This window comes from Rosa rugosa, chromosome 1, assembly GCF_958449725.1.
Source record: "Rosa rugosa chromosome 1, drRosRugo1.1, whole genome shotgun sequence".
NCBI classification, from domain to species: domain Eukaryota; kingdom Viridiplantae; phylum Streptophyta; class Magnoliopsida; order Rosales; family Rosaceae; genus Rosa; species Rosa rugosa.
In genome coordinates, this window is record NC_084820.1 from 40,613,451 (window position 1) to 40,664,298 (window position 50,848).

The window sequence follows — 50,848 nt, forward strand, 5'->3', positions numbered from 1 at the left end:
CTCTAACTGATCGTAACCACTAACCCGGCCAAAGGCATGGTTCCCGATATAATTGCCTCAGTCACCACTGTGACACCAGATCCGTAGATCCGAAAACAGTCACCACTATGACACCAGATCCGTAGATCCGAAAACATTTAAAAGTCCCACACGACTCAAAATGTTACACCAACACTCGATTACTCTTTCAACACAATATAATCAACCATTCCATGATATAATGTATTGCCACGAAGAGTAAATACTTGAAATGACAATCCAATCAACTCTCAATCATTTCTTCACCAATGTCACAACACATTTTCAATTCACTCTTTCAACAATATAACCATCAAACATATACATATCACAAAGCCACTCCATCCATATATATATTCCACGTAATATATATATATATATATATATATATATATATATATATATATATATATATATATATATATATATATATATATATACGTAGTCATTCACGCAGGAATGACCACTAATACCAACTATAGTTTTATAAATTAACTACTCGAAAATCATTTTATATAAAAACATTGTTTTCACCTACCCATGAACCGTTGTCGATCAAGTTCATATATTTTAAAACAAATAATTTGTTTCGAAAATGATTTAACAATTAAACAAGTAATTACGAGTAATAAATAAATCCGTTCGTAAATGAACCACGTGAGATTTACTCACCTCTAAATCCCGCTGTGTCTTCTCTTATAGCTGAGATAAAGTACAGAACACACTCCATCAATCACCTAATCAAAATACGATCCTAACTTAGCAATTGATTCAATAAACACACTTAAACGACGATCCAATGGTTGGATCCTCATCCGTGACCACACAAAGTCATCGGAACAGCTCTACGATCAACAAATCACAGGGAAGTCGGCGAGGCAAGTCTGAGTGTTCCTTGGCTTGTCCCGTCGCCGGAGGTGGCCGGAGATGAAAGATCCAGTCGGGTCAGGATACCGGGTTTCGCCTCGGGTCGGGTTGCGCGGAGGAGAGAGAACAGAGAGAATTCTGCGGAAGAAAATGGAAATTTCGGAAGATTTGGGATTTATGAAAAAATCTCGGATTTTCTTATATTTATAGAAATTTCCCAAATTTCAATCGCTCATAACTTTCTCATATGAACTCCAATTCTCGCGTTCCACATGTCCACGAACTCGTATCGATGCGCTCTACAACTTTAGTAAAGGAAGTTCTCAGAGAAACCCAACGTATAAAAAGTCAACCTTTGTGCCCCCCCTAAAGTCATATTATTCGACTAATAATTTGTCCGAAACACTTCCGCTCCGTCCACGAGCCACGAAATCGTCCAATAACCACTAATTAAATTCCGGAAAACCTTCGGAAAATAAATACGAATTTCCGGGGCATCACACAAAGATCACACTCATTTCCTTCCCACCGGAAGCCTTTGTAATCAACATGACATCAAAGGTGAAAACAATGAATCACATTCCTATCCTCACACAGAGCACAATCGTCACCACTATGGCCTTTAAGATCAATTAAATCATAAATCAATAAAATCAAGAAGAAAACAAGGCAATCAAAATTCAAAACAGGCAAAACAGTTCATAGTAACCCCTGCATATAGTTTAGTTCTAAATGTCACTTTAAGACAAGCAATTCAAGCCATAGTAATCATCATAACCCTACCCTCTGACATCCATAGGTAGCTCCGACCATCACAGCAGTCTTCTCGATCTTTGTTAACTTAATAACAATTCAAATTCGCTACCGAGCAGTCATCACACAAATTTCACCGGTCATCACACAGATAGTAATCATCCAACTGATCATTACACAGATTTCGCCAGTCATCACACAGAAAGCGACTATCCAACTTATCATCACACAGATTTCGCCGGTCATCACACAGATTCCATCGATCATCACACAGATCGCAATCATCACACAGATTTCACCGGTCATCACACAGATAGCGATCATCACACAGATTCCACCGGTCATCACACAGATAGCAATCATCACAAAGATTCATCACACTGATGTCATCGATTTATCACATAGATATTCTTACACAAGCTTTACATGACAATCATCACAAAGATTCACTGACACTAATGTCATCGAATCATCACACAGATATTCCTACACAAGCTACCATATCTTAATTCTCAATTAAGACGGTCATATTAGACTCATGGTATCTCAACACATGATATTCTACAATCGCAACTCAATACACAATTTCACCATTCTCAAGCAATAATGAACTCATTTAAAATATTGTTCACCTCACAACGAAGCCACCAATACATATATATTTCACATAAATATATATATATATATATATATATATACACACACGTTGTCATCCACTCAGGAATACCACTAATACCAACTATAGTCATAGTTAACCTAATAACTCCAAGACCATATGGTAATTATGCTCATAACGAATATCGTGAGATTTACTCACCTCGAAATTCCCGCTGCGTCTTCAATATAGAACAAAGCAGCTAACCACAAAATAACCGTCCAATAATACTTCGTCAAGTACCTAATCACATACGGTCTCAACTTAATAACAATTCACAAACGATTTAAGTCTGAAACCCCTATTTTGAACTAAAATCCCCAAAGTGAAGCCAATCGAGACGAAACCACATCCAAGAGCAATTTCTTCGGAATACTTCTACGATCGATCTGTCAAAACCACAAGTCGATCGGATAGTCGGATCCTCACGGATCGAATCATCGAACGGTCCGAAACCGTAAAAACCCTAACATGCTCATACGATCTCCAAAAATTACGTTTTGTATATCGAAATGCTCATATCGACGAGTATATAGAACTCAAAAACAGAAACTATCCCTGAGGTGGCCGGAAACCGCCAGAAAACACCACCACAGCGGCACCACCGCCGCCAGCCCAAAGTCGGAATTTGGCAAAACTTCCAACACCAAAGTTCTTCATCTCAACTCCAATTACAACTTTCATAACTACACCAACATCAAATTATAAACCAATCAATCGAATTTTACCTTAGAACAAATCTGGCCGATTGAAACCCTAGAATTTCAAAGCTTCGATTCGTCCTCCACAAGTGAAATCGTTCCAAGCTACTTTGGGAGAAGTATCTACATCCTCTGGGCTTCAAAAGCCCTCAAGAACCACAGGCTATGGTGGCCGGAATCTCCAGTTCCGACGAAGGCGATTTTGTCCTCGTCGCGGCTTCTTCTTGGCCTTGTAGCGCCTCCTACAGCTCGTATTTCACTTCGATTTCTTCTACAAACTTGTAAAGGAGGTCGAGACGAGAAAACCCCAATTTTTTTCACGTCAATCGGTGGCCGGATGAGGAAGATATGGCCGGAAAACCAGAGAGGAAGAAATCTGGGCTCGGGAGAGAGAGAGGGTCCAATTTCTGGTTTTGAAAAATTATGTCCTTCTTTGCAAAATCTGGAAAATTTCTCATATTTATAGAATTTTTCCAATTTTCAATCGCTCATAACTTTCTCATACGAACTCCGATTTTCCCGTTTCACATATCCACGAACTCGTAACGACGCGCTCTACGACTTTCGTGAAGGAAGTTTTCGGATAATCCCAAAGTATAAAAAGTCAACCTTTGCGCCCCCCCCCCTAAAACCATACTTTTCGAATAACAATTCGTCCGAAACGCTCCGCTCCATCCACGAAATCATCCAATAACCACTAATTAAATTCTGAAAAATCCTCGAAAAATAATAACAAATTTCTGGGGCACTACAGCTATGCCTGCAATTAAGGCGATTAACTTTGCAATTAGTATGGAGATAGATTCTAGTTATGAATGCGGCAATCATTACGGCCTTAACCACAACAATAACTACGCGCAATTATTACAGTTATGAATGCGCAATGAATGACCGTTGTAAATGAGTCATCATTAACCGTCGTTAATGCAGCAATGATTGTCATCATAAATGAGCAAGTCAATGCGACCATAAAAGCAGAAATAATGGTGGCTTGTCCCCCAAGTAAGTCCTCGTCTATATAAAGGCCACCCGACGTCAAGGTAAACCATCCCATTTCGACTCTTTCTACTCCCCTACCAAGAAACGTACTGACTTAGGCATCGGAGGGTTTTCTGCTGGTACCCCCCTCCTCCTTGAGCCGACGGTCAAACTTCCAAGTCAACACTTCAAGGAAGCTTCTCGATCTTTCCCGGTCAGCTCTCGCTCCAGTCCGCATTCATTAGTGAGTCAAAATCCTCTACGGAATTTTTCGTGTCACCAACAAAGGATAGTGTAGATAATTAGACAAGGGAGAACAAATAAAGAGGATGATAAAAAAGATGATGGTTAAAGGGTAACAAATGAAGTAGATGTGTGGCACCACGTATGTGGACCAATTATATTGTGCCGTGTGGCAAGTTCACAATGAGAATTACCTTAAAAGAACAAGAGTAGGGGTTGAAACTTTGGCCAATTAAGGTCGCCACGTGGAGAAGTGATCAGGCTCCACATGACTCATTTATATTGCGCCATGTGGTAAATCAATAAGGGAAGAAGAGAGTCAACTAAAGGTGAATTAGCCAATAGTTAAGAATCTATTGCGCTTATTCAAGTGCATCAAAAACTAAGCTATTATACATACCGCAAATATTACATGTCACCAAGAATATGTAACTCCCTCATAGTGGGCACACACCACATGGTGAGACTTGACCACAACATGAATCATGTAAACCGACACTTGGGCTACCTCATCATGGTAGAAGCCGACCAAAACCTCACCGAGAGGCCACCCTCTCGGCCTTGCCAAGATGTTTCGTGATAAGCATATAAACCTACAAATAGGCCTTAGCATCCCACATGGGATAAATGTAAAAAAAAAAAAATAAATAAACTTTCTTATAAAAGGGACCTCCCGAAATGGGAGCAAAGGTGAACCACTATGCATCATGTATTACTATACTCTGTCTACCTTGCACTTTTACCAAGATCCCCCCGATCCAAGTAGAAACAAAAATTCCGCTTTTTAATGCACATCTAAATCCTTAGATGTGAACTTATGATGAAATATAAAGCCCTACATACTTTTCATTTACTTTAACCAAATTGATCTCTTAAATTCTAGTGTTAGGTTCTCTACATTGATTTCTAATACATAAACTCTGTTTTGCCCAAAGAGAAAGATTGGGAGATTAGGAGAGGGTAGGAGACACCCCACTATGTAAGTGAGATTTTAACGTGGTTAGATCCTCTTTCTCAATCTCAAACACTATCATCTCTCTTTCACTGGCTCTATGGCCTCCATAATGTGCAGGAGATTTGGGTGTCAGTGTTACTAAATTCATAAAATCTTGAGGAATGCTCAAAGTGATTTTTTTTTTTTAAATAAATTTTGATTAAAGGGGCTTATGTTGCTATGACTACTCAAAAAGAAAATGTAGAGCTATAGATGGCATAATGGTCGTCAGCCTATGAAAAAGGGAAATAGGAGTCCTAGGTATGTGTCATTCCATTAAGGTTCAATTGTTAATACTATGTTTTTATTCATCTTTTTTTAAGTGAAAGGTAAATATTTGAATATCAATATTTGTTAGTGGGTGTTTCACCCCTCTGCTTATGCTACTTGGTGAGAAGGTTGGAGAAGGAGAATCATTCATTCTCAAGACTAGCATTTTTATGACTAAAGAGTCGGATCTAAAAGGGGGAAAAACATTCTGGATAATGCTTGCATCCTTTGTGTTATCGTGGCTGCTGGCACAGAGTTAGCCGATGCTTATTTTCCAAATATTGTCATTGCTTCCGGGCCAAACAAGCGAAATTAGGTGTATAAAGACAACTAAATTCAATAATATGTCCCTATCTTCATCCTTCTGGTTTCTTTAGTATGATACTTGAGTCTATCTCGTATGAGAAAAATTCAGCTACCGTCCCTAAACTATGCTGCCAAGGCCAATTTGATACCCGAACTCTCAAAAGTATCAATGTGATACCCAAAGACGTATTTTGACATTAACGTGATACTTCCGTCAAAAATCTCTGACGGCGCCGTCTGTTTGCTGACGTGGCAAGTACGTGGGTCTCATGTGATATTTTAATTAAGGGTAAAATTGTCTTTCTCTACTACTTAATTTTTAAAAAATAATAATAATAATAATAATAATAAAAACATATATATATATATATATATATATATATATATATATATATATATATATCTCTCTCTCTTCCTCCTCCTTCTCCTTCTTCTTCCCTTTCTCTCTCTGAATCCACCGCATTGTACGGCCGCCATGGGTTTACGCATCCGTGGCGCATTGGCTCTCGCCTCTCTCCTCCTCCTCTTCTTCTTCGCCGGAACCTGCTTCACATTGCCGAAATATCCTCAGAAGCCCTCCTCATCATCCTCCTCGGCTCCCACCGCTTAGATCAACTCCAACTCCATCCTGGTGGCCCTTCTCTACTTGCATTACTCCGATCTAGCCGAGCTCGTCGAGAAGGCCCTGCTCTTGTAGACTCTCCAAGAGGCCGTAGGCCACCACAACATCACCATCTTTGCTCCCCGAAACGACGCCGTCGACCGCGACCTCGAACCCGGCAACCTCAAAGCGCTACTTGCTCGAACGCGGGAACCTCAAATCACTCCAGACGCTCCGTCCGCCGGGAGTTGAGTGCGAGGGACATGGATTTGTAGCAGGAATTGGAGAGGATGATGGCAGCGTTGGTGATGGTTTGGGCGGAGGAGAAGGAGAGGAGAGGGAGGATAACTTCGATGCTAACCTTCAACTCGAGGCTGCAACGGTGACAGAGTTGGGGAAAATGTGTCACACCCACCGTCGACATCAAGTTGAGTCTTAGAAATCGACATGCAAAACTGTCACCCTCCTTCTCTTGTCATTGTGAGGTGAAAACCCAAGAACCCATCTATTTTGGATTTTTGGTTTTAAGAGAAATTGGGTTCTGATTGTTGTTAATAATTTCATTGCTGGTGACGACGATGCCGGACTAAATTGGGTACGTTCCCTTGTTCGTGGGCTTTGCGGCAGAAGACCCAGACCTCTCTAAGTTGTAAGGTATACGTCTGGGAAACTATCTGGTGTTTAAGCTTTGATTGCTAAAGAAATGAGAATGTGAATGTGTGTGTGTGTGTGTTTTAGATTTTGATTTAGCTTAGAAATACCTGTCGGAGTCGGTGAAAGGATTATGCCGAATTGGAGAGGATGATGGCAGCATTGGTGATGGTTTGGGCGGAGGAGAAGGAGAGGAGAGAGAGAAGAAGAAGAAGAAGACTGAGGTTGAAGAAGAAGCAGAAGCCATTTTTCTTTGATTTCTTAGGCGGAGGAGAAGGAGTGGAGTTTGCGGCAGTTTGGCTAGAACAAAATCCCAGAAGAACAAGAAGAAAAAAAGAAGAAAAAGATATGAAAAAAAAATGAACTAACAAAAAAAAGGGTAAATTGGTCATTTTACTTTTTTTGGGGGCCCACATGTTTGCCACGTCAGCAAACAGACGGCGCCGTTAAATATTTTTAACGGAAGTATCACGTTGATGCCAATATAGGTCTTTAGGTATCATATTGATACTTTTGAGAGTTCGGGTATCAAATTGGCCTTGGCAGCATATTTTGGGGACGTGGGCTGAAATTTTCTCATCTCGTATTATAGTCAAGTCTATTCCATTATAGAATTTAGGGAAAATTTTGCAAACAGTACATCAAGTAAAGGCCACTAATAATTCTTATACATAAAGTTCCAAACCAAGCATTTCGGTACACAAAATCTTAAACTCAACCCACTATCAGTACACGACGTCAATGACGCCGTTAATTTGAGGGGTAATATGGTCTTTTCAGTTTTTTACTCTGAGCACCCGGCTTTCTTTCTCTGGGCACCCGGCTTTCTTTCTCTGGGCACCCAGCGCTCTCTCTCTCTCTCTCTCTCTCTCTCTCTCTCTCTCTCTCTCTCTCTCTCTCTCTCTCTCTCTCTCTCTCTCTCTCTCTCTCTCCCTCCCTCTCTCACACACACACACTATGGGCACCCATCTCTCTTCTTCCCTCCTAATCTCGATCACCTCTGCAATTCCAACCTAATCAATCCACAACTTTTCACCTCTGCTGAATCAACAACCATTACCATAATCCTAATCCTGGTGTTCAACAACAGCAACAACAACTCCGGGTTCTCACCACCTCTTCCGGTCCTCCCCGACCAGAACCCGACTTGCTCCGCCACCAAGCCGCCCAAAACCTCGACTGCCACCTTGACTAGATCGTAATCCATCTCGCAGCTCATCATCCAAAACCCCAATTCCAATTCCAATAACAATTGAATCTTTCTTCTTCATCATCAAAACCAATCCTTCACACGCATACCCATCTTCTCAGACCCAATTTCTCTCTCCTCACCTTCATCTCTGCGATTCTCTCTCTCTCTCTCTACATCTCAATTTGCTAGAAAATCCTAAGAGGTTGTGATGAGAGTGTGGGAAGAGAGCATCGAAGCTTTGCTCGAAGAATAAGAGGAGAGAATATGCTGGTCAAACGTGATGTAAAACCCGGTGTACAACCCGACCCGGCCCTGGAAGCCGAAGTGAAATAAGTTTCCGGTGACAGAGAAGGCGAGGTTGTGTGGTGACCCGAGAGGGGGGTCCCACAGCGCCACGACCCTGAGCCAATGAGAAACCGACATGTCGCGCATGACATCCCGATGACTCATCAACCCGAAACCGCAAGGCCTTTTGGGTTTAGTTTGTGGGTTTACAAAACACTTTCTTGGACAAATCATTCTAGCAACTGGACAGCATATTCGGAATTTAAAGTGGGCTAAAGGATTTGGGCTTGCAACTTTTCTTTCATTCATCTTTAGAAATTTCTCAACTTCGCCTAGAGTCCAAACTCGATTTCGTTAAAACTAAAATTCAAATCTTCACTACAACTCAATTCGCCTTCCTTTCAAATTTGCTTCGACAATCTTTTGCGTCAATGAAATTTAGTAACCTTCTAGGCCCAAAACGATGGACTCTGGTCCAAACTTAAATTATAAGGCCCAAATCGTGATCTCGATACCAAAATAATTTCCAAAATCAATTCCTTCACTTGAGTTACCCTGCGAAAAATCTTATTGGCAAAAAAATTACCTTCTAAAAATTAAACAAAATTTTCGGGAGCTCACACTCCACCCCCCTTAAAACAAATTTCGCCCTCGAAATTTGCCCAAAGAATGAATGAGAGAGGTTACTTCTTTTCACCTCGGACTCGAGTGTGCACAAGACATAGTTTTACCTTCCCCTGATACTTTTTGAACCTTTACCTTTCACATGGTTCATCTTACTTCACTTATGGGGACTACTTCATCAAACTCTCTAACCATTTGTTTTTTTTCGCAAATTGCGATTTTCTTCCATCACATTGTGTGTGTATACGCATACATCAACACCCAACTCCTCTGAGCTCAATGCCATAGACAAAGACATTATCATTTCAGCCTTTCTGAATAATTCAAAGAGCCTTAAAACAAATCAGGGACTAACAAGGACTAACACTTAGTCACCCACTAATCTCAATAAGCACATACTGCAACGCAGTGGTAAATCCACTTATCAAACTCATTGCCACAACTAAATAACCAACATTTTAGTGTAAGAATTTCTCAAGCGTTACTTGTAAACAATTCGTGTGGAATGCCCCATCACGCATTATCTTACACAACATAAGAACATTCATAAAACTTTCACATTTTGTGCTTCCGTTAGCTACATATCCCAATTTCGGGGCTAGTTTTATCACTTCACCAAGTGTTCCTATTATACTTTCCATAGGATACACTTCTCTCCATGAATCATGATTCTTTTCGATAAGTAACTCGCTGAATAGCAACTTCGTTGCAACCATGCAATAATAGCTTACTTTTCAAAATAACCGGAAACAAATTGACGTCTACACAAAACTTTCATTTCAACGAGAGTAGAAAAATTACTTGGGGACTTGAACCTTAAATATGAGTAGCAACCAAGAACGGAAACAAAGCTTTCGTTGCATGTCTAACATAAATAAGTTTCGTAGAGCGTCACTACGAATGACATGTCAACGATGTCATCACTGACGTCAGCCTTGTAGTTATCAACGATCTTGGTTGTCAAACCTCATACACCCTTATTCGTAACTTAGCGGATACTGTTTACTCCAAGAACAAACAATTGTGACAGCTTGTCCATATGACGTCGAAACCAAGCACACGATTCAGTAGACTTGATGTCACATTGTAAAATCGCAATAACTAGGTATCTACTACACGTCATGAGACATCAATCAATAGGTCGCTTGACATTGACCGAACAGACCGTCCAATGCTCAAGGCATCAAGTTGCAACAATACCTTTCGATAATGCTCAACGAAATTCGAGGATCACCAATCGAAGTTTACTCCTCGAAATTTGTAAAGTTCGTAGCATTACTATTCACAGTCTCGACCTCGATCTATCATTTTCACCCTATGAACTCGTTTGATGTCAAAACTCATAAATCAAGTCATAAGCGCTCTTTCAATTTTTGGTCAAGCCAAAACAGTTGAATCAGTTACAAGCACTTTATTTTCTTGTGTCCTCGTCCGACAACAAGAAAAGTAATTTCTAAATATTCTCCTTTAAAGTAATCCTTTACTTTCGAAATAGGTGTCCTGAGTAAATTCGAAGGTGAACTAACATTCTTCCAACCACCAGTTTTACTAAAAAGAATAACCAAAGAGAAGAGAAAACCACAACGAGTTTAACATTTCAAGTTTCTAAGAAGTTGGAAAATAATTTCGAATGAGTTTACGACTAAAATTTTGGATATGCTATTTCAACCAAAACAAGATCCATAGATTCAATGTAGAGATGCTGACTGAGAGCGTCGTCAAAATTTCAGAAATTTAAAAGTAGTAGAGGTCGGATAAAACTACATTTCAAGTGGTTGCAGAGACAAAATAGTAAAATTCTCAGAATTTCAATTTTACTTGAAAACAGATTAGGGAAATTTTCAACTTTCCTACTTTTCGAACAAGATTTGTTGGCAAGAACTTTTTTGGTAGGTAAGGGAATAATTTCAAATGCATTTTGTTGGAATAGCATTGAAGATAGTTTTGAGTTTGTTTTCAAAGTCTAGGTTGTAGAACTTCTAAAGAACCTAAAATGTTCGAGCTTTGTAAAACAAAACACTTCAGTAAGGAAAACTTGATTGTTTAAGGTGTAGTCTCTTGACTTATGAGGAAAACATTTTGAGTAATGCAAGAGACGAAAATCAACTTTTGTAGGAAGTGGCAAGAATGTAAAACGGTTAAAGTAAACTCCTGGTGTGGAAGAAATGTTACGAATTCCTTGTCTCAAAAGTGAACGCGTGAGATAAATGCATAAATTGTCACCTACATTTTTGAACTTTTCAATTACTCCTTGACGTCACCATTTCAGCTTCATTCTAACCACGTAACCAAAGTTGCCTTTCAAGAGTGTGCTACCAATTTTTCTACTTTCTGAAATTCGTGGCGTTATTGACTTCAAAACAATCAAAGATTCCTTGAAATGAAGAAAACTGGCTGCTAAAGTTATAATCCTTTACAGATCTTTTCTTGACCACTCTTAGAAACGTTGCTGGTGATCCTACTAATACCAGTACAAAGGCGTGGCCTTGTGATCTCGAAGCATCCTAACATTTCCAAGTACGTTGCCGGTACCGCAATCATTTATTTTCCCAACAATTTCTCTTATTAGGGAACACAATTTCTCAACTCTCTCTGCGGACCAATGGCAACCCAAGAATAGTTTCTGTGACTCTACTAGTCATTCCTCAATTTCTTGTGTTTCCCAACAAAATAATTTTGTCAACACAACAACACAACACAACATTAGATTCTCCCAAGCAACAAAGCTTCATATTGTTCCACCAATTAACAAAGAAAATTGGGGAGATGTCAAGCTCAAGCAATACTTAATTTCATGTTTGTGTTGCCATTACAAGTTTCCCTATCAGTCCACCACTTGGGAAACACTTGAGTGGTGTCTACTTTACTCGAAAGTCACACCTTCTTCCGTAGAGCATCGATGGGGAACCGCTGCAGTCGGGCCATCGCTTGGAAGGAAGAAAAGGAAATCGAGTGAAAATATGAACACCACTGATCCAAATGACTATATAAGGGTCATTATCTCACTTTTTACTCAATTTTTCACTTTGCTCCACACAACACTCTATATTTTTCAATACGTGCAACAATATATGTAGTACAACAACTTTAATCCATCAATAAAATTTACTCTATAACACTAGCATGGGGGTACACAAATATTCCTTTCAACTTCATCTCTAACCTACTTTTCCGAGTATCAACTCACCCAATATAACCTCGTTAACTCCTTAATGCTCAATCCCCTAATAATTTACCCAACACTTTATCCAATTTTCATACTTACTACCTTTGGAGCATTTGTGGTCGAGTGGCATCATGACGGCATTGGCAATTTAAAATTTAAACCAAACTTTAAAGCACCACAAGGAAACAAACAAAATTATTTTTTAAGGAACCTCAAATGTATCTTTACTTTTTAAATCCATTGGAAATTCTTTGAATGACTCGAAAGTAGCCTTAATGAAAAATATTTGCAAGTGAAATAAGGCAATAGGATATCCTCCGGGAATAATAAAATAAAGGAGGGACGTCGAAAACATATTTTTGCAAAAACATTTTTAGATGCCCAGAAAACCAAGCATTTTGCTTAACCAAATTCGACACTTGAAACCTTTGAAAAGAGTTGCTAGATTTGTAAAAACAATTTCAAAAGTACTTCGGAACCTAGGGCTCTGATACCACTTTACTGTGGTGACCCGAGAGGGGGGTCCCACAGCGCCGCGACCCCTAGCCAATGAGAAACCGACAGGTCGCGCATGACATCCCGATGACTCATCAACCCGAAACCGCAAGGCCTTTTGGGTTTAGTTTGTGGGTTTACAAAACACTTTCTTGGACAAATCATTCTAGCAACTGGACAGCATATTTTCAAAAACAGAATTTAAAGTGGGCTAAAGGATTTGGGCTTGCAACTTTTCTTTCATTCATCCTTAGAAATTTCTCGACTTCGCCTAGAGTCCAAACTCGATTTCGTTAAAACTAAAATTCAAATCTTCACTACAACTCAATTCGCCTTCATTTCAAATTTGCTTCGATGATCTTTCGCGTCAATGAAATTTAGTAACCTTCTAGGCCCAAAACGATGGACTCTGGTCCAAACTTAAATTATAAGGCCCAAATCGTGATCTCGATACCAAAATAATTTCCAAAATCAATTCCTTCACTTGAGTTACCCTGCGAAAAATCTTATTGGCAAAAAAATTACCTTCTAAAAATTAAACAAAATTTTCGGGGGCTCACAGGTTGAAGGCGAGGCAAGGAGTGAGAACTGTTGGGCTGACAGAGGCAGATGCGGTGGATCCGGATTCGGGTTTGAGCGTGAAGCGAAAGGGTCGGATGTTGGAGAAAACATTTGCGAGGCGGGTGGTTTTACACCGACGACGCCGGTTATGCCCCCGGACAGTATCTGGAGATGGGCGTAGGGATTGTGGAGGTGATCGGTGATGGGGATGGGGCTGGGATTAGAATTAGGGTTTTGGTGGGATTAGAAGTGGGGATGAGTTTGGTGGGTATGGATATGGAAGGTGGAGGAGATGCGGTGGTCGCCGGGGTTGAGGTTTCTGAGTGTGGGTACCGGAGGGGGAGGGAGGGAGAGGGAAGAGAGAGAGGAGAACGTTTTTTTTAATCAAAAAAATGAGTCAGAATGTGAGAGTACTAAACTACCCTTTGACAAATGAATAATGGCATTAGAGTTAACGGCGTCATTAACGTCGTGTACTGATAGTGGGTCGAGTTTCGGATTTCGTGTACCGAAATGCTCGGTTTGGAACTTTATGTATAAGAATTATTAGTGGTCTTTACTTGGTGTACTGTTTGCAAAATTTTCCCTAGAATTTAGTTATGTTCTATGCAAATTTCTTCCACGGGTATTCACATTTTTTTTCCAATTGTAATGGAGAGTTTCCTAACTGAGCAGATACCCTTTTCTTTTTTTTTTGAGTAGACTGAGCAAATACTTAAATAGGCTAGATATATGTAATGTATGTACTATAAAATAACAAATTAACTACCCAATCAAGTTCCATCTTTTGGTGAGCGTATTTGTTTTTCTTGTTCCATTTGTGTAGCCATTTTGGGCCAGTGTTTGTATTTTTGTTTGATCTTTTAATATATGATGTTTGATTGCCCCCAAAAAAAAATGGTGCAGTAAATTTAAACATCCTCTATGTCTTCCACTTTGTTAACTACAAGTATTCCTACTTGGCTAAATGACCATAAACGGCCAAAATGTGTCACATTTTAGTAATATTTTAGATCCTCTTACAAGTCAAACTCTCCAAATCTATAAAATCCTAATTAGTTCAAGAATGTAGAGAGTTCATTCTTCTACAATGTAGCCTTGTATGTTTGTTCTAGATCTTCTATGTTTAACTATCAACTGAACTATATATATGACTAAATAATGAGAACAATGAAAATATGATCATGCAATTACTAGTAAGGTAAGTAGGAAAACCCAATAGAGGTAAATATTGACATGTGGAAACACAATCACACATGTCCATTGGTAGGAAAAATGCAGTAAGTGGCACTAAAGTATATTTCATTCTAAATTATCTTTCCCTTAAATTATTGATGGATGCTTATATAGACGCCTATGATCTATTGGATCCCAATAGAAACATTACCATTCTTTGGGATATAATGAACTGGTGGCCAGACGGATACGAGGTAAGTGTTAACACATCTTCCATTTGCATACACCTTTTTTTTTCTTCTTGAATTTTATAATATATACTGGATTATTTTACTTGTAGGCAACCATCACAATTTAACTTCCAAAAATATCGGCATATCTAAAGACTTAGTTGGACAATATGATGGACATGGACGAAAAAATAATTTATATAGTCTATGTTATGAGGAAAAACAACGAACCAAGGGAATGCTCAACGTTCACGAGGTCAATTCCATATTAGGGCAAGAAAGATCCATAAGTTGTGGACTGACCCGGACCTGCACGCCCAATAGGCTATTGTCGTTAGGTGCATTTTATGATAACCAAATAGTAGGCTGCCCAAAGTGTGTTTGTGGTTGCCATAGTGCAAAAGTTGGTAGTTATGTAGAGTAAGTTGTAGATCCCAAAAGCTAGTGCAAACTGTAATTTACAATATTTGTTTAATTAATTATAAACGGTTTCTCTTTTCTAATTCTAAGTGTACTACCTTCCTTGTAGGTCAAACTCTCCTTACTCAAGATTAATTCTTGAAGAATCTAGTAGCTCTCCCCTCATCCAGTGTTCAAATGATATGTGTCCGGTGTGTGTTCACTGACACATTAAACAGAACTATAGGGACTATTGGTGGGTAAAAATTACAGTAACCAACTTCAACCTCAAAAGAAACTACTCTGAATGGAATGTTGTTGTGTAACATCCAAATCTAAATTATTTGACCCCCATTTTCTCTTTCAATTACTATCCACTACCCTCTTATGATGGATTCAGTAAGTACCAATCATTTTTAATCCTTATCGTTAAACTAAATTTCGAGTCTTGCTTTTAAGTTGCAATAAATCTTTATCTCAAATTCTTATTGTGAAGATGACACTGCCATGCTGTGGGGACTTCCTTACTTCAATAACATTCTCCTACAAGCTGGCGTTCAAGGATACGTGCAGTTGGAAATCGTACTAGGTAGGGATAGGTTTCCTTTTACTTGGGAAAATGGCTGGGCTTTCCCCCGAATGATATAGTTCAACGGTGATATGTGTGTTATGCCAGACGCATATCCTCAATTACCGGCTCCAACTCCTAGACTAAATGTTATGGTACTTGATCCAACACTAGTCATCATGGTGGCTGTAATTTCTTATATATTGGTAAGGGCCTTCTGTAAGATGGTGTGAATTATTGTTCCAACCAGGATGCTGCACTAGCTACCTGGACTGCTACTACACTAGTCTTCATGGTGGCTGTAATTTCTTATGTATACATAGGGGCCTTCTATAAGATTGTGTGAATTATTGTTACAAAGACCCCGACCTGTTATGTGAGCCAACAAAGATCGTTAAACTAACCCCATATATATATATATATATTAAATGAAAATGATGGTTAATCTTTCATTTAACACACACACACACATATATAAATATAATAAATCTTTATTCATAATGGTGTTTGTGTGTGTGTGTGTGTGTGTGTGTGTAAATACACACACACTACAAACAACAATACAATTACCCTTAAGTCATTACCTCCTTTTTGTCGACCATTCCAGCTTTATTAATTTACTTTTGGTGTAGACCATCTTCAACAACGTAAGCTATATTTTAAGTTAAATAATTAAAATAGCTATATGTTTAACAAATTTAAAGCAACTAATGCAACAAGATGAGTGATTTTTCATTCGAAATCTCTCCTGTCATTCTATTGCTTAAGCTTTAGTAGATCCCAAAGTAGTTTTGTATGTGATCATCACTCCTTTTCATATGAAGATTGCCTCATCCTCATAATAATGGTGAGATATCACGTCAGGCCTAAATATTGAAATAGATATTATAGGCATGCCCAATAACCTGACTTGTTATTCATTATTTAGCCAAACGAGTCAAGTTATAGAGGAAGTTAGGTATATTAATTACCAAAGATGTTGTTCATATTTATAGGATAAAGAAATTACACACACACACTAACTAACTATATGCAACAATGTAATTACCCCAAGGTCAAATAAAATTAAATCTCTCATTTTTGTTGACCTTTCCAACTTTATTAATTTCATTTTTGGTATGGAACATATTTGACAATCTTCAACAAAATAAGCTATACTTTAAGGCTCTGTTTGGTTTGTGGAAAGGAAATGAATCATTTTCCTTTCCATTGGGAAAGTGGATCCTGGGTGGGTTGGGGGGAATCATTTTCCACCTCTTTTTCCTTTCCATTGGGAAGCATTTTCCCTTCCATTATCACTCCCAAACACAGGAAAGGAATGACATTCCTTTCCCAATGCCCAAAATCTGTGAAACAAACACAGCCTAAGTTAAAATAACTAAAAAAAAAGTGAAATATAGCTACAGGTTGAACATTTTTGCAGTAGCAATACTAGTTATTACAAATATTTTATCAAATCAAAAATTGCAATTTAGATAAAGGAAAAAGAAAGTAGGAGATAAAAATATGACTATTCAAAATTCCTATATAAATATAGCTACCCATTTTATCAAAAGTTATATTTAGCTTTGCTTTAGCTACTTTGTTAGAGATGCTCTTAGCTTATTTTTTATAATTCTAATTTGGAACATCTTTAGCTTAATCTTTTAAATTTTGGTTTGCAATATCTTCAACCTTATTATTTGAATATAAATATTTTGGATATTACATTTTGTTTGCTATTTTATGGTTGGATTTTCAGTTTATAGATATGCTTCCGGATAATTCTTATGTGAAAAAAAAAAATGAATGCATACTAGGATTAGAGGTCCCAACTTTTAAAATTTGCCTCAAGTATGAGATCTCAAGTTTGGTCCTCGGACTTGCTTCCTTAAGTTCCTTATGATGAGCAGGAAGTTGTTGGAAGAGAGGAGTCTTGAGCTCGTTGATTCATGACAAGCAAAGCTGTCAGCATATTCAAAATCATTGTGGGTGGAGCGTATCAAAGCGCCTAAGAATTTACACTAAAAGCATCGGGGCCAAGATACACTTATGGGCCTGCAAAGATTGTTAAACCAACCATATTTTACTCATCCGATTGAAGGAGAGCGATGTCAACCTTCAGTAAGTTATGACCTACTCCTTGAGTTTACCTTATTTTTGAGGCATTGAAGAGTAATCAATTTTATTCTTTTGTCTTGTCACAGAAATTTGGAATGTAACATGCATGTACTCTCCGTTCCTAGCTATAGAGGCCCCACTTGTTGTGTGTCATTAAGTGCATTTTACGATGACAAAATAGTAGGCTGCCCAAAGTGTGCTTCTAGTTGTCAGAGTGCAAAAGTTGGTAGTTGTGCAGAGTAAATTGCAGATCCCAAAAGCTAGCGCAAACTGTAATTTACCATATTAATTTGTTGCATTAATTGTAAATTTGGTTTCTCTTTTCTAATCCTAAATGTATTGTCTTCCTTGTAGGTCAAACTCTCCTTACTTAGGATTAGTTCCTGACGAATCTAGTAGCTCTCCTCTCGTCCAGTGTTCAAATCATATGTGTCCAATATGTGTTCACTGGCACATTAAACAGAACTATATGGACTTTTGGAGGGTAAAAATTACAGTAACCAACTTCAACATCAAAATAAACTACCCTGAATGGAATGTTGTTGTCCAACATCCAAATCTAAATTATTTGACGCCCATTTTTTCTTTCAATTACTATCCATTAGCCCCTTACGATGGATTCAGTAATTGCCGATCATTTTTAATCCTTATCGTTAAACTAAATTTCGATTCTTTCTTTTAAGTGACAATAAATCTTTATCTGTAAATTCTTATTATGCAAAAGACACTGCCATATTGTGGGGACTTCCTTACTTTAATGACATTCTTCCACAAGCTAGTCCTGGAGCATACGCGCAGTCAGAAATCGTACTAAGTAGAGATAGGTCTGCTTTTACTTGGGAAAATGGCTGGACTTTCCCCCTGAGGGTCTATTTCAACGGTGATATGTGTATAATGCCATTTAATCCAACACTAGTAATCATGGTGGCTGTAATTTCTTATATATTGGTATGAGCTTTCTGTAAGATGGTGTGAATTATTGTTCCAACTAGGGTGTTGCACTAGCTACTTGTGCTTTCTACTGCACTAGTTTTCATGGTGGCTATAATTTCTTATATATACGTAGAGGCCTTATATAAAATGGTGTAAATTCTTGTTACAAAGACCCTACCTGTTATGTGAGCCAACAAAAATTGTTAAACTAACCACATATATACATATATATATATATATATATATATATATATATATATATATATATATAAAGAAAAAAGTGTGTATATATATATTAAATGATGGTTAATTAATCTTTCATTTAATACACACACACACACACACACATATATATATATATATATATATATTAAATAAAAGTGTAATCACCATTAGGAGTAAGAGGAGTAAAAGATTTATTCTATTTATAAAATAAAGAAAAACGCTCGCGCGCACACACACATTACAAGCAACAATACAATTAACCCAAAATCAACATCTCCTTTTTGTCGACCATACCTACTTTATTAATTTAACTTTTGGTGTAGACCATCTTTTCAGCATCTTTAACAATGTAAGCTACATTTTAAGTTAAATAATTAAAATAGTATGTTTTACAATTTTGACAAGTTTAAAGCAACCAATGCAACAAGATGAATGATTTCATTCGGAATCTCTCCTGTCATTCTATTGCTTGAGCTTTAGTAGTCTCAAAGTAGTTTTTTGTGTGGACATCACTTTTTTTCATATGAAGAATATTGTCTCATCCTCATAATAATGGTGGGATACCACATCGGGCCTTAATATTGAAATAGATGTCATATTATAGGCATGTCCAATATCCTGACTTGCACTTCATTGTTGAGCCAAACGAGTCAAGTTATAGATCGAGGAATTTAGGTGTATTACTGGAGATGTTGTTTATATTTATAGGATAAAGAAAATTATACACACTCTCTCTCTCTCTCTCTCTCTCTCTCTCTCTTATATGCAACAATGTAACTACCCCAAGGTCATTAAAACCGGTTTAGTTCGAACTTAAGAGATTATACACTAATGATAATACTATGTACTAACAACTAAGTAAATGTCGATAATATATATACATTTAACTCTTATATAAAATTCTTTTAAAGCTTTGTTAGGGTTTTTATAGAAAACACAGCACTGACACTCATCCCTTGGATTGGTGAATGCATATTGAGATTCTTCCTTATTAAGGGCTCTTGAGTGTGTTCTAGCACCTATTCTTCTAGTTATTTTCCTTAATGGTCTTTTTATTATAGGAGATCATTTGAATTTAATTTGGCACCATCTGGATCTAGTTTAGGGTTTAGCCTTATTGGTTGAGCATGAGTAGTTGTCTCTAGTGGAGGTAGTTTTTTGTGGGGTCAGTATAGGTTCTAAATGAAACACTAAAAAATATAACCATCTCAACCCATAAATGAAGCAAAAATTTTGAAATCTTCTTCCTTCACATTGTACACATGTAGTTGATGATTAAATCATATATTTTTTCCCTCCCAACTTGCAATCTACCACTCTCTCTGCCCTTTAGTCATGATTTAGTTTACGAACTTGGATTCAAAAGTTTTCAAATATCAAAGGAGTCAATGCCAAATGACAACTTCTTAACATTTTAGGATCACCCACGTATTCTATTTGTTTTAATATTAGAGACCTTAAAGATTAAATATCCATAATGCAAAGTTCCAATCTACAATTCCTCTTTATGTCATAACTTCTTCAACCAATAACTCGTTCCTATTAATTAATTTGTTAATGGTAAAATCTGCTAGCATATGTCAAGTATGAAATATCTTTACTACATTGCTGGTATGCACAACCTCATGCTCCTCTTCTTACGAGAAAGTGAGTAAGTAAATCTTCAAATTTGAAGACTCGCACCGACATTATCATAAAGAGAAAAAAATAAGGAATTATTCAATCTTACGTCGAAATCAAGTATACTGAAATGCTCTATGCGGTAATTTATTTGTTACTTTTTCCCATGCGGAGAATACATTTTGGTTAAGACTTTAAAATCAATAATTCGTTGAAATAAGAAGTTTTTAGAAAGAAAAAAAGTTTAATTTCATTTTACCTCCTTAACCTTTACATCTTAAATCAATTGTGCCCATGCATTTTTAACTTCTCATGTACCCCAGTGTAATTTACCAATTTCATCACATCCAATAATTAGTTTTCTGTCAAATAATTTTGAAATTAAAAACGTAGCTCTACTTATGTTGATGTTTCACTAACACAGGTGAATTGATATGCAACATTATAACATGAGCTAAAATCATTTTACCACCCTAAACTTTACACTTAAAATCAGTTGTGCCCCCAACCTTCTACTTTGATTGCATGTGCTCTTGTGATTATATGCATTTTCATGCGTATAAGTATATCTAAAACACTAGAATAAGCTAATCCTCAAGTCAATTATTATGTAATTAATATATTTTTATTTATTGTGTAGGAAATAAGCGGAATTGCGAAAATCGATGAAAAATGGTGCGAAATTGAAGCAATTTGAAGTTTCCGACAAAAGAACGAAAAATCAACTGGTTGACCACCGGATCAACCAAGTTAACTTGGCCCGATAGCATGAAGTCCAAGGCCCAAGACCAAAGAAGCACAAGTGAAGACCCAAGCCCATTTGTATTACATATTTGTATTCAAATTTCAAATTCAAAATGGATGTAATGATAATAATAATAGTGGACCACACCTCACACACATCACACATGTGTATGAGATATTTATTTGTGTTCACACTAGACACACACTGTAACATCCTGTATCTTAATTCACCGGTTTACTAGTCATTTGGACAGTAAACGACAATTTGATTTACTTTTACTCTTTTTCGGTAACTTTACTGGCCCTAAAAGTTGACTTTTTGTTCGGGTCAAAATTTGAGAAAATGTTCTTCATGAAAGTTGTAGAGGACGTTAAACCGAGCGCGTGCATATGTGGTACGTAAAAATCAGAGTTCGTGTTTGGCTCCAATTTTGTTGCAGCTGGTCAACAGTCTCTTTTCTGCGCGGGCGTGCCAGCACCGTTCGGGTGCGGTCGTCGGGGGTGTCCCTTGACCTGACTTCTTTCAAGCAATTGTGGACGAGGAGAGCACCAACCTCGTCGTGGGATTCTTTCTGCCTCGTGGTGAGGACTTTGCTGAGCTTTCTTCTTGTTAACACAATCGATACTCAATATTGTAGATCGAGCAGAGCGACATCACCGGGAATTGTTGAGATCTTGCTAAAGCGTGACTTTAGCTTGGCTGGGTTGCTAGGGCGTTACCCTTGCTTGGCTGGTTCTGTAACCGTTGTGGTCGCGGCACTACCGTCGGCTCCCGAGGAGACTAGGACCGAAGCACGTTGACAGAGGGTTTGGTGGCACTGAAAGTCGGCTTTTGAGAAGACTAGGACTAGGAGTGTGATCACCGCTAAGAGAAAGAGAAAGAGAGGGAGAGGAGTTGCTCTTAGAGAGGTTTGCTCTAGAGAGAACTTAGATCATCTTAGAGATGTTGTTGTTGAATGTGAATGTGTCATTTAGAATGAGAAGAGAAGGTGTTTATATAGGGAAGAAAAAGAAGAGTGAAATGATGAGTGGAATAAAAATAATGAAAGTGGAATATGAAAGTGATTTGTAAAATATGGAAAAGATAGAGAAATGATGAAATGAAAGCAAGGCATGAAGGTGCAACAACATGGAAGTGATGATGATCTATTAAAGAGATTGTCTTGAAAAATATATCCAAGGAAAAGAAGAAAAGCATCTAGCTTTCTTCATGTGGGTAGGAAACATGAACATGTGAATATTGAGCTGTTTTTAGGTCAGTTTTTGCCCCTTTATTCCTTCAATTATTTCTCCAACAAGCATTCCAAATTTCACTATGACCTCTTCATAAAAAATGTTCCATTATGAGTGTAGATCACCCTGGCAAAATTTCAGAATTTTTGGTATAGTGGTTGGGCCGAAAACGCTGCTGGACCTCTTACAGGTCCAGTTTTCCAGTTTTGCTTCTGCAAAAGATTGGACTGATTGTTTGAAGGCCTTCCACTTAAAAACATCTCTGGCACTCTTCATAAGAAATGATCCTTGGGCTGTCTAGAATGGATCTGGAAAGTTTCAGCACATTTCGATTTCATTTGGTTAGTCTGCCACCCCTCCTTCCTTGTCTAGCTCGGTTTTTTCCTAGCCGAAGTAGGAAAATATGCTAAAGTTGACTTGTCATACTTCCATAGTAGGCTTTATTTAGCCTCTAAATATATATTTCGAGCTTGTCGACAATATATAGCTTGAGCCACTGACATTGGCTCAATTTCTCCAACACATGCCTTGTCAGGCCAAAATGTTTATTTTGGGTCCAAACATTGCCCCCCAGACCTCGAAGTCAAAGGTCCTCGTCTTGACTAAAGAGGTCTTGAATCAGCACTCCTCTTATAATGTCGTTGCTCCAAAGCCACTTGTATTGGCTTGACTAAAATTACTTGAACAATAGCCTCTCTCCCTCTTAATTATACATAGTGAGCATACATATATTAATCGCCAGTGTTCCTTCGCGAACCATCCTTTGCGAGGCCATGTAATTAAAACCACTTCGCTGCCAACAATTCGCAACCCAGCTTTCGCCACAATTATTGGCAAAAATATTGATTTGACCTCCTCCACTGCTAATATCATACTAGGCATATTAAATGTCTCTTGTATATGTGCCCAGACCAATACCAATGGCCTCTTAAGTATATTAGCAAGTTCCAGCCACTATTAGGCAAGAACACAATTTTTTGCATCCTCCGCGACGCACAAATTTGAAACTCTTTTTGTATTTTTGTATTTTTGTATTTTTGTATTTTTTTTTTTTTTTAAATTTTAATAAGACATTGTGAATCAAGGTTTAGACATGCGGCCCAAGTATAGTCGTCTAGACACAAATTTTCTTTCAAATCCTTTGGGCAACCTTACTGAAATGGCCAGGTGGGGGAGGGCGAACAAGAGAGGCAGAATCCATTTTGGCATGAGCTACTCCCACATAGTGGTTTAGGCCCATTTGCACGCACTTCTGGATTCAAGAACCTGTCATGAACGTTGTCCCCTTTCTAGACACCATTTCACATAGGCTATACTTACTAAGATGAGAAAGGTCATAAGTGTGAAGACAGTTCAACAAGTGTTAATAAAAGCCGCCCTTAACCTTAAGGGACCTGAACTAGGCACCAATAAGGAGTTTAGGCCAATATTAACAAAAGAGACTTCACCTATTCCGTTATGATTCACAAATGACGAAAATAAAAATGAAAACTGAAAATTGACAGGAAATTTAAAAACAAAGAAAGAAGTTAGCAGCACTATATTTGGCTAACCTCCAGAAGGCCACGGGGGAGGCCATCTATGCTTCATTCCAAGCTCTGATGTATCAAAATTTGTAGGGTAAAAATCCCTCCTGTGAGAGCTTGTAGGAAAAGAACAAAGATACTTCTCGTCGAAGAATTGGAAGCAATTTGGCTCGTAGGAGGAGTAATCTTGCCCCCCAAGTATCTTTGTTGGCATAGAATTAGCCACAGATTGGCCATTATAGACGACCACTTGTTGGTTTGAATTCTCATGATCAAGAGCCTCAAAAACAACAATTAGGTCGCCTAGATCATATTTAATCACCGCTTGGCTATTAGAATTTTTAAGAAATTCCTTTTGGTGATCAACAGAATGAACATGGGCTCCATCTTGCCCCCCATGCATCTGATCAGTAGCCACGTATTTGGCTTGATCAGTGGAGAAATCAGATATTTGTTCAGCGACAATTGTATTGTCAGAAGAACAATCTTGTTGATGACGTTCTCCATCAGTAGCCTCTATGTAAGGCTGTGATTCACCAGTAAGGCCATTAGGTTGATTGCCACCTATAGGCAAATCAGCCTCATAAATGACCTCTTCTCGAGCGTTCTGCTCAATTTCTAGGTCCCAATCGCGAAACCTCTGCTTTGTTTTTGCGATCAAAATGGCCATGTCCCTGGCATGCTTTTCTTTATTCCTCTTGATGTTGGCCATGATGATCGCGAGCTGTTCATCAATGCTTGCCCCCTCTGGGATGGGAATAGGCATAAACTCATCATTAATGGCAGTATCGCCAGTGGTGGCAACATTGACCATCTATTTACTTTAGGAATTTCTTTTGGTAAAGATTTTCCCCTAACATCTCAATGATGGCGAACAAATGCAAAAAGACTCTAGTGTAGTCCCACTGGGCGTGCCAAAATGTTTGTCTCCAGAATTTTGCTAAAGCTGGTCAACAGTCTCTTTTCTGCGCGGGCGTGCCAGCACCGTTCGGGTGCGGTCGTCGGGGGTGTCCCTTGACCTGACTTCTGTTGAGCGATTGTGGACGAGGACTTTTGCTGAGCTTCTTGAAAATCACCAAATCGATACTCGATGTTGTAGATCGAGCAGAGCGAGAACCACCGGGAAGTGAGGAGAACTTGCTAAAGCGTGACTTTAGCTTGGCTGGGTTGCTAGGGCGTTACCCTTGCTTGGCTGGTTCTGTAACCGTTGTGGTCGCGGCACTACCGTCGACTCCCGAGGAGACTAGGACCGAAGCACGTTGACAGAGGGTTTGGTGGCACTGAAAGTCGGCTTTTGAGAAGACTAGGACTAGGAGTGTGATCACCGCTAAGAGAAAGAGAAAGAGAGGGAGAGGAGTTGCTCTTAGAGAGGTTTGCTCTAGAGAGAACTTAGATCATCTTAGAGATGTTGTTGTTGAATGTGAATGTGTCATTTAGAATGAGAAGAGAAGGTGTTTATATAGGGAAGAAAAAGAAGAGTGAAATGATGAGTGGAATAAAAATAATGAAAGTGGAATATGAAAGTGATTTGTAAAATATGGAAAAGATAGAGAAATGATGAAATGAAAGCAAGGCATGAAGGTGCAACAACATGGAAGTGATGATGATCTATTAAAGAGATTGTCTTGAAAAATATATCCAAGGAAAAGAAGAAAAGCATCTAGCTTTCTTCATGTGGGTAGGAAACATGAACATGTGAATATTGAGCTGTTTTTAGGTCAGTTTTTGCCCCTTTATTCCTTCAATTATTTCTCCAACAAGCATTCCAAATTTCACTATGACCTCTTCATAAAAAATGTTCCATTATGAGTGTAGATCACCCTGGCAAAATTTCAGAATTTTTGGTATAGTGGTTGGGCCGAAAACGCTGCTGGACCTCTTACAGGTCCAGTTTTCCAGTTTTGCTTCTGCAAAAGATTGGACTGATTGTTTGAAGGCCTTCCACTTAAAAACATCTCTGGCACTCTTCATAAGAAATGATCCTTGGGCTGTCTAGAATGGATCTGGAAAGTTTCAGCACATTTCGATTTCATTTGGTTAGTCTGCCACCCCTCCTTCCTTGTCTAGCTCGGTTTTTTCCTAGCCGAAGTAGGAAAATATGCTAAAGTTGACTTGTCATACTTCCATAGTAGGCTTTATTTAGCCTCTAAATATATATTTCGAGCTTGTCGACAATATATAGCTTGAGCCACTGACATTGGCTCAATTTCTCCAACACATGCCTTGTCAGGCCAAAATGTTTATTTTGGGTCCAAACATTGCCCCCCAGACCTCGAAGTCAAAGGTCCTCGTCTTGACTAAAGAGGTCTTGAATCAGCACTCCTCTTATAATGTCGTTGCTCCAAAGCCACTTGTATTGGCTTGACTAAAATTACTTGAACAATAGCCTCTCTCCCTCTTAATTATACATAGTGAGCATACATATATTAATCGCCAGTGTTCCTTCGCGAACCATCCTTTGCGAGGCCATGTAATTAAAACCACTTCGCTGCCAACAATTCGCAACCCAGCTTTCGCCACAATTATTGGCAAAAATATTGATTTGACCTCCTCCACTGCTAATATCATACTAGGCATATTAAATGTCTCTTGTATATGTGCCCAGACCAATACCAATGGCCTCTTAAGTATATTAGCAAGTTCCAGCCACTATTAGGCAAGAACACAATTTTTTGCATCCTCCGCGACGCACAAATTTGAAACTCTTTTTGTATTTTTGTATTTTTGTATTTTTGTATTTTTTTTTTTTTTTAAATTTTAATAAGACATTGTGAATCAAGGTTTAGACATGCGGCCCAAGTATAGTCGTCTAGACACAAATTTTCTTTCAAATCCTTTGGGCAACCTTACTGAAATGGCCAGGTGGGGGAGGGCGAACAAGAGAGGCAGAATCCATTTTGGCATGAGCTACTCCCACATAGTGGTTTAGGCCCATTTGCACGCACTTCTGGATTCAAGAACCTGTCATGAACGTTGTCCCCTTTCTAGACACCATTTCACATAGGCTATACTTACTAAGATGAGAAAGGTCATAAGTGTGAAGACAGTTCAACAAGTGTTAATAAAAGCCGCCCTTAACCTTAAGGGACCTGAACTAGGCACCAATAAGGAGTTTAGGCCAATATTAACAAAAGAGACTTCACCTATTCCGTTATGATTCACAAATGACGAAAATAAAAATGAAAACTGAAAATTGACAGGAAATTTAAAAACAAAGAAAGAAGTTAGCAGCACTATATTTGGCTAACCTCCAGAAGGCCACGGGGGAGGCCATCTATGCTTCATTCCAAGCTCTGATGTATCAAAATTTGTAGGGTAAAAATCCCTCCTGTGAGAGCTTGTAGGAAAAGAACAAAGATACTTCTCGTCGAAGAATTGGAAGCAATTTGGCTCGTAGGAGGAGTAATCTTGCCCCCCAAGTATCTTTGTTGGCATAGAATTAGCCACAGATTGGCCATTATAGACGACCACTTGTTGGTTTGAATTCTCATGATCAAGAGCCTCAAAAACAACAATTAGGTCGCCTAGATCATATTTAATCACCGCTTGGCTATTAGAATTTTTAAGAAATTCCTTTTGGTGATCAACAGAATGAACATGGGCTCCATCTTGCCCCCCATGCATCTGATCAGTAGCCACGTATTTGGCTTGATCAGTGGAGAAATCAGATATTTGTTCAGCGACAATTGTATTGTCAGAAGAACAATCTTGTTGATGACGTTCTCCATCAGTAGCCTCTATGTAAGGCTGTGATTCACCAGTAAGGCCATTAGGTTGATTGCCACCTATAGGCAAATCAGCCTCATAAATGACCTCTTCTCGAGCGTTCTGCTCAATTTCTAGGTCCCAATCGCGAAACCTCTGCTTTGTTTTTGCGATCAAAATGGCCATGTCCCTGGCATGCTTTTCTTTATTCCTCTTGATGTTGGCCATGATGATCGCGAGCTGTTCATCAATGCTTGCCCCCTCTGGGATGGGAATAGGCATAAACTCATCATTAATGGCAGTATCGCCAGTGGTGGCAACATTGACCATCTATTTACTTTAGGAATTTCTTTTGGTAAAGATTTTCCCCTAACATCTCAATGATGGCGAACAAATGCAAAAAGACTCTAGTGTAGTCCCACTGGGCGTGCCAAAATGTTTGTCTCCAGAATTTTGCTAAAGCTGGTCAACAGTCTCTTTTCTGCGCGGGCGTGCCAGCACCGTTCGGGTGCGGTCGTCGGGGGTGTCCCTTGACCTGACTTCTGTTGAGCGATTGTGGACGAGGACTTTTGCTGAGCTTCTTGAAAATCACCAAATCGATACTCGATGTTGTAGATCGAGCAGAGCGAGAACCACCGGGAAGTGAGGAGAACTTGCTAAAGCGTGACTTTAGCTTGGCTGGGTTGCTAGGGCGTTACCCTTGCTTGGCTGGTTCTGTAACCGTTGTGGTCGCGGCACTACCGTCGACTCCCGAGGAGACTAGGACCGAAGCACGTTGACAGAGGGTTTGGTGGCACTGAAAGTCGGCTTTTGAGAAGACTAGGACTAGGAGTGTGATCACCGCTAAGAGAAAGAGAAAGAGAGGGAGAGGAGTTGCTCTTAGAGAGGTTTGCTCTAGAGAGAACTTAGATCATCTTAGAGATGTTGTTGTTGAATGTGAATGTGTCATTTAGAATGAGAAGAGAAGGTGTTTATATAGGGAAGAAAAAGAAGAGTGAAATGATGAGTGGAATAAAAATAATGAAAGTGGAATATGAAAGTGATTTGTAAAATATGGAAAAGATAGAGAAATGATGAAATGAAAGCAAGGCATGAAGGTGCAACAACATGGAAGTGATGATGATCTATTAAAGAGATTGTCTTGAAAAATATATCCAAGGAAAAGAAGAAAAGCATCTAGCTTTCTTCATGTGGGTAGGAAACATGAACATGTGAATATTGAGCTGTTTTTAGGTCAGTTTTTGCCCCTTTATTCCTTCAATTATTTCTCCAACAAGCATTCCAAATTTCACTATGACCTCTTCATAAAAAATGTTCCATTATGAGTGTAGATCACCCTGGCAAAATTTCAGAATTTTTGGTATAGTGGTTGGGCCGAAAACGCTGCTGGACCTCTTACAGGTCCAGTTTTCCAGTTTTGCTTCTGCAAAAGATTGGACTGATTGTTTGAAGGTCTTCCACTCAAAAACATCTCTGACACTCTTCATAAGAAATGATCATTGGGCTGTCTAGAATGGATCTGGAAAGTTTCAGCACATTTCGATTTCATTTGGTTAGTCTGCCACCCCTCCTTCCTTGTCTAGCTCGGTTTTTTCCTAGCCGAAGTAGGAAAATATGCTAAAGTTGACTTGTCATACTTCCATAGTAGGCTTTATTTAGCCTCTAAATATATATTTCGAGCTTGTCGACAATATATAGCTTGAGCCACTGACATTGGCTCAATTTCTCCAACACATGCCTTGTCAGGCCAAAATGTTTATTTTGGGTCCAAACAGTTCGTACGTGAAATTATAAGCGAAATACTAAAGTTACTGTTCATATGGTAAGTTTCTATAAATAGCCGAGTTACTGTGGTAAGTTTCCATTTTTCGGAAACTTACTGAGCCCTCTCCCTTCTCTCTCCCCGACCCTCTCTTCCTCTCCGACCTCTTCACCTTCTTCCGGCCATAACTCCTCCATCCGGCGACGGATTTTGACGTATAAGATGTCGTTGGAAAGCTCTCTTCCTATTCTTCATTTCTGGGTTCGTTTCGTAGCTTAATATGAACTGTGGAAGGTGCAGCAACGAGAAGAAGAGGACGCTCACTGTAGCAGTTTTGAGTCTACGCCGATATTTTCCGATCCGGCAGTCTCCGGCCACCAAACTGGCATCGAAAGGGTTCTTGGGTTTTCTGGGCTTGTGTTCAACGGCCAAATTGGAGCTCTTCAAGGGCGACGTACCGAGCTATTGCTCGACGAAGAAACTCGTACGCTTGATCGCCTAAATAGTACTGTGAGTGGACTTTTGTTTTCAAAGAATGATGCATGCATTTATTTTTCCGAACTAATGATTGGTTTATTTAATTATTTATCGTTCTATTTTTTAAGTATAATATTGGCTTTGGACTATACTTTTGGGCATTGTTTTTCCGTATGAGTTCCGGAATTTAATTTTATTATACTCGGATTTGGATTTCAGATTTATTTTTCGGGAGTATGATTTGATTTTCGGGAATTGTTTAATCCATCTCGGGTATGAGTTGGGAAATGAACTTGTGAGTTATGTGATGATCGATGAAGATTTTTCCGAGGAGAATTCCAGAAATTTTATTACATCTTATTCGGCGATTTTGAGATTTTTCTACCATAATATCGTACTTGAGGTTTTCGGAAGGATTCTCGCCTATTTGATTATGTTTTCGAGAATATTTTGACGTGCGGGGTCACGTCATTGGAATATATATATTTTCTCGTGAGAGATTGGGGAAGCCTTTCGGATTTTATGGATTTTGAATGTTTTCCTTCACCATACCGGGGTCCAATTACTAGGTCTCCTCCTCACTTACTTTGTGTTTGTGAGTGGCAGTCGAGGTCTCTCCTCCTCACGTGAGTGGTAGTCGAGGTTATTAGTCTCCTCCTCACACAATCTATGTGTAGGTGGCAGTCGAGGTTAGGGGTCCTTTACCGTATGGTGACATCCCTTCCCCATATCCTTTTATTTGTTACTGGACTAGCGGGGCTAGTCCGATTCGTTTAGCCAGCAGGGACTGGTATGTTCTCACGAGACTCCGAGTTTTAAACACATACGTTTTATAAACGTTGCATGCATCGAAGTTTTATGAATTTAAATTCGTGGGAAAGTAATACAGCATCTTTTCTTTAAAATTATTCATTTATTTGTTTATTTTTTTCCACTCACTCTAACGTGTTTTTCAATTACTTTCCCCTGGGCCCTTCGGTTTCAAATGCCCAGTTTGCAGGCGAAATTAGTTAAGGTCGGGCGTACACTGGAGTTGAGGCATAGTCAACATCATGACTTCCGCGTTTTTCTCTTTGTTTTAGGTTTTCCTTGACTACCCTTGCTATTAGAATTGCTCTGATCACCTGAGGAATTAATGTTATTTAAGTGGTGATTTGTGTTATGTGAATTGGGATGATGTTGATTTGGGGAGCAGGGTGGCTCCAGGAGCATAAGGATGAATTGATTTAGAAGTGTAAATGTTTTCCTACAGGTTTTGGGTAGCCTACTTTTAGGGGAAGTTCCGCCAAATTTTTGGTAGAATTTCTTCTAAAGTGGGCCCCGCAGGGCCACTTCGGATTTCAGGATGAAATCTGGGGCGGGTCCTGTCACACACTCACTTACACTTTTATCCTCCGATTTTCCTTATATATTCCCAAAATGTTTTATAATCTTCTAATTCTCTACATTTTTATTAGGTTGTTTTTGTCTTTTCACTTTACTCATTTTCTACTTGTTTTTGAGTCCTTGGATCTAGGATACAAGTCCAATCTTGACCCTTGAACCCAATAGGGTATTTAAGCACTTTTGCACACACATTTCACAAGCTGAATACCCATTTTTCTGCACCCTAGGCCTTTTGGCCGAATTTGGGGAGATCTCTCCCTTCTCACCTCTTCTTCTCTTCTCCCTCCTCCATTTCTTTTGCTTCTTTTCATCTTTGCCCCAATTTTATATTGGGATTTCAAGGAGATCTCACCCAAAGCTTCAAGGATTCATCAAGGACTTCAATCTTTACAAGATTCAAGACTTGGGTAATTGTGGGAGTTGTAAATCAAGACTAGTAATGCTAGTTTTTTAGCTATTTGTGACTATTCTTGTTTTCTCCTACACTTCTCTACTCTTTTATCTTCGAATTTTGTAATTTTGATGTCTATGATTATGGGTTGTGAGTAATTTCTTTGTTGGGGGTTAGGGTTGTGTGCCCTAGCCCAAATTTGATGTAATGGATGCTTAATTTAATTTATAGATGGAATTTGTTAATTATTGGATGCTTGTGTTTTGTGATAATTGATTAGAATGCATGCTTAGGAATTGTCAACTCTTGGGTATGTGTTTTAATAAGTCTAGATTAAAATTTAGGGGATGACATCCTTAGATTTTAGGGCTAGAACCCCAATTTAATATTCGTGGGAAGTACAAGCATGGTTCACTACATGATTAGCTTGATCGCAATTATGGTGAGCTTGATTGCCTAATTCTTCGAACTCTAGGCCTCTTGATGTGAATTAGTGACCCTTGAACCGGCTCTAATTCATGTCAAGTGAGTTCCTACGGCCCTTGAACCGGAGTAGGAATACCATGAAAGAGAATTTCGACCCTTGAGCCTTGAAAAGCCTTGGGTATGGCTTCTACCACTTTTAGTCAATTGCATATCAATCAAATTAGCATCTAGAGCATTGAATCAGGGTTAGGATTCATCCCTAACTACCAATATAATCCCATATCTATATTCATTTATTACTTTTCCTTCCTTTATTTAATTTAGTTAGTAATTAAAGTTTCTATTTAAATTCTTGCACTTTAGTTATTAGAAAGTCAAATTACAATTATCGGTGACAATTTCGACTCATTGTAAATAATCACCGCTAGGCTCTTAGTTTTGATTAGGCTTTGGTGAGAACCAAAGCCGAGCATTGCTAAGGCTTGGCATCTTAGAGTAGCATTTTTTATTTATTTTCTTCTTCTTTTTCTTTGTTTGCTAAGTGTCTTTATTTCCGATTACCCAAGTATTGTGGGTTAGCCACTAATCCCCGTGGTACGATAACTTTGGGTATAATATTTCCCTATCTTGACAATGATAAGTACGCTTGCGTAAATGTGTATCAAGTCACCTTGCACTCTTCAATTTGATCAATTACGGTCAATCATTCACTAATCTATCAATTTATTCATATATTGTTGTGCACTCAAACTAGTATTTAGCCTTTTATTATGCAAGAAACACACTATTTACATGATCAAGGCTCAAAATTGACCCTAAGTGGGCATGCATTGCCACTAATTTATGAAGAAATTAAGGAATTAGTTTACTAATGATTATGATCGATCATATTGGAGAGTATAAGGCCAGGGCATATGTGATTAAATTAAAAGTTTAGGCGCATAGACGATTTTAGGCATAGAGTTCAAGGAGGTAAAATGAATTTAACTCTTATAACATAGGTGCTGAGAAATTCAAAATGTATCACACCATAGTTGGTACAAAATGTTGGACAAGATAGATTGATATAGGTAAGTATAGGGGCACGCATGATGAAATTAGATGTACAATGGTACAAGTGAGTTAGGGTGTAAAGGTGATGAGCAGATGAGGTAATATTAAATTTATGCAAAAAATTATTTTCAAATATATATTTTTTAATTATCATAAGAATACTCTTAGTCTATCAAGAAAAAAAAAATTACAATATGTAAGATAGCACAAAGTTTGACCTTATCAAATTATTATATAGGGAAAATTACTGGTCCCCCTTTAACTTTTGGTGCGTCGACAGTTCAGTCCCTGTTAATCCAATTTTAACAGATAACTCCCCAAACATTCAAATTTCACACAATTTGATCCAAAATTACCATTTTACCCCTCACTTATTTTTTTTTGTTTTTTTTTTATTCTTCTCTCTCTCTCTTTTATACATATGTATATATATGTGTGTGTGTGTATGTATATATATTTTTTATTCTTCTCTCTCTCTTTATATATATATGTATGTGTGTGTGTGTGTGTGAGTATATATGTATGTATGTATGTATGTATATATGTATGTATATGTGTGTGTATATTTTTATTCTTCTCTCTCTCTTTTTATATATATTTATATGTATATATGTGTGTGTGTACATATACATATGCATATATATACATACACACACACACACACACACACATATATATATATATATATGTATATGTATATGTATATGTAGATATATAAATATATGTATAATTTTATACATATGTGTGTGTATATATATAATGTATATGTGTGTGTGTGTGTGTGTATATATATATATATATACAGTCCGGCTACACTAAGGATGTCCTTAGTTTTTCTTAGGTACGAATTTCCGGTTTTCACCATCTTTCCGATCAAATTTTCACATCTTAACCGTTCAGTTTTTAGGTCCTAATGTATAGATCACCTCTACAAAATTTCAGCCAAATTGGTGATCATTAAGGCATCCAAAACTGCAAATTACAACAATGTAAACGAACGGTTCCGGTTCGACAGATTCGGTTCGTTCGTGTAAATTGCAGTTTTGGACGCCTTAACGATCACCAAATTGGCTGAAATTTTGCAGAGGTGATCCATACATTAGGACCTAAAAACTGAACGGTTAAGATGTGAAAATGTGATCGGAAAGTGGGTGAAAACAGTAAATCCGTTCCATAAGAAAAACTAAGGACATCCTTACCTGAGAAAAATCCTATATATATATATATATATATATATATATGTATGTATGTATGTATATGTAGATATATGTATATATGTGTGTGTGTGTGAAAAAAGTAAGTGAGGGGTAAAATGGTAATTTTGGATCAAATTGTGTGAAATTTGAATGTTTGGGGAGTTATCTGTTAAAATTAGAATAACAAGGACTGAACTGTCGACGCACCAAAAGTTAAAGGGGGGACCAATAATTTCCCCTATTATATATTCAGACGGAAAAAAAAGGTATCATGCTCTTCCACAAGCAATTACATCAATTAATGAGTTATACTAACATCAAGGAAAATATTAAGAACAAGCGAAATATGTTCTTCATCTATCCATTGGTCAACAAATTGATTACATTAATTGTATGACGCCATATTAACGATCTTGGAATATGAGTCATAAGATCGTTTGGAAAATTTTAATTAAACTCTTTAATTAACTTCTTCTAACAAATGGCCATCTGAAGCAATTTTTTTCCCATAATTGTAATGTCCTGCTTTATTGATTGAGCAACATATTCAAGAATTGTGGATGAGAAACTTGCTTCCATAGCCATATGCAATGCGAACACCAAATTCTCAAAATGCCTTGAGGATGAGATGTCGACAAGAGGAATTTTTTTAACCCTTTTATCTTCCCTTGTATTGCTCATTTGCAATTTTGACCCCTTCACTCCCACATTTTTGAAGATCTGAACCATCCATATTAATTTTAATAACATATGTAAGTTGAGGGAATCAAGAAACTGATGAATAATTATACCGTGAGATTTAAGAAAATGCAATACAAAGAAAAGAGAAATAGAGCTAATATCATTTTACCTCCTAAACTTTACACTTTAAATCGTTTATGCCCCCAGACTTCTAATTTGGTTAAATGTGCCCTTATGTTAGCAAATCTGATTGATCATAGCCAATCATTCACATCAATTTCCTCATAAAGTATTTCCCACTCAAACTAGGTTTTAGCCTTAGATCATGAATGAAACACACCATTTACATAACCAAGATTAAAAATTGACCTTAAGTGGACTCACCATGTCACCAATTTATGAAAAAAAATGCTCTAACAACTAATAAAGCTAGTTTGTTTTCAAATCGATTCCAGGATTTAAAGAGGCGGAAATTTCCTACCTTATATACAATTCCATGAATATCACTTTGTAGCGCCTTACTGCATATCTTAGGCAGAGAAATTTATTCCTCATCACCTTCATGTGCTTAACATGAATTGAACATAAGAATATACTATGTGCATTTTGTGAGAGAGTAGGGAGTTCAGTTGGAATTAGGAGAAATCAGGGTTTAATTACGTAACCAAAAAAAAAAAAAATAGGGGTCTCATTCCGTGTCTTTCTTATCTCTCTCCACAAATTGAAAAGAGGACGGAGCCTGAGTGGAGCGTGTACCTACCCTCCACAAATTCGCGCGTGGGTCTACTCTTCCGTCCTTCTCCCTTTATCTATTGAGCAAAAGTGAAAAACGGAAACAAGGGAAAAAAAAAAATAAATAAATAAAAATTGAGAGAGAGAGAGAGAGGTGTGTGTGTGAGAGTCGGCATCTCTCTCTCACATCACATGGGCTCTTTGGGTTTGGGGCCAAAGCATCACCAAGCAGAGGCACAACCACAGCGACAAGCAGACCACAATGAGCCACTGAACCACGTGACTCGCCCCGCCTCCGATATGGACACCCAGAAGGTACTCCTCTCCCTCTCCTTCTCCCTCCCTCTCACATTTCACCTAGCTCGCTTCGATTGGATTCGATTCGATTCGATTCTCTTCTCTCTCTCTCTCGGTGCTTTAGGTTTAGGTACTTAGATCATCCTTGATCCACCTCAAAACCTCAATTTCGTCTCTAATTGCAACCGATCTAAGTCTTCTGAACTTCGCCGGAGCTTCTCTCCGGCCAGATTTTCCGCTTCTGGTCTACGCTTTTTCTTGACTCTGAATTTATTTATTTATTTTTTCTGTATTTTTTTTTCCTCATTTGTTAATGTCTTAATGATAAGTACTAGTTTATTCAATTTTCAATGCTTTAGGAAAATTTAGGTTTTGTTGCTTAAAATGGAAATAAAAAGCTTAGAGTGGAGCTGACTTGACTTCGGATAATGATTGCTTTAACTTGACAACTCTGCCAGCCGCAGAAAATTTGGGGTGTTTATTGCTGCATTCTTGTCTCGTCTGTGAAATTTTTTGCTTTGTTTAATTTTGAATACTCATGTGATCTACTATTAGAAAAAGTATGCACTGGGCTAAGATCAACGTTTTAAGAGACGAAGGCGTTACGTATTTAATTTGATCAAATCTTACTGGATACTGCTACGAAACCTCTGAAATTATTGCTTCTTTTTCTAGGTTATTGTGATTTAATGCTTCTTTTGTTGCTACTTTAGGGGCCGGTGTTCTCTGTGTATTCCATTTGTCGTAATAATTTCTGCAAACTTTTCCCTTTTTCTTCAAAGTGTTCTAGTTTGCTTGAGGAGGTTGATGGTTTTTGATTCTTTGTCAACAGTCTTTTCTTTGGAGTGCAAGTTTCATAGCATGTGATGCTTTCTTGTAGGAGAGAGTCTTCTGGTTTTGCTTTCACCGAGAAATCTTTTGAGATCTCTGTGCTTTTGCCTTTTCCTAAATCTCACACTCTGAATATTCAGTGGTTTGTGGCTGTTATGTTTGCTTGTTTGAGTCTCTTTTAGTTTTTTTTTTCACACATTAACCTTTGTTATCATCATTGCATTAAACATCTGTTTCCTCAACCTGTCGTTCGGTGTACAATCATTTTTTTTGCTGTGGTAGGACACAGGCCAGAAGCATATATTTTCAAAGTTTCAATGGTATACATGGAGATGTGATCTTCATAAATTCATAATAGCATGTACTGCATCATATACATTGTCTGTTTCCTCAGCCTGTCATTCTATGTACATTCATTTTTTTGCTTTGGTAGGACACAGGCTAGAAGCATATAATCTTGAAAGTTTCAATTGTTCATAATAGCATTTTTCCATCATATACATTAGCATACAGAAAATATGAATATTTTTTGTCAACGAATAATTGCAATTGGTGTCTGGATGGGAATTATAGACCCATAAAGCCTAAATAAACTAAAGAATGAAGGATAGATGTTAAAATTGGTATAATAACAAAATTTGTTATGTGTTTTGTATTTTTTTTTTATTGTCATTTCGAGTGCAGTTTATCATAATGGCCAACTAGTTTGAATTATATCTAGGCAGGAGTGTTCATGAACAACTGCCCAGAAAGTCAATTCATTAATTTTTAAAAGCAAGCCTGCAGTTTGTTCTCATGCTTACCATTGTTGCTGAATTGCAGGAAATGTCGGCTCCTGTTATTGAGGGAAATGATGCAGTCACTGGTCACATCATTTCCACGACCATTGGTGGGAAAAATGGCGAACCCAAACGGGTTAGTACTGGATTCCTTCATTTACCCCTCCCCATTCGATAGCTACGTCTTTGACCAAACTCTTTTCTCATCCTCTTTAACCCAGCACAATAATTAATGCACTTTTCTTTTCATGATCAAGAATTACTTGACGTCTGAAAAGTGAACTCTATGTGAAGTTATTGCTTAATTGAGTTAATTTCTTTCTGGTCCTGAGAGGTGCTAACATTTGGATCTAAGATTATGATCTGTTGAATTGCTGAGGACTTGTTTGGTTTCCCGATCTTATCGTATTCTGGGGTGTTGCTTTTGCAGACAATTAGTTATATGGCAGAGCGTGCTGTAGGTACTGGATCATTTGGAATCGTATTTCAGGTAAAAATATTACTTTATTGACAACAAAGTGTTTGTGCTATCATTTCACTGTTGTAGTCTCTGATATGTTGTTGTTTAGGCAAAATGCTTAGAAACCGGAGAAACCGTGGCCATAAAGAAGGTGTTGCAGGACAGGAGATATAAAAATCGAGAGTTGCAGCTGATGCGTTTGATGGATCACCCAAATGTTGTTTCCCTGAAGCATTGTTTCTTCTCTACAACGACTAAAGATGAGCTTTTCCTGAATTTGGTTATGGAATATGTACCCGAGACTATGTACAGGGTTCTGAAGCACTACAGTAGTATGAACCAGAGGATGCCACTCATCTATGTGAAACTTTATACATATCAAGTATGAACATCTTTTTCCTTGCTAGCTTTGTTTGTCTGTTGTTAATTATTTGTCAGTTTATGCCTTAATGTAAAATGGAAACACCATCAATTTCAGATCTTTAGGGGCCTTGCTTATATCCATGCTGTTCCTGGGGTTTGCCATAGAGATGTGAAACCTCAAAATCTTTTGGTACGTGTTATATGTTTATATTTCTTTTACTCCATAGCCCCTACATCACTCCATGAATTGGATTCTACATGTGGTTTTCCTATGTCCTCGGCAGGTTGATCCCCTCACCCACCAGGTTAAGATTTGCGACTTTGGAAGTGCAAAAGTACTGGTATGTTTTTCTTCTGTCATGTTTATATTATTTCATTCAATTTTATCCTTACAATATTGAAGGAAAAATGACTCAGTTGCACTCATGATTGCTGATCAAACAATAATGCATGCTATGAAATTTTGCTAAATAGATCTTAGTACTGGACTGAGTATTATTCTGGCAATGCATAAATGTTTCGTTCACATGGAGTCATGGACAATAATAATTGGAGTAATGCTAGGTGAACCATCTAGAACCACCCTATGTGGCAGCAGAGGTGGCATTATCATTCATGAATCAAAACTTTCATTAAATGATGTGCACTGCCACATCTGCTGCCACATAAGGTGGGTTCTAGGTCGTACACCTAGCATTTTATTTGTAGGCTTCTTGCTAATGTGGTTGGTATGTTGCTATGCAAATCAGTTGCTTGTATATTTTCAGTTAATGATTTTATTTCTCTGTAATCAGGTCAGGGGTGAAGCAAACATTTCCTACATATGTTCTCGCTACTATCGGGCTCCTGAGCTCATCTTTGGTGCAACAGAATATACAACATCCATCGATATCTGGTCAGCTGGTTGTGTCCTTGCTGAGCTCCTTCTAGGCCAGGTTAACAACTTCTTTGGCATTAATTTTCTCAAAAATGGGTTAAACTATATTCACATCTTAACATATGAAAACCATTTCAACTCTACAGCCGTTGTTTCCAGGAGAGAATGCAGTGGATCAACTTGTAGAGATTATCAAGGTCTAGCCTCACTTCCTCTGTTAAATAAAAGTGGATCATTTTTATTTGCGTGCTTACTGTTTAGGTGCCTTCTTGCAGGTTCTTGGTACTCCAACCAGAGAAGAAATTCGATGCATGAATCCAAACTATACCGATTTTAGGTTCCCTCAGATCAAAGCTCATCCTTGGCATAAGGTATGCATGTAAATTATGATCTCAAACGAGATGGTTCTTAGAGCTGTATGTGTGTGTGTATTGTCTATCAATTCTGGACCCAGAAGAAATACTTTGTCTAAAATTTGGGTTGTTTATTCATTTCTGTCTTAATTCCAGAATACATACTCTTGATCTCGTGTTTGTCCATACTTGCCTGTGCTGACCGTTAAACATATTAATTGTAATTACATTATCGTTGTAGTTATTTAATCACTATTTCGGATCATTTTTCTTGTTATAGTATTCCTAAAGTTTATGAATGTGTTCATTTCTTCAGGTTTTCCATAAACGAATGCCACCAGAAGCAATTGACCTTGCTTCACGGCTCCTTCAATATTCACCAAGTCTACGCTGCACTGCGGTGAGTTGTATTATATTCACCAGAGTTCCTCCTGCTACTTTAATTTTTATTTATTTGTTTGTTTTTTTTTTTTTTCAATCTAAAGACCAAGACACCATGCCTTGTGATGTAGTTTTTGATGAAGATCTAGGCAGAGTTGCCTCGGTATTGAATCTTCAATTTTGGTGCTAAAGCCTGCAACCTTTGCATTCTGCTGGTTGCAGTTGAATGAACTATTGTCCATTTTGAGTAGTTTTAGTTCACGATTTGCATCATATGCAATTTTTCTCACTGGATACTGCCCTATTACAGCTTGAAGCATGCACACATCCTTTTTTTGACGAACTTCGTGAGCCTAATGCACGCCTTCCAAATGGCCGCCCTTTGCCGCCTCTTTTCAACTTCAAACAAGAAGTGAGTCTTCGATTAATCTGTTTTACTTGTTGATCACATTATGAAAAATAGAGCATGTTGGTTTAAAATAGATTTATCTCTTGCTTGTTTATAATTGCTTTTTGTACCACAACAGGTATTTTTCCTTCTTCTGCTATAGTAGGGTTGCTATATTCACTCTTGTCACCTGGTTGGGTGAATTATGTAAAGATGACCAAAACACATAACACTGCTTTGATGTTGTGGTCGTTTTGGCAATTGAACATTAGTACTTGTACACCTGGAATTGATTCACTCTAGTGTTCTAAGAAGTCTCATACTTTTGCACCTGGAATTGAGTCAGAAGAATCTCATAACCCCCTGGTTAGGAATTATGTAATATAGGACATGCTGGACATGCGTGAAGAGTATGTCCGGTAAATTTAGACCTGAAATATATTAAAAATTCGTAATATTTTCGGTTAGATGGAGGTCAAATGGTTACCATTGCCAATTAAAGGTTGAGTTTGGTTTGCATAAGTCGGAAGAGTTACATAAAAGTTTTCTAAGTGATCATAAATTTAGCAAAGCACGAAATGTATGGGCATGCAAATGACATATTTCTCATTGTCTCTTTCCTTTCCATCCAGAAGTTTAAATCACAACAAGTTTTAGAAACTTTATGTTGCTTCTCTCAACAATCATGTTTTCTACTCCTGGAATAGTTCATTAAATCCTTCCTCCCTCCAAAAATTAACTTGCAGCTAAATGGAGCATCACCTGAACTGATCAGCAGGCTCATACCAGAGCATATGCGGCAGCAGGTTGGTCTTGGATTCCCACACCCAGCAGGTACTTAACTGTAAAGTCATGAAACAAGGAATCATCTCTTCTACTAGTGGATGGAGCAAAGCAAAATCGGGCATGTTTGTGGTCTATATAACACTGAGCATTTTGGCCTAATCTGCTGTTCAACCCCTTTCGAAGATGTATACATATACTGTCTCTCAGGCTTAACGTGGAAATCGGTGATCCTGTCTATGTCAATTTTAGCCTAAACATACTGTCTTACTGCATCTGTACATCGTTTTGATTGTAAGGATTCCAGAAAGCCAAGTGTATAAGAAGGTGGTGTTATTCGAATCACACTAGTAGGGGCTGTGGAAGTCCAGCAGGACCTGGAGGGTATTAATAGTAGTGCGGCTTGTCATTTTCTTTTCATCATTGTGTTGTTTCCATTGTTGCATTAATTACATTTTACTCTTGATGATTATTGTGTCCGCACACCTTGGGATTGTTTCAGTTCTCAGCCAAGTAATATTGAGCAGGGCCTGGAGGTTCATAATGTACTAGAATTTTCCTGCTCAGTGTTTGAAATGTCTTGCGCTCCACGAACCATTACTACGTGGTGGGAGTTGATTACGAGTAATGTTATTATCTAACCAAAGAGCACTCTTAGGTGCAGTATTACGATTCGTTTAGTGCATGTAGTAAATCACAATTAACGTGCATGTGTAGTTTATTACAGAATGTATCTTATGGCGTCCATGATACCTCAAGGCGAACTGATTTCTCGGAGTGGAATATAGTTCCCGTCTTTTTTCCTTCTTTGGACAAGACGAGTGAAGAAAAAAACAAAAGGCAAGGATAGATACATGCCAAACAAGATTAAAGGCACTAGAAAAAAAAACAAAAGGCACTAGAAGTTCAGGGTCTCAATTTGCATTAGACAGCAAGGGAGGCAAATTTCATCTCCACGAGCGAAGAAATTTTGTGACCGAAGTTGGCTTGCAATTAGCCAAGGATAGATACATGCCAAACAAGATTAAAGGCCAAAACTCCAATGACATCAACTTTTTGCTCACTACATGGCATCCTCTGAACTACAATGACATGAACCATTTTTTGAAAAGCTAATGGTTTTACACTTTTGAACAATGTCAATTAGCAACCAGTGAAGCCATGAAAATCCTTTTTGCTCCCTGCATGGCAATATTTGGTAATGAAATCAGACTAATCATTTTTTGATAAACCAATGGTTTATACATATGATGCATGTACAATGCATCTCCTAGACCTAGGGTAAAACAATGTATTCTGTTATTGAATGAATGCCCCTTTTATATAAACTTTATTTGAACTAATTGTCCATAATCTTAACATAACAAATTGGCCTCGCAGCATCGCGCAGGGGCTTTTCTTAGTAGGTATAGCAATTTGTCACTTGCGAAACTTAGGCTCTGGTAGGGATTATGGCTTAGAATTTTCTCTTGTAGACCAAAACTGTAGACAATATTTGTAGGCCATTAAGAGTTTCTTTGATAATTCATATGTTGTGTTCTTTACTAAGAGCAACAAGAAGACCACAAATTTCAAGCACATAGTTAGGTTTGATATACTAAGTTCCAAGAAAGAGTGATGCATTGCGAACATAAACATACATTCCTAGCTAGCAAGTCCTGTAACTGTAGCATTATAGGTTGTAGTGTTCCCAAAGAATGCTGCTAATATTGGAGCTTTTTTCACTTTAGATGTCTATGATCAGTGGGAGAACTTTACATCAGTGTTCCCAAACAATGCTGCTAACATTGGAGTTTTACTTACATTAGATGTCTATAATCAATGGAAAAACTTTACTTCAGTGTTCTAAAATCCATCTAGGCGGTCGCCTAGGCCTCCTCTAGGCGCTAGGCGGTGGCTAGCCGCCTTAATTATTATGGATGGCGCACTGGCGCCTAAGCGGGCTGGGTTTAAAATATTTTTTTTGGTCAAATACTTAAAATTAATGACTTTTTTATTTATAAATACTCATTATATACTTAATGTTAAAGAAAAAACAAATTATGTGCCTTCGTCAGATTCGTCAAAGAAACTGACGAAGAGGGAATAAAGGAATTGCAATCACATCACAATCAGCATTTACTATCATTATTGTAATTGATGTTAATCGATGATTCCATTGTAATTCTATCCTATATAAAGGGGCTATGAAATAAAATGAGTAGACAAATTCCAATTCTCAATACACTTTTATACGTTATCAGCACGTTCAGAGCCAATAGCCAAGAAAAAAAAAACCCTAGATTTTTTTCTTTCTTTTTCCCACCGAAACCAGAAAAAAAAAAAACCCAAAAATCTGAATTTCTTCTCTAGACACCCAAGCTTCCCCTTTGGACACCCACGCTTCCCGACGAAGCTATCGTCGTTGGATTTCCCGTCTTGGGTGCTCGGACCAGAGGCTTGATTGCTCTAGACGAAGCTATCAGCTCCTTGTTCTTGTCATTCCGTACTCTTGGAGCTGAAGATCGGAGGAAGAATCAACGGCCGAACGCCATCTCTGACAGAGAGGACCGAGACCAGACCCGATCTCTGACAAGCGCTGCCCTTGAGACCCGATCTCAACAACAACAAAAAAATAAACAAAACAAAAAAAACAAAAAAGAAGCAAGCCTGCGGCCCAGAAAAAAAAAAAAGCAAAGAAAAAAAGAAACAGGGCCTGCGGCCCAGAAAAGGAATGATAGGAGCATTTTAATGCGACGTTTTAACTGCTATTTCCCTACATTTTCTGCGTTATTTCCTTAATAAAACTCTGTTTAGGAAAGTTTCCAGTCTTCGATTGGGAAAGTTCCTATTTGTAGAAAGTTTCCATTTTGTAGTTTCTATTTTTCATTTTTAGAAAGTTTCCCATTTTAGTTTAGGAAAGTTTCCGTTTTTCATTTTAGGAAAGTTTCTATTTTTAGTGACAGTTTCTATTTTCAGGACCTCGGTGCTAAAAAGTGGAAATGAACTCACGAAAGGAAAGAGGAGCTTGCGAAAGTTAAGGGGAGCAAAAATGAGACAAAAAGAGCCACACAAATGAGCAGAAATGAAGAAATGAGCTTTCATGTTCCAACCAGGAAACCCTGCGCAAAAGAGGAAAGTGTACCAAGCAAGATTCCGAAGCTAACCAAGAAACTTGACCGAAATAATGAAGTGTCATGACGTTGGAGGGTGACAAGGCTTGAAGTTGACGCAACAAGGCCCAAGAACTCTATGGATTGACTTGGATTTTCGGCAAAATGGATCAAGGCCCATAAAGCCCATGTGAACTAGGGTTTTGTGACGTCAAAGAGTTAGAGTTGGAGTAAAACCCTAGTGTGCCGCTCAAAGAGATATTGTTGCCGTCCAAAGCCAAGAGATAAACAAGGAAGTTGGCGTGAAAATCAGAAATTAAAAGAAGATTTCGGTTGAGATTTTCTAGGGCAATTTTTATGGAAAGAAAATATACTTGGAGACTTATCTTGGGGATTTGCCGTGAGAAACTAAGAAGAAGGAAGGAAGCAACGTGAAACCCTAGCAATTGACATCAAGAGAAGAGACTTTTAAGGAAAGCAAAAGTGTGGAGACCAAGAAAAGTGCTAAATGGCGTCTAGATACATTCCTAAAATCCCTAAAGGTAGTTTGGCCGAAATAAAAGAGAAAATCATAATATTATCAAGGAATTTCGGCAACTAAATAATAGGGAGTTATTTTAGAGAATTTTGTGATTGGTTGGACCATCTCATAGGGCTTATTTGGCAAGCCATCATTGGAGGAAACTATGTGGAATTTTCAGATTAATTCCATGGGGAATAAAAGAGAAATACACGGCTTGGAGACCAAGTTTGCCGTTCCCTATATAATCCCCTCATTCTAGACGTCTAGGGTTCCTCTCCATACAATTTACACTTTAGAAAAATCAGAAAATTGCTCTTGTTGCCGTGAGTTTTTCATCTCCTCTCTCCATCCTCTAGAGCAAGCCACGAAATTCAAGCAAGGCCAAGGAAGAGAAGAAGGAGCCGTGACCCTTTCCCCCACCATCCACCTTTGAAGCTTGCTTTCGAGATTCAAGGATTCCATCGTTATTCATCCATCATCATCCTCCATCCACGGTGTAATTCGACCTCTACCTTGTAACCTTTGCTTTGTATTTCGTTGGTTTTGTTTTAGTTGACATTCATGATTGAACAAAGTTATTATTTCTGGAAATTTTATGATTAAATGAGAATTTCGACTCTTATATTGTAATTCTTGGTTGCTTTTGTGAGAATCGTTTGATTAAATTTGCTTAATAGATATTTTTCATATTTCAATCTTGTGTGGTTCGAAACAGTTAGGGTTTTTATATGAATGGTGCTAGAATTTAAGAACATGAATCAACTTTTTGTTTTATGAACTTGAATTAAAAAGTAGTAAAGGTTTTGTGCAAAAATCTAATTTAATTAAAGAGGATTGCAATTAGGTGGACTTTTTCATACTAAGTTGCACACTTGAGTTGATAGCCTTTCTATGTGTGTAATGCGTCTAACATGTTATGATTATCTAGCTTTCTAGAGCTTGAATGCATGTTTGATAGGATTAGTCTTTGTGCTTTCACTTAGATTAATTAGCGTTGAAAAGTAAAATATGGGAAATTGTTTGCTTTCTAACGTTTCACATGATCAACTCCTTTCTCATGACTTAGATGAATAATATTAGGGTTGAATCGAATTTGATTGTAATTTCGGTTTTGATCTTTGTTTCTTTCATTCCATTCGTGTTTTATGTTTTAGTTGTTTTCTTAACTTAGTTAATTTTCGAAATCCAAATCCAAAACCCCCCCTTAATTTCGTAAATAATGTTTATACTTGTGAATATCTTTGTGAATATTATACTTTGTTTTAATTTTAATTGTTTAATTGTCCTACATTGACAGGTGTACCCTCAATCCCCGGAATAGAACGATCCCTACTTGCTTTTACTACTAATGATATTTATAGGGTTAAATTATGCGCTTGCTTTTAGCGTATCAAGGAAAAAAAGAAAAAGTAGGCCAAGAAAAAGAAAAAGAAAGAAAAAAAAAAAAAGGCCCCGTGGCCCACTGCTGAAATGAGAGAGGAAGCGGCCCAGTTTTTCTCAAGCCTTAAAACATCGCTACGCACGCGTGTTGCTAGGATTGTTTTGTTTTCTCGAAACCAAGTATGTTCTCTTTTATTTATTTAATTTCATACTCCGGTATATTTAATTGTTTATCATTAGAACTTTTGAGCATGCTATATTATTGATTATTATACATGTGATATATATTTGTGGAATCTAAAGCATGTGAATTTTATTTATGTTTACTATTTTTTAGCATGCCTTGTGATTTTAGTTTATGTTTTACATCATTATGTTTAAGCATGTTTTAATTATGCTATGGTTTATACTTTATTTTGAACATGCCATATATATTTTGTTATATACTATTTATGCAATTTTGAGCATGTTTTGTGAATTTTATTTACGCTTATATAATTATTTCTAAGCATGTCTTTATATTATGCTATTGTTTATATTTTATTTTACGCATGATATATTATTGCTATTATTATGTGTAACATATATTTTGGTGTATATTTGTGAATTTTGAGCATGCCATGTACTTTATTTTTATATATGCTATGTTTTATTTATTATTACATGTGCTATGGTTATTTTTAGAATGCAACATATAAACTCCGTTTTTCCATGATAATGAAAATTCATGCGTATTATACATACACACTTACCGTGATAAAGCATTTTCATAGAGCATCGAAAAATGTGATTATTACGAATCTTGATCTTGAAATCTAATTCATATTCTTTGGAAAATAATTCACGTGGATGTCTTTATGACTGCATAATTTATATATCTTCTCTCTTGTTTATGTAGATGGCTGATCCAACTCGACCTGAATTTGACATTTTGGACTCAGAAGGACTTGAGTACCACCGTTGGGTTTCCGATGTAGAAACTGTCTTTGTGGCAAAAGACTACACTGCCACCATTACCGACCCCAAAGACGATGTACCGTTTAATAAGGTGAAAGAAAATGCCTTAATGTTTCTAAGGCAACATATTGATCCTAGCCTACGCTGGGAGTACCTTCAGTTGAAGACACCCAAAGAACAGTGGGATGCCCTTAAGGGATGTTTTGAGAACATTCATGACACTTTGCTCCCAGAACTGATCGTTCAGTGGAATGAAATCCGCTTACTTGACTACAAAAGGGTCAATGACTTCAACAAGGACATGTTGCGCCTAAAGGCACGTCTCAATTTTTGTGGAAAGGAACTCACGAAGATGATATGTTCCAGAAGACTCTTTCCACTTTTCCTACTTCAGCACTTATACTAGCGAACTAGTATAGGCTGGAGTATGACAACAAAAGAATCACAACCTTCAATAAGCTAATCAACCTATTGCAAGTGGCTGAGAGGCATAATGAGGTTCTTTTGAACAACAATGCCAGGCCTGTTGGGACAAAGAAAATTCCCGAGGCTAATTATGACAAAGTGAAAGGTGGAAAGAACCCCAATGCAAAGGGGGTTGGACGTGCTGATCCCTACCCATGTGGCAACAATGCACCACATGGCAAGGGACGTGAGGGTCGTGGAGGCCCTCCCAATGTTTGGCGCAGAGATGGTGGTGCTGGCCCTAGTGGTCATGGAAACAAGGTGCAAAGGGCACCTAAGAACCCTTCAGTCAAACAGGAAAGAGTTGGTGATGAACCATGCTATAGGTGTGGAATCATTGGGCATTGGTACAAGAATTGCCAAGCAAGCAACAGAGTAGTAGCCAATTACAAGAGGTATAGGGAGTCTAAAGAACAAGAGGCTCACTATATGGAAGAAGAAGGCCATGACCCAGACGTCAACCTCACAATTGCAGACTTCAATGGCAACAAGGAACTTGCTCAGTCAATGGATGCTCCAGATTTTGACTGATCTGCTTTATTTATTTTATTTTCCAAAGACAGTTGTGAAGGCATAATGCCTCATTTTTTAATTAGACTATTGTTTGATCTTAAAGAATGGTTTGATGAATTAGATTTCTGAACAAGACCTTGATTGATTATCGTTGGCTTATTAATAAATTTCGGATTTTATTCTGAAGCATTGAATTTATTCGATTTTATTTACTACACATATTTACATGGTTCAAAATAGCACTATAAAGATGTAAAGCAATACATCTAGAGAAAAAATTATTAGAATGAAAAGATTATCATTCGACCTAAAATAGAAATACTCTAAAGAATATGAGATATGCACAGACATTTAAAGTCACAGACGCTCTGTATGCACCAAGAGCTGATCGACCCTTGTTAAGTTTCAAAGATATTCGTGCCAACGGTTATCATATAGAAACCCACTGTGAGAATGGAACTGAATACCTTTATATTACCTCTAATGAATGTGGAAGGAAACACATTTTAGAGAAACTAATGAGTCAATCTAGTGGACTGTACCTTATTACTATTCGGATAATTGAATCCTATGCTATAACCAACAATGAAATGTGGGACACTGATTCATACATGCTTTGGCATGACCACCTAGGGCACCCTGGTCGTGACATGATGATCCGTATTTTAAAGAACTCACACGGACATCCCTTCTTTCGAGTGAAAAAAAAAATGGGACAAAAATCCGTCACACTGCAAGGTGTCGGTCCTACTAATGCTCAAATGCAGCCATTGCCTTCTGAAGTACCAGAAGTACTACCTCCCTCCCATTATGCCTCATTGACTATTTCAAAGGAACATCACTCGTTTTGCAAAGCCTGCTCTTTAGCAAAAATAGGATCAAGACCTTCCTATGCTAAAGACACAAAACAAACCATTCCATGCTTACAAAGGATACAAGGAGATATTTGTGGACCTATCCATTCAGAATGCGGACCATTCAAGTACTTTATGGTTCTGGTGGATGCTTCGACACGCTGGTCACATGTCGCTTTATTGTCCACAAGAAATGATGCATTTGCAAAACTCCTAGCACAGATTATACGTTTAAGGGCTCACCACCCTAATCACCCTATCAAGTCTATAAGGCTTGATAACGCTGGAGAGTTTACATCAAAAGCATTTGATGTTATTGCATGTCTATTGGGATCGATGTAGAGCATCCTGTACCCCATGTGCATACTCAAAATGGTCTCGCAGAAGCCACCATCAAAAGGCTACAGATGGTGGCTAGGGCACTGGTTATGCGGACCAACCTGCCTATATCTGCCTGGGGTTATGCAATATTGCATGCAGCTTTACTTATTCGTTTTGGACCCACTGCTAGCCAACCATTTTCTGCGTACCAGTTGGTAACTGGATATGAGCCTGACATTTCACACGTACGCATATTTGGTTGTGCAGTATATGTACCTTTTGCACCCCCACAGCGCACCAAATGGGCCCTCAGAGACGATTAAGTACTTATGTTGGATACGAATCTCCAACAATTATCCGCTACTTGGAACCCTTGACAAGCGATCTCTTTACCGCTAGATTTGCGGATTGTCACTTTGATGAGACAGTCTTCCAGTCGTTAGGGGGAGATAGGAAAAAAGATTTTCCAAGGGAACGACAGGAATTGTCGTGGTTTGTCCCCACTCTGTCTCATTTTGATCCCCGCACTTCACAATGTGAAACTGAAGTGAAAAGAATAATCGATCTTCAGAACGTAGCAGATTCGATGTCTGATGCGTTTACTGATCAAAAGTGACGAGATCACATATACCAGTTGCAAATGTGCCTGCAAGGTTAGAAGTCCCCAACAAGGGGTACGGTGCCGCAGATAGAGGCGGCATTGCAACCACACTTGGTGGAGGTTCATATTTCATGGCGTTGTGAATCAGATTCATCCATTGCTTCTTTAAATGTTCTTGGCTCTCCCACTAATTCATCTAACTCTTCAAGATTGAAAGCATAATGATCTTTCAATCTTTTAGATGATTCCCTTTTTCTTTTTCGTTTCTCACTGTTTTGAACATTGCTATCAGGGTAGATGACGTAATGTCAATCGTATTCTAGAACTGCTTATCATATCAACTCATTTGTCGTTCCATCCATGGACTAAATCCAACATAAGAAGGAATCCTGAGCCAAACTTTGCAATTGTCTCTGCAAAAGTGACATATAATTGTCAATATTAGCCAAAAAATTCAAATAGACAATGTTTAAAAAAACAAATTTCATGTAAACCTAATTGCAGTCAATGCCATCATTCTAGAATTAGGTGCATTATAAATATGCTTGTTATCTGTTCAACATATAATAGCTCATCTAATGAGAGGGAAAGGGAGGGAGGGAGCGATGGTGTTTGGGTAAGGATTTGGAGGTTCAAAGGGATTTCAAGGTGATGGGATTATGAGGTGATGAGATCTTAAAATGAAGGGACATAAGTGGTGGGATTAT

General features: G+C 38.0%; 1 protein-coding gene and 1 pseudogene across 3 annotated transcripts; both read left to right on the forward strand.

Annotated features, from left to right (window-relative positions):
* The first annotated feature begins 13,531 nt into the window (after window positions 1-13,531).
* On the forward strand, window positions 13,532-18,787 carry LOC133727978 (COBRA-like protein 1; annotated as a pseudogene).
* Window positions 18,788-36,037: 17,250 nt separating this feature from the next.
* On the forward strand, window positions 36,038-41,907 carry LOC133724907 (shaggy-related protein kinase zeta). 3 transcript variants are annotated; one of them, XM_062151813.1, is made up of 12 exons: window positions 36,038-36,238; window positions 37,874-37,966; window positions 38,261-38,320; window positions 38,400-38,672; window positions 38,769-38,843; window positions 38,938-38,994; window positions 39,448-39,588; window positions 39,677-39,727; window positions 39,806-39,901; window positions 40,200-40,283; window positions 40,575-40,676; window positions 41,399-41,907. In XM_062151813.1, exons 1-12 carry the CDS (start codon window positions 36,116-36,118, stop codon window positions 41,492-41,494), a joined length of 1,251 nt encoding a protein of 416 aa, XP_062007797.1. In that variant the 5' UTR covers window positions 36,038-36,115; the 3' UTR covers window positions 41,495-41,907. The 3 variants fall into 3 exon arrangements, with proteins under 3 accessions (XP_062007797.1, XP_062007798.1, XP_062007799.1); XM_062151814.1 differs by lacking the exon at window positions 36,038-36,238 and adding an exon at window positions 36,324-36,464; XM_062151815.1 differs by lacking the exon at window positions 36,038-36,238 and adding an exon at window positions 36,330-36,350.
* Window positions 41,908-50,848: the final 8,941 nt, after the last annotated feature.

Bases quoted from the DNA above. Each gene is read 5' to 3' on its own strand.
- LOC133724907 (XM_062151813.1), top strand. From the start codon at position 36,116: ATGGGCTCTTTGGGTTTGGGGCCAAAGCATCACCAAGCAGAGGCACAA. The intron at 38,321-38,399 runs GTAAAAATATTA...GTTGTTGTTTAG, and splicing joins CATTTGGAATCGTATTTCAG to GCAAAATGCTTAGAAACCGG. The intron at 39,902-40,199 runs GTATGCATGTAA...TCATTTCTTCAG, and splicing joins AAGCTCATCCTTGGCATAAG to GTTTTCCATAAACGAATGCC.